The sequence below is a fragment of the Silurus meridionalis genome, chromosome 24 (assembly GCF_014805685.1).
Source record: "Silurus meridionalis isolate SWU-2019-XX chromosome 24, ASM1480568v1, whole genome shotgun sequence".
Lineage (NCBI taxonomy): Eukaryota > Metazoa > Chordata > Actinopteri > Siluriformes > Siluridae > Silurus > Silurus meridionalis.
The window spans coordinates 4,445,781-4,517,869 of record NC_060907.1 but is presented as its reverse complement, the minus strand read 5'-3'; the positions used below and the strand labels follow the sequence as shown (position 1 = coordinate 4,517,869).

At 41.0% G+C, this 72,089-nt stretch overlaps 3 protein-coding genes and 1 pseudogene across 3 annotated transcripts; 3 read left to right on the top strand and 1 right to left on the bottom strand.

Annotated features, from left to right (window-relative positions):
- LOC124378596 overlaps nucleotides 1-11,492 on the top strand; it is a 19,193-nt pseudogene extending 7,701 nt beyond the window's left edge.
- Nucleotides 4,406-10,880, bottom strand: LOC124378410. The gene is made up of 2 exons (XM_046838105.1): nucleotides 4,700-10,880; nucleotides 4,406-4,633 (listed from the first exon to the last, which is right to left on the bottom strand). The coding sequence occupies exons 1-2, from the start codon at nucleotides 5,641-5,643 to the stop codon at nucleotides 4,591-4,593; spliced, it is 987 nt and encodes a 328-aa protein (XP_046694061.1). The 5' UTR covers nucleotides 5,644-10,880; the 3' UTR covers nucleotides 4,406-4,590.
- A 19,949-nt stretch (nucleotides 11,493-31,441) lies between the features above and the next one.
- On the top strand, nucleotides 31,442-34,579 carry LOC124378433 (nuclear pore complex protein Nup133-like; the record flags this gene model as incomplete). Its single annotated transcript, XM_046838141.1, has 9 exons — nucleotides 31,442-31,659; nucleotides 31,746-31,850; nucleotides 32,249-32,402; nucleotides 32,541-32,611; nucleotides 33,116-33,263; nucleotides 33,674-33,824; nucleotides 33,898-34,058; nucleotides 34,164-34,315; nucleotides 34,440-34,579. Coding segments are annotated over 8 exons (1,146 nt in total), but the record flags the coding sequence as incomplete, so codon positions are not given.
- Nucleotides 34,580-36,087: 1,508 nt separating this feature from the next.
- On the top strand, nucleotides 36,088-38,933 carry LOC124378435 (nuclear pore complex protein Nup133-like). Its single transcript, XM_046838144.1, has 3 exons — nucleotides 36,088-36,243; nucleotides 38,041-38,176; nucleotides 38,709-38,933. The coding sequence occupies exons 1-3, from the start codon at nucleotides 36,094-36,096 to the stop codon at nucleotides 38,915-38,917; spliced, it is 495 nt and encodes a 164-aa protein (XP_046694100.1). The 5' UTR covers nucleotides 36,088-36,093; the 3' UTR covers nucleotides 38,918-38,933.
- Nucleotides 38,934-72,089: the final 33,156 nt, after the last annotated feature.

The following is a 72,089-nucleotide window of genomic DNA, read 5'->3' as shown; positions in this document are numbered from 1 at the left end:
TTAAATTTTCAATAAGCAAATTCCCCAAGACACCTACCTACATGAACTATGACTACAGTTCCAATCATTTATATACAGTACGTATAAAATTTATAGTGTATATGGGAGTCATGTGACAAAAGAACAAACGAGTCGAGAAGTAAAATAATCCATTCTGTTTTTACATAACGTACAGAGATTTCGCGATGCTTTGCTCATGTGCGTCCAGGAGAAAATGAACAAATCACTCTTTTTTCTGAGTCACATTAAAGACTTGTTCAAAATGAACGACAAATCATTAGTGCGGAAACAGAGGGCGCGTCTGGACCTGGCCGGTCGTGATCTGACTGACTACATCAAGAAGATCCTGACTGAGCGTGGCTACTCTTACGTCACCACTGGTGCGTGTCTCGTCCAGTTAAATTTTAAATCATATTGCTGTATAGAGTTCCAACAGTTAAAAATTTTACTATTTTGTTCGTACCAGCCGAGCGTGAGATTGTGCGTGACATCAAGGAGAAGCTGTGCTACCTCGCCCTGGACTTTGAGAATGAGATGGCCACCGCTGCCTCCTCCTCCTCCTCCCTTAAGAAGAGCTACGAGCTTCCCGATGGTCAGGTCATCACCATTGGCAACGAACGTTTCCCCTGCCCCGAGACCCTCTTCCAGCCTTCTTTCATCGGTACGTACCAGTTCTTTCTCCTCTTCTCTTTTTTGCCAGTTTTGGACAGATTTCTCAAAGCCATTGTCTGCTGCAGGCATGGAGTCCACCTACAACAGCATTATTAACAGATCATTGACCTCAGGAAGGATCTTTATGCCAACAACGTCCTGTCTGGTGGCACCACCATGTACCCAGGTATCGCTGACCGTATGCAGAAGGAGATCACTGCCCTGGCTCCCAGCACAATGAAGATCAAGGTATCGGACAAGAGAAATTGACATTTTCTTATCTAGGTTTTGGAATCATCCATGATATGAGAAGAAATCTGTAATATCAGAAGTATTCAACTCAACCTGGATGAAGTTGCTTGCTAGCAAAGGTCTTTCAAAGATAAGCATGAGCGAATCAAGCTTTCATTGCTTAAGCGTTTAGTACGAGTCCATGGCGATGACAGTGGACATTTCTTGAACTTTTGACTAGCGCCATGTTCACAGAGATACTGTACTTGTTTGGAGCATTAGGCAGAGGAATAAACTATAACATGTTTACATTTATGGCATTTGGCTGACACATTGAGGGTTAAATTCTTTACCCACTGAGCTACCACCTCCAATGTTGGCTCTTTACTTATTGGACCTATAATTAAATCTATACACCAATCAGACATAACATTATACCTGTAGGGGCTAAATCTTTATTTAAAGCCCGCGGTGATTGCTAGACCGGGCACTTTATTGATGCGCATTTGTTGTCCATACATACGAAGAGAAGTTCGGAATTATTCACGATTGATTCTTTATTCTCACCATATTGTTGCAATAATCCATAAAGGTACACATATATCCACAAATAAGGTACAAAACACACAATAGGTGCCGAGGTTACCCAATGTAACACACGTTCAGTAAACTCTTTAAAGCGGTCAAAAAGCTATGTGTGCTCCCCCTCCATCAAGCAACACCTGGTACCCACATGAGCGTTCCTACCTATATTACCTGAACCCAGTTAGGTTAGAGTGACACCTATTGTCCCAATTAAAAACAAACAATAAAAACATGAAACCAGATGACTCGCACATCCTGGCCCCTAATTGTGATGGCTAACAGACAAACAATTCCATTACATAACAATGTAGGAGCCATAAAGGAGGGATCACAATATACAGGATTTACCTCACATATAAACACACCACAGGTTTAAAACATTTAACAAGTGCTCAAACTTCTTCTTTCGGCTGCTCCAATTAGGAATCGCCACAGCGGATCATCCATCTCCATACCACCCTGTCCTCTACATCTGCCTCTTTCACACCAACTACCTGCATGTCTTCCCTCACCACATCCATGAACCTCCTCCTTGGCCTTCCTTTTTTTCCTCCTACCTGGTGGCTCCATCTTCAGCATTCTTCTACCAATATAATTCATGTCCCTTCTCTGCACATGTCCAAACCATCTCAATCTCGCCTCCCTCACCTTGTCACCAAAACATCCTACATGTGCTGTCCCTCTAATAAACTCATTTCTAATCTTGTCCATCCTCGTCACTCCCAACGAAAACCTTAACATCTTCAGCTCTGCTACCTCCAGCTCCACCTCCTGTCTTTTACTCAATGCCACTGTCTCTAATCCATACAACATCGCAGGTCTCACCACAGTCCTATAAACTTTCCCTTTCATTCTTGCAGATACCCTACTATCACAAATCACTCCTGTCACTCTTCTCCACCCACTCCACCCTGCCTGCACTCTTTTCTTTACTTCTAACACACTCTCCATTACTTTGCACTGTTGACCCCAGGTACCTGAACTCCTCCACCTTCTCCACCTCTTCTCCTGCAACCGCATCACCCACTGCCCTCCCTCTCATTCACACACATGTACTCTGTCTTACTCCTGCTGACTTTCATTCCCCTTCTCTCCAGCGCATATCTCCACCTCCAGGCTCCTCTCAACCTGCTCTCTCTCACCACAAATCACAATATCATCTGCAAACATCATAGTCCAGGGAGACTCCTGTCTGACCTCGTCCGTCAACCTGTCCATCACCACTGCAAACAGGAAAGGGCTCAGGGCCGATCCTTGATGCAGTCCAACCTTCACCCTTCACTGCACACTTCACTGCCGTCACACTGTCCTCATACATGTCCTGCACCACCCTTACATACTTCTCTGACACACCTGACTTCCTCATTCAATACCACAACTCCTCTCTTGGCACTCTGTCGTACGCTTTCTCTAAATCCACAAATACACAATGCAATTCCTTCTGTCCTTCTCTATACTTCTACATCCTCAAAGCAAATAAGGCATCTGTGGTGCTCTTCCTCGGCATGAAACCAAACTGTTGCTCACAGATGGTCACCTCTTCTCTCAGCCTGGCTTCCACTACTCTTTCCCATAACTTCATGGTGTGACTGATCAACTTAATTTCCCTGTAGTTACTGCAGGTCTGCACATCTACCTTATGCTTAAAGATCGGTACCAGCACACTCCTTCTCCATTCCTCAGGCATCCTCTCCGCTTCCAGAATCCTGTTAAACAATCTGGTTAAAAACTCCACTGCCACGTCTCCTTGTCTTGCTTTCTATTTCCAGATGTCACACCAAGTACTTTTCTAGCTGCCTCCCTCATCACTCCTGCAGTAGTTGCCCAATCATCCGGCACCTCTTCACCACCACCAAGCCCCTGTCTGACCTCTTCCCTGAACCTCACACTACACTCTTCCTCCTTCAGTTTTCACCATCTTATTCTTCTTTCAATCCTTACTTTCCTCCTCTTCTTCTTCACCTCCAAAACCATCCTACAGACCACCATCCGATGCTGTCCAGCTACACTGTCCCCCGCCAACACCTTACAGTCTCCAATCTCCTTCAGGTTGCATCTCCTGCATAGCACATAGTCCACCTGTGTGCACCTTCCTCCACTCTTATACGTCACCCTATGATCCTCCTTCTTCTTAAACTACGTGTTCACCACTGCCATTTGCATCCTTTTAGCAAAATCTACCACCATCTGCCCTTCCACATTTCTCTCCTTAAAACCATACCTACCCATCACCTCCTCATCACCTCTGTTCCCTTAACCTACATGCCCATTAAAGTCTGCCCAAATCACCAATCGTTCTTTTCTAGGTACACCACCTACCACTTCATCTAATTCACTCTAGAATCTTTCCTTTTCCACCATCTCACAGCCAACTTGTGAGCATAGGCACTGATGAAATTTATCATCATCCCATCAACTTCCACCTTCACGATCATCACCCTATCAGAAACTCTCTTCACCTCTACCACACTCTTACTGTACTCTTCCTTCAGAATCACCCCTACACCATTTCTCTTTCCATCCACACCATAATAGAACAGTTTAAACCCACCTCCAATGTTCCTGGCCTTACTCCCTTTCCACTTGGTCTCCTAAATACACAGCATATCACCTTTCTCCTCTCCATCATATCAGCTACCTCTCTCCCTTTACCCGTCATAGTACCAACATTTAAAGTACCAACCCGAACCTCTACTCTCCTACACTGCTCCTTTTCCTGCCGTCTCTGTAGACGTCTTCCTCCTCTCCTTCTCCTCCTTCAGCCAACAGTAGCCCAATTTCCACCGGTACCCTGTCGGCTAACGATACCTGTGGCGGTCGTTGTTAACCCGGGCCTCGACCGATCCGGTATGAAATTCTCATTTGTGATCCGCATATTTGATTTGGCACATGTTTTACGCTGGATGCCCTTCCTAACGCAACCCTCCCTATTTACCCGGGTTTGGGACCGGCACTAAGAGTGCACTGGCTTGTGCCCCCCTAATGGCTCGGTTAACAAGCGCTCAAACAATGAAGTTTAAAGAGCTAACCTATGATTCTTGCAGCAGACAAAGTTTTGTTACATGTCTTTCAACAGTATTTGTCTTTGTCTGCAGATGTACTGATCGCGCAAGCCCCTTTTTATCACAAAAGGCCTCTAAGACTCTTCCAAGTGGCCAAGAACCATGTGGGGTAGCAGGGTCCATGATCACAATATCTTCAGTTTTAAGATGATTTCCTCCTTTGATTCCATTTCTGTCGTTCTTGTAATGAAGGTAAATATTCACGTATCCATCTCTTCCAAAAGAGATCAGAGATATACTGGACCTGTTTCCACCTCCGTCTGCTGTACAGATCGTGTTGCTGAAACAGTCCAGGAGGTAGAGATGGATTTCCTTTCATGAGCAAAATATGGTTAAGAGTTAGGGGTTTGAGATCATTTGGATCGTCAGACAGTTTGGTGATGGGTCGATCGTTTAAGATGGCTTCAGCCTCACACATGACCGTATGAAGACCATCATCGTCCAGCCTTTGCTGTCGAAGCACTGCACTGAGGATTCTCCTCACCATGCGGATCACGCGCTCCCAAACACCACCAAAATGTGACCCTGCTGGAGGATTGAAGCTCCACTTGATTCCCCTCTGTCGTAGCATTCCTATGATCCGTGCCTGATTTAAACCTAACAGTGATTCCCTTAGTTCTCTCTCTGTTCCTATAAAGTTGGACAAACAGGTAAAAATCACACCGTAGCGCTTGACTGTACCACGTCCTCTTTTCACGTCTATCGGTCCAAAGTAGTCGACCCCCACGTTGGTAAATGGTGGATGATTTGGAAAGATTTTTTCCTTTGGCACATCTGCCATTTTCTGTTCCATCATTTTAGCATTGTGTCTTCTACAGAAACAACATTCTGTTATGATTTTCCTCACAGCTGTATTAGCACCAGTAATCCAGTACCGCCTCCTCAATGTGGACAATACATGACTGCGGCCACTGTGGCCAAGTTGTTGGAGGATGTGCTTCAAAATGAGTGTAGCTACATGCTGGTCTTTGGATAGAATCAGTGGATGTTTAGTTTCCTCTGGCAACGCACCCTTTGTCAGCCGCCCTCCTACTCTCAGGAGGTGGCCATCCAAGCGTGGATCCAACTTGTAGAGGATGCTCTCTCTGCTCACGGCACCATTCTCTGATGACATTTTGCCAATTTCTTCGCTAAATCTTTGCTGTTGTCAGTATTGAATTATAGCAAGTTCAGCCTCACACAGAATCATCTACTGACAGGGATTTTCTTTCTGACATCTCACACTGCCTTTGTGTATTAGAAGCCTCAAATGCCCTCCTTCTGTAACTCTTGTTCCGAAGTATCTGTTTTAACTTAAGGAACCAAGCTACTGCTATCTTTAGTCTCCTCCAGAAGAGAAGAGTCTCCTCCAGAAGAGGCTAGTCCTCTTCTGGTTTACAAGGAAACCCTGGACTGCTAATTCTTTATTCTCCTGTTGTTTCCAATGAAGTCTCCAATCCCTAATCCTCTAGATGCATCATCTGCTGGGTTTTCCTTGGAACTAATGTATCGCCACTGTGATGGTTTTGATGCTTCTCTTATAGTGGAGACCCTATTTGCCACAAATGTATGGAAACGCTTTTCTTCGTTCTTTATGTATTTAAGCGCGGACATACTATCCGTCTAAAAGACTTATTCTTGCAGTGGAATCCGCAACTCGGTTCTAAGCATCAAGTCGATACGAACAGCAATTACAGCAGCAGTGATCTCCAAGCGAGGAATGGTAATCACCTTTAAAGGCGTAACTCTAGCTTTGCCCATCAAGAGCCTGCAACATGATCTTAGCAGGCAAAAGAACAGGTGCAAGAAAGCCAAGCGGGTCATACACTTAACTGGACACTGATAACATTCCACGTCTGGTGCAAGATGCTTGATGGATTTCCATTTTAAAATTGAATGAACCCGTCTCTGCACACCTATGTAGGCCCAGAGCTCGCTTGAGAGGAAGTTTATCCATATCTAGATTTAGTTCCTTCGGATCCTTTGCTCTATGTTCCTCGGGCAAAGTTTGTAATACAGTACATTGTTGCTGGTCCATTTTGTTAGAGTAAACCCTCCTCTCTGGCAGAGGGCAGTAAGATGTTCGACCTTAAGTATGGCCTCCTCCTCGGATGCCATACTCTTTAAGCAGTCATCCACGTAAAAGTTTTCTTTAACTGTCTGGATCACCTCTGCTGGAAAGTCGGCCTGGTTATCATCAGCTGTTCTTCTTAGAGCATAGATGGCACAACTCGGGGATGACCCAGCACCGAACAAATGAACAGTTATACGAAACTCAGTTATCTGTTTGGTCAAATCTCCCTTTGGCCATCACAAAAAGCGCAGGAAGTCTCGATCCTCCTTTGTGACCTTGACTTGATGAAACATGGTTTGTATGTCACCCATGATTGCCACTGGTTTTTGTCTAAATCTCAGGAGGACTCCTAACAATGTACTATTGAGATTAGGGCCTTGCAAAAGCTCTCGGTTCAGAGAGGTTCCCTTAAACGTTGCAGCACAGTCAAACACCACTCGTATAGTTTTCTTCCTTGGGTGGTGTACCCCATGGTGAGGGATATAACCACACATTACCCACCACTCAGTTGATGGGTAGGTACCTCCTCTGCGTATCCTTTGTCAACCATCTCACTGATAGATGAACTATATTCCTTAAAGAAGAGTTCATTTTTCAGGAATTTCCTCCTTAAACCAAGTACCCTTTGCTTTGCAACAGAGAAGTTGTTGGGCAGAGACAATTCTTTCTTCCTAAAGAGCAATTTCAGGCAATAGTGACCGTGCTCAAGAATTAAAGACCTTTCCATAATTTCCATGAATTTAATGTCTTCTCTTGATAGCCCTTTTTCCTCTGTAGCGCTCTTGTTAAAGTCATGGTTATACTGGTTATTTAGCATTTCTTCCAAATTGCACACAGAAATCCTGTTGACCATGGCTGTCATACACTCTGCACCGGAACTGTTGTTTCCTTGCAATGGGCCGTTAATAACCCAGCCTAATGCTATCCTCATGGCGTACGGCCTATCTCCACTGCTGTTAACAACCTCCCAGGGCTCCAGCATTTTGGGTGCATTGCCTCCAATCAACAGGTCCACATTAGCCTTTATGCTAGGGATTTTAATCTTTGCTAGGTATGGCCACTTTGCCAAATCTCCCTCAGTCAATATATTGTCTGCATTTACAGGCATTTTACCTTGTGTAAGGGTTTCTGGAAGCCTATAAAAGAGGTGTTCATCAATCCCAGAGACCTCCAAGCCTGAAACTGAGTAGGCTGGTGCCATTCTTTCGTGACCCATGGTTTGTAGGAGAAAATGTGTTCATCTCCCTGCAAGATTAAGCCTTCGCATAAACTGCTCTGAGCAAAACGTGGCTGAGCTTCCGGGATCAAGGAATGCATACGATCTCCTCCGGCGCCTGTCTGACCACATGTTTTCGGAGATGCTGTTGCCGCTTGGGCCCCTGATTCATTAAAAGTCTCAATAGACACATTGGCAGTCTCTCTCCTATTGATGTGAAATGAAGTCGGATGTCTTTGCCCACAAGTACTACAAATCAAGCGCCGTTCACAGTTCCGACTCCTGTGCCCAGAGCGTAAGCAGCCAAAGCAAAGTTCTTTATCCTTGAGGAGGCTTAACTTGTCTTTGTGTCTCATTTGTTCAAACTGTTGACAATGTTCCAAAGAGTGACCTTGAGCACAATATACACAACCTTGAATCACTAGTGAATCATGTTCTTGCGGCACATTCCTCCATTCTCTATCATTTTTTATTGATTCAATAGATGCAGTAGTTGTAGCAAAGCTGTTTCCTTTAATTCTATTTCCTTGATGTAACTTTGGCCTATTAACGACCTTAGATCCAGTTATTCCAGATGCTAAGTCACTAATGTCGCCATACAGGGGAACGGATATTATTCTGACATGTCTTTCTATCAATTTCACCAGATCTACAAATGAGGCTCTACGTTCGGTTGTGTCAGATATGTCAAATGAGAGGGTTCTCCATCAGTCTCTGAGCTTGAATGGCAACTTCCCAACGATTGCCCTGATGTTACTTGGCATATCCAATTCCTGCATGTACTTCATCAAATAAAGGAATTATGATAAGCATTGTTGTTGGACAAGGGCTGATGTGATTTCATAACTGACTTTGCATAACTGTAAGGAGGTCTTCCGACTGCCTCAGGTCTGTTGGTTGAATATTAAGTTCCCGAGTCAGCATTAATGCTTCCCTTTCCAGTATACTATGGCTTTGTCTTTTTGGAGATGTCCACTCTTTGGGTCTAGTTACGAGGTGTTGATTAACTCCCTGTGGCGTCCTTATAATTGATAATGGGTTATTAGCTGGCAGTACAAACTGCTGCTGGAGTTTACTCTGAGGTATGACATTGAACTCCTTTGCTAATGGCTTCAAACTGTTTGTAGATTCTCTCTCCAAATAAGAATTCATTGCATTGGATACCTACGAATGGCTGTCAGAAGCCTGTAGCACCGCCAGCTTAGCTGAAGACTCCACGAGCATGGTTTCTAATTCCTGTTGTTCCTTTTTTCTCCTTATTTGCTGCTCTTGCTCCTCCAATGAATGCTTTCTTGTAACGCTGCCATACGGGCAAGCAGCGCTGCCTTGTCTGCCTCTGCTTGAATTCTTGCAGAGGAAGTGGTGTAATGTGCTGCCACGCACACTACATTTGAAATGCTATCCTCTGGGTTAATACCATCATCAATAATATTGACATCAGTAACATTGATAACATTTTGTTCACAACCATCAAGAGCAGTTTGTTCAACACTTGAAAGCCATAATTGCATCTTAGAAATAAATTCATCATTGTTTAAAATTTTTGCTTTGAACCACACATCATGTTTCTCTTTTTCGACCTCTGGTAACATTTTCATTACAGAAGCATGAACACCTTTAGCTTCATCACATAACTTAAGCAGATTATTAAAAACACAATGAACCTGTGATTTCTCTCCCTTTTGTATGAGCTCCTTCATTTCTAATTTCAAGTTACTTGCTTTATTTAATTTATCCTTCCTATCCTTTTGCAATCGTTCCAACTCTTCAGCAAAAGCTTTAGCAGTTAATTTTATAACGTTTGTCTTTGTCACTTTGCGCATCAGCGCCATTTACAACACTTTTGAGAACAGTTGGCGGCCCAGAGGGCTTGTCTGCAGCTTCATGCATCTCCATAACTCGTTAGAATGTCCGCAAAAGTTCAAAAAGTCCGCAATACACAGTAACGTTAGCAACGTAAAGTTTAATAGTCCACCCCAACCCGACTATCACCAATGCATTTTATTTTTTTTTGCCCCACAATGTGTGCACACAAACAAATAAATAAACCTGAATAGCCATTTAATATAGTAGCGCTACATACCTCGCGTTGGCTGCCGTGAATTTCTGTCGGCTTTCGAAGTGCAGTGTTGATTTTTCAACTGTGCTGCTAGTAGATGGCCTTTGTATTCATGGAAACGTGAGTGTTGACTCCACTGTGAGTGCCGTCCTCCCGCTGTCCACGGCTTTATCGAGCTCGATGAACAAACACGCCGTCCAGTTGCGCAATACTTCAGCTACAATCCAATGCGACGTCCTCAGCGTAATTTAAACAAAGGCGGCAGTAGCCTAAACTATAATCCACTGTATCGGTAACCTGAAGCATAAGATTTTAGATTTTCTTTATTTAAAGCCCGCGGTGATTGCTAGACTGGGCACTTTATTGACACGCATTTGTTGTCCATACATACGAAGAGAAGTTCGGATTTATTCATGATTGATTCTTTATTCTCACCATATTGTTGCAATAATCCATAAAGAACATATATCCACAAATAAGTTACAAAAAACACAATAGGTGCCGAGGTTACCCAATGTAACACACGTTCAGTAAACTCTTTAAAGCGGTCAAAAAGCTATGTGTGCTCCCCCTCCATCAAGCAACACCTGGTACCCACATGAGCGTTCCTACCTATATTACATGAACCCAGTTAGGTTAGAGTGACACCTATTGTCCCAATTAAAAACAAACAATAAAAACATGAAACCAGATGGTTTCCCCAATACCATTCTATTATTATGAGCAGTAAAGTGAATATCACTGATTATCTCTTCATCATGGCACCTGTTAGTGGGTTGGATTTATTAGGCAGCAAGTGAATATTTTGTACTCAAAGTTGGCGTGTTTAAAAGCAGGAAAAATGGGCAAGCGTAAGGTTTTGAAAAAGTTTGACAAATTGTGAAAGCTAGACGACTGGTTCAGAGGATCTCCAACACAATATTAGGCCATTTAAAGGTCTGAAGTATTTATGATTCACTGCACATGCAGCAAGGCAGAAAACTCGACTACAGCCATGTGCATGTCACTCATTCCAATTTCCTACTCCTTTCAGATCATCGCCCCACCTGAGTGTAAGTACTCTGTCTGGATCGGCGGCTCCATCCTGGCTTCCCTGTCTACCTTCCAGCAGATGTGGATCACCAAGCAGGAGTACGTCGAAGCAGGTCCTAGCATCGTCCACCGCAAATGCTTCTAAGCTCCAGTCCTCTACTGGGACCAGGCTCAGGAATTCCCTGTCACGAGTTATCAAGCTGTTGTTATTTCCCAACCGCTGCTTCCTTCCTCCTAGTTTACAAGCACATCAGTATCTAGGAAATGTACGGGGTAAAGACAAGGAATCACCTTCACTTTGTTGTGCAGGGATTATTTTACTGGAGAATGTAATTTAGTTTTTATTGGGAAGGAATCATGCTCCTGCCAAAAAAAAAAAAAAAAAAGGATTCTGGAACCAATGGTCAGCGTCATTAAATTATGACATGTGACGTCATGTGAGTTGGATGGGCCACAACAAAGGCTTAGATGATTCTTCACCAATGCAAAAGGGCCCCTTTCAAACGACTGATCGCCTCGGGCTGTTTTCTACTTCTGTCCGTTTATTTTTCTTTCCCAATGACCCGCAGAATAATACAAAATAAAAACAGATTTATTTTTAAACCTGCTCGTTCTTGTGGGTGCTTTTTTTTTCTACTTACTGTATACTTATATTAATAATATCAATTATCATCATTATTATCATCATGAAGAACTGCTCACCAATCAGGGTGACCAATCAGGGTTGAGCACATGCTCTGTTTTAAACTTGTTCAGATTTTTAATTGGTGTATCTACTGATCACCAACATACAGTTCAGCATCAGTTCAACAGCAAACAGAACATTTAGAGAGAAATAAATGATGAAGAATCTCCAGAATCCAAGTAGTTGAAAAAGTTTGGGGTTTATGATAATTGTAATAGAAATCATTCAGTGTTTGAGTCATTATCATTCTATTAATAGATCAGTGTGCTGAGAGTCACATTCGAGTCTTTTCACATAAACTGGGTTGATTAAGTGAAGAGTCTTGTGATAAAAATGATTATGAACATTATAGTTATAATAAATCATAGAACTTTGGATACTTAAGTTCATTTGAAGGCAAATAATAGAATTAATAGAAGCACACTGGGTTTCCTCCAGGTACTCTGGTTTCCTCACCACAGTCCGAAGATGTCCTTTATAAGCCGACTCATATTATTGTTATTTCAATAAAATTTGACTGAAGTACAAGTAAAGTTACAGGGATTAAAAAATCTTCTTCTTCCTTTGGCTGCTCCGATTAGGGAGCACAGAGGATTCTCGCCACAGCGGATCATCCGTCTCCATACACCCCTATCCTCTACATCTGCCTCTTTCAAACCAACTACCTGCATGTCTTCCCCCACCACATTCATAAACCTCCTCCTTGGTCTTCCTCTTTTCCTGCTTCCTGGTGGCTCCATCCTCAGCATTCTCCTACTGATATACCCCATGTCCCTCCTCTGAACATGCTCAAACCATCTCAATCTCGCCTCCCTCACCTTGTCTCCAAAACGTTCTACATGCGCTGTCCCTCATATAAACTAATTTCTAATTGTTTCCATCGCCGTCATTCCCAACGAAAACCTTAACATCTTCAGCTCTGCTACCTCCAGCTCCACCTCCTGTCTTTTACTCAATGCCACTGTCTCTAATCCATACAACATCTCAGGTCTCACCACAGTCCTATAAACTTTCCCTTTCATGCTTGAAGATACTTTACTATCACAAATCACTCCTGCTATCACTCTTCTCCACCCACTCCACCCTGCCTGCACTCTTTTCTTTACTTCTCTAACACACTCTCCATTACTTTACACTGTTACCAGGTACCTGAACTCCTCCACCTCTTCTCCCTGCAACTGCACCACTCCACTGCCCTCCCTCTCATTCACACACATGTAATCTGTCTCACTCTTACTGACTTTCATTCTCCTTCTCTCCAGCGGGAGTATTTTTTTACTCAGTAACGGATATGATTTAAAATGTAGTTAAGTACAACATTTTAAACTAAAATTTCTTAAGTAAAAGTAAATTTACAGATTTAAAAAGTAGAAGTGCACTAAAAAACTTGACTAAATTACAGTAACGCGAGTAAATGTAATTGGTTACTTTACACCTCTGCCTGGGACACAATATAGGATAAGAAAAAGTATTTTAAAAGATCAATAAATTAATTAATTGTATGGCATTGGAATATTAATACAAAAGCTGGATTGTAGGTTCGTATTTGCATAAAGAACAGACTCCCGGACATTTTTTTTTCCAAGCTAATTGTCTTATTACTGTGCAGTGTTGGATGTTGTGCTGTTCGTTACACAGCCAGTAATTACACCTAAGGAGCGACATGTCCCTCCTCCTCCAGCATCTGCTGCTCCTGCCGCAGCCTCCGTAGATGGGGCTGTAAATACCCCTGACCTGGTTTTCCTACCCTGCTCCTTCAACCTGCTCCTTGCAGGAATCCTCAAGATGAAGATGATGATGTGATGTGGAGCTGTGTGTTTTTATCTTCATCACGGATCTTGGAGACAGACAGGTAAGAGTTGAATTGTTTAGATCCTCGGCACAGGTGTTGCAGAAATGAAAACACATCCAGCACTCTGCAGGTTCTTCACATGTTCTCCAAGGAGATCAAATCAGTGAAAATTTGTATTATTCCTAACCTAATAATAAATAAAGGATGCATTCATGTGTACTTCACAAAGTGTTTCGTAGCCTTGTACTTATAAATGTGAAATGACAATAAAGTTGAATCTAATCTAATCTAATCTAAACTGTGGGTGGTAGATGCATTATGTAGAAGGTAATAAATAAATAATTGATGGAGAGTGCATGGGTCCAACAGGAGGCGGTGTCAAATTATATCCTCTCCATGAGCTCACCTTTACCTGTTCCCTCCTTCCCTGTAACTGCGCAGCTCGATAATGACGAGTCCCAGGGACGTGACCATGAAGAAGATCCACACAGATACATGAAGAGGTTCCGCAAGCACAAATGGAAGACGTTCTTCAAATGCTACCAGGACACACACCGGCCGCTGTTTGGGGACGGCTGGGACAAAGGCTCGGACTCCAGCGGAAGATCCAGTCCTAAGATCAGAGAAGTGGTGAAGTCCTCAGACCCGCAGCTGTCCTCCTCAGAGAGCACCGGTCAACGCCGAGCAGGACACAGACACCACGGTGCACAACTCACTACCTGTAGGTAGGTGTCAGGTACCTCAATCCCAGCTCACCTGGTTTTTACATCAGTACACTGTAATGGCGAAATTGTGTGGGGACACCCAACGTTTCCACCCAAATGTGGTTCTTCTCCAAAAATGGAGGTACACCATTATATTGGATGTCTTTATTTGCGGTAGCATGAAATTTCCCTTTCGTGTCATCAAGACCCAAACCTGTTCTAGAACAATACTCCAGCTCCATGAAAATCTGCTTAATATTCATAATGGGTTGTAGGTCCAACCCTATTGGGCTGAATCTTTGACACTGAGTGCACCCCAGGCCTCCTACATCAGCACCTGACTTTACCTACACCCGTGTGATGGAATGAAATCTCACAAAAAAATCCCCAAAAATCTAGTGAAACATCTTCCCAGAAGAGTGGGAGTTTATTATAAGAGCAAGAAATGTGTGTGTTCAAAAAGCTCATGAAAAACATTTATTATCTGGCTGAAATGATATAAAAGAAGACATATTGGACGTCCTGCCCTGACCATAACTGGGCCTAGGTCTTTAAAATAAGCCTTGTGCTCCATTGGGACTAAAGAAAAAAGATCCATCCTGCATCTGCTGTGTCCAGGCATCTGCTCCTCAGTAGAACCTTGTCCTGGTTTGTGAGAACAGTAGAGGTAATACCTGGATGCTTCAAGGGGATGATTTTTTTGATATGATATCGTTTATGGTGTAACAGGATGTGTTTCATTCTTCATTGTTTTAGGATGAAGGAAAGAATCAAATTACTAATATTTTTCCCCATTATTTTTGACAAACTAAATGAATTTGGTCTAAAAAATAAGGTCAATAAACAACTTGTTTTCTGATAAACCTCAGAGAACGGGTACCACCACTTCACAGCTAACGGTCCGTCAGAGCTCCTGGTGAGACAGAGACTCCTCGGTCCAAGCCCAGTTTCCCTCAGCGTGAGCCCGACACGGACGAGTGCACAGACTTCACGCTGAGAAAAGCGACCCGAGTCAAGAGCCAGCTGCTGGCCGGCGCTGCCGAGAGGACCTCCAAACTGATAACACACGCCCAAATATCCGCTATGACTGGGCCGAGAGGAGCATGGAAGCCAGGGAACGGAGGAGGCTCAACATGAAAGGCTCAGCATCTGCTGGAGAGGTGAGTACAACAAGCTCTCAAGCTTGAAACTGTTTTTTTTACTGGATAAAAGGTTGAGAATTAAGATAAGATAAGATATACCTTTATTAGTCCTATAGTGGGGAAATTTCTGTGTTACAAAGAAAACAAATGTGCAAGTATGACGTTTCAGAGGAAACGTAAATTCGCAAGCACCGCCCCGTGTCTGAATTACTTCTGAGCATTCGAGGTGAAGGGTCACTTTACAAGATCCAGAGGTACCACATGTACAGGATATGGCAGTTCTACGGGGCAGACGTTTCTTATTTATTTAGCTCGACTTGGGTATCCGAGGCGTTCCTATTACCTAATTAGTACAACGTAAAGAAGTTTCACCTGCGGCTGCAAAAACTTCTGTCTAGAGCTGCACAGGATTCTGGGTATTGTGGATCAGATGCAGTATTTGTACACAGTAGGGATGGTAAGATTCACAGATTCGCATTCGTATCGAATCGCATCGTCCTCAGTTAATGGAGATGCACATCTCTAATACGTACATACACTGCTGCTGCAGATATACACAAGTTTACATAATCAATACTCAAATAGAGTACACAGGAAGTTGTATCTCAGTGGTTAAAGCATTGGATTTTGGCTCTGAAGGTCATGAGTTCAAATCCCAGCCATACCAAGCTGCCACTCCTGGGCCCCTGAGAAAGGCCCTTAACTCCATAGCTGCTCAGTTATATGAATGAGGAACATGTAAGTCGCTCAAGATCAGGGCGTCTGCCAAATACCGTAAATGTAAATGTGTAAACTTTAGTCATTTCCAAGGGGGAAAAGTGTTACAGATATTATTTTGTGTAATGAATAAAAACATTTGCAGTCAATTGAAGCACAGATGTCATGTATATAGAGATTCTAAAATCTAAAAGGTAATATAATAATAAACCAGGAAATATAATACACCAGGTAATATGAGGGTTTATTTTAAACCAAAAGTGTGAGCAAACAGCGTACATTTTACAACGTCTTTTTGAAAGTCTTTTAAATAGCCAGTGTGTGTGTGTGTGTGTGTGTGTGTGTGTTAAGTTTTGCAAGTGGGGACGTGGTTGGGGTGTGTATTAGAGGTGGTGAGTGGGCATGGTTGGGTTGTGTATTAGAGGTGGTGAGTGGGCGTGGTTGGGTGTGTGTATAAGAGGTGGTAAATGGGCGTGGTTGGGGTGTGTATTAGAGGTGGTGAGTGGGCGTGGTTGGGGTGTGTATTAGAGGTGGTGAGTGGGCGTGGTTGGGGTGTGTATTAGAGGTGGTGAGTGGGCGTGGTTGGGGTGTGTATTAGAGGTGGTGAATGGTCATGTTTGGGTGTGTGTATACGAGGTGGTAAATGGGCGTGGTTGAGGTGTGTATAAGAGGTGGTGAGTGGGCGTGGTTGGGTTGTGTATTAGAGGTGGTGAGTGGGCGTGGTTGGGTGTGTGTATAAGAGGTGGTGAGTGGGCGTGGTTGGGGTGTGTATTAGAGGTGGTGAATGGGCGTGGTTGGGGTGTGTATTAGAGGTGGTGAGTGGGCGTGGTTGAGGTGTGTATAAGAGGTGGTGAGTGGGCGTGGTTGGGTGTGTGTATAAGAGGTGGTGAGTGGGCGTGGTTGGGGTGTGTATTAGAGGTGGTGAATGGGCATGGTTGGGGTGTGTATTAGAGGTGGTGAGTGGGCGTGGTTGGGGTGTGTATTAGAGGTGGTGAATGGTCATGTTTGGGTGTGTGTATACGAGGTGGTAAATGGGCGTGGTTGAGGTGTGTATAAGAGGCGGTGAGTGGGCGTGGTTGAGGTGTGTATTAGAGGTGGTGAGTGGGCGTGGTTGTGGTGTGTATTAGAGGTGGTGAGTGGGCGTGGTTGGGGTGTGTGTATAAGAGGTGGTGAGTGGGCGTGGTTGGGGTGTGTATTAGAGGTGGTGAGTGGCGTGGTTGGGGTGTGTGTATAAGAGGTGGTGAGTGGGCGTGGTTGGGGTGTGTATTAGAGGTGGTGAATGGGCGTGGTTGGGGTGTGTATTAGAGGTGGTGAGTGGGCGTGGTTGAGGTGTGTATAAGAGGTGGTGAGTGGGCGTGGTTGGGGTGTGTGTATAAGAGGTGGTGAGTGGGCGTGGTTGGGGTGTGTATTAGAGGTGGTGAATGGGCGTGGTTGGGGTGTGTATTAGAGGTGGTGAGTGGGCGTGGTTGAGGTGTGTATAAGAGGTGGTGAGTGGGCGTGGTTGGGGTGTGTGTATAAGAGGTGGTGAGTGGGCGTGGTTGGGGTGTGTATTAGAGGTGGTGAATGGGCATGGTTGGGGTGTGTATAGAGGTGGTGAGTGGGCGTGGTTGGGGTGTGTATTAGAGGTGGTGAATGGTCATGTTTGGGTGTGTGTATCGAGGTGGTAAATGGGCGTGGTTGAGGTGTGTATAAGAGGCGGTGAGTGGGCGTGGTTGAGATGTGTATTAGAGGTGGTGAGTGGGCGTGGTTGGGGTGTGTGTATAAGAGGTGGTGAGTGGGCGTGGTTGGGGTGTGTATTAGAGGTGGTGAATGGGCGTGGTTGGGGTGTGTATTGAGGTGGTGAGTGGGTGTGGTTGAGGTGTGCATAAGAGGTGGTGAGTGGGCGTGGTTGGGGTGTGTGTATAAGAGGTGGTGAGTGGGCGTGGTTGGGGTGTGTATAAGAGGTGGTGAGTGGGCGTGGTTGGGGTGTGTATTAGAGGTGGTGAGTGGGCGTGGTTGGGGTGTGTATTAGAGGTGGTGAGTGGCCATGTTTGGGTGTGTATTAGAGGTGGTGAAGGGTCATGTTTGGGTGTGTGTATAAGAGGTGGTGAGTGGGCGTGGTTGTGGTGTGTATAAGAGGCGGTGAGTGGGTGTGGTTAAGGTGTGTATAAGAGGCGGTGAGTGGGAGTGGTTGGGGTGTGTATAAGAGGGTGAGTGAGCGTGGTTGGGGTGTGTATTAGAGGCGGTGAGTGGGCGTGGTTGGGGTGTGTATTAGAGGTGGTGAATGGTCATGTTTGGGTGTGTGTATAAGAGGTGGTGAGTGGTGTGGTTAAGGTGTGTATAAGAGGTGGTGAGTGGCCATGTTTGGGTGTGTATAAGAGGTGGTGAGTGGGCGTGGTTGAGGTGTGTATAAGAGGCGGTGAGTGGGCACGGCTGGGGTTCGTGCATAAGAGGTGTTGAATGGCCATGTTTGAGTTGTGTATAAGAGGTGGTGAGTGGGCGTGGTTGGGGTGTGTGTATAAGAGGTGGTGAGAGGGTGTGGTTGGGGTGTGTGTATAAGAGGTGGTGAGTGGGCACGGCTGGGGTGTGTGTGTAAGAGGTGGTGAGTGGCCATGTTTGGGGTGTGTGTATGAAAGGCAGTGAGTTTGCCCCGTGTATGTGTGTATGAAAGGCAGTGAGTTTGCTTGGGTGTGTATAAGAGGGTGAGTGGCCATGGTTGGGGTGTGTGAACAAGAGGCAGTGAATGGGCATGTCCTCTACATCTGCCTCTTTCAAACCAACTACCCACATGTCTTCCCTCACCACATCCATAAACCACCCCCTTGGCCTTTCTCTTTTCCTGCTTCCTGGTCGCTCTATCCTCAGCATTATTCTTTAACCCGCCTGTCTCACTGTGCTCTAACCCATCTCTCACTGCGTTCTATCCCCTGTTACTGCACTCTGACACGTTACTGCACTCTGACACTGCACTCTAATCCATCTTTCTCACTGTGCTCTGACCCTGTCTAGCTCATTGTGTTCTATCATTTCTGTTTCACTGCACTTTAACCAGTCTCACTGTGCTCTAACCCGCCTGTCTCACTGCACTCCGACCCATTTGTCAGACTGAGCTCGTCAGAACTCAGAACCTCTCTCTGAGTGGACACATCACATGTGGATTCTCTGTTGTAGTTAATTCCCCATGTAACACATTTACTTACAATAGAATTAAATACAATAGACCTCAAAAATCAATGAAGGATCTTCAGCCTTAGATGAGGAAAAGCAAACTATTTATTGCAGTCACATAACAATCAGCTCATAGAAGGTGGTCACTCAATCACAAGCAAGATGATGAAGCACACATAATCTCTTCGTTTTCTCATATACAGTGCCCTCCACAATTATTGGCACCCCTGTTTAAGATGTGGTCGTGGACTTCTAAAAATTCTCCTTTTTTTTTAAACAACATAGAACCCAAATGCAAAAAAAGAGAAAAAGCCAACCTTTTATTTAAGTACATTACTTTGGTGGTAAAAAAATCACACATTTAGAAAAAAAAAACTTGAAATCATGTGTGCCACAATTATTGGCACCCCTGATGTTAATACTTTGTACAACCTCCTTTTGCCAACAAGACAGCACTTAATCTCCTCCTATAACATTTCACAAGATTGGAGAACACAGAGAGAGGGATTTTTGACCATTCTTCTTTGCACAATCTTTCTAGATCATCCAGTGTCCTGGGTCCTCTCTTATGCACTCTTCTCTTTAGCTCGCCCCACAGGTTTTCGATTGGGTTGAGGTCTGGGGACTGAGATGGCCATAGGAGGACCTTGAGTTTGTGACTGCTGAACCACTTTTGTGTAGATTTTGCCACATGTTTTGTATCATTATCCTGCTGAAAGACCCAATGACGACCCATCTTCAGCTTTCTGGCAGAGGCCATCAGGTTTTTATTTAAAATATCCTGGTACTTCAAAGCGTTCATAATGCCATGCACCCTAACAAGGTTCCCAGGGCCTTTGGAAGAGAAACAGGCCCACAGCATCACAGATCCTCCACCATACTTCACGGTGGGCATGAGGTGCTTTCCGGCATACTCATCTTTTGTTTTACGCCAGACCCACTTAGAGTGTTTGAAATTTTTTTACTTCTCTTACCATCCTCCTCACTGTGCGTTGTGGCAAGATAAACTTGGGACCTCTTCCAGCCTTGTTTGTCACTGTTCCTGTTGTTTTAAACTTCTTAATGATTCCTCTGACTGTAGATACCGGCAAGTTAAGGCACGTGGCTATTATCTTGTAGCCATTGCCTGACTTATGAAGGTCGACACACATCTGCCTTACTTGAATGGTGTGTTCTCTTGTCTTGGTGGTGTGTTCTCTGGTGTGTTCTCTTGCCATGGGTAAGAGAATTAGTCCTCTGTGTCACGTCATATTTATACCCCAGGGAAACAGGAAATCATGAATTACTAATTAAAAGTCCCTAGATACCCTGACCAACCTTAGCAACTACAGAAAAATATATATTAAAAAAAAAAACAATTAAATTTTTCAGAGGAATTGTTAGGGGTGCCAATAATTGTGGTACACATGATTTCAAGTTTTTTTTCTTTTCTAAATGTATGATTTTTTTTACCACCAAAGTTATGTACTTAAATGAAAGGTTAGATTTTTCTCTTTTTTTGCATTTGGGTTCTATGTTGTTTTAAAAAAAAGGAGAATTTTTAGAAGTCCACGACCACATCTTAAACAGGGGTGCCAATAATTGTGGAGGGCACTGTATACCCTGATGCCACATAGCACTTCTTTGTTAATGCTATCTCTCCTTATTTTTTTTATTCCCCTCTCCTCAACAAATTCCCCTTATTATTTTTTTTTTTCAGGATCTTCTCTCCGCTCCTACATCTTTTATTTCCCATTTAATTCTGACACCTGGTTCTCCTCCCCGTTCCTAAGATTACATATTTGGCTTCCTGTTTTCCTCAGTTGCTCTTATTATAGGCCAAGTTCTGCTAAAAAAGAAAAATAAATTGCATTTGTGTAAAACCCTCTCTTCCATAGATTTTCCCTAATTTTATTCTTATCCTTCGTGCTTAAACGATCATTTTGCAGCCCTTTTTTTTTTCTGCATGTGCATTTTTGGGGTTGTTCATTTTTGCTTTGGCCACCAGATGCCGCCACTGGGCCCTTATCCCCTACTCCCTAGCGGCTAGGCAAATAGCGTTTGCCTGTACAAATGAGAAAGAAAACACAAGAAGTCTTTGGTAGCTTTGAAACAAAAAAAATCTAGATAAAAGAATATCTCTGTATTTTTTTTTTTTTTTTTTGGGCAAACGCAGACAGAGAGAAAGAAAGAGGGGGAAGCAAGAAATTGAGAGTTGAACGAGAGGGCAGATATGGAAAAATATGGAGGGAGAGGGAAAGAAAAAAAGAATGAAAACAAAGAGGGAACAAATAAGGAGAAAGAGACAGAGAGGAAGAGAGACAGAGGAAGAAAAAGGAAGAGTGAAAGACAGGGAGACAAAGATAGGGATAAAGAGAGAAGGAGGGAAGACAAGGCAGACAGGAAGAAATATAGAGAGAGCAAGTAATAGAGAAATGGAGAGTGGAAAAGGGAGGGTGGAAGTGAAAGAAACAGTGAGAGAGAGAGAGAGAGAGAGAGAGAGAGAGAGAGAGAGAGAGATAAAATGTCAGAGAGAGAGGAAAAGAAGAAAAGGGTGGAAAGTGGGAAGAGGAGAAAAGGGGAGTGAGACAGAGAGATGGAGAGAGATTTTGAGAGAAAGCACAAGGAAAAGAGTAAAATAAAGGGGGGGATAAAGAGAAAGAAACGGAGGGATAGAAAAAAAGCAGAAAGGAAAAGAGAGGTATAAGAGATGCTAGCCGAACACTTTACCTGCGTGAAGTTAATGGTGAAGATGGCGTGCGAGCGGCTGCTGGCGTCGTTCATGCCTGTGCTTGCCGTGGTGCGGTTGATGTTCCCCGCCTCCATCAGCTCCTCCACGTCGCTGTAGTTCTGAACCAGGTGCTTGGACAGGTCTGAAACAGCAGAACACCTCTAAACCTTCTACCTCCACACTAAACCGCGGTTTACAGACCCGAGTGGGCTTGAAACAGCTTACCTTCGACATAAGGGCCGTCTTTAGGGTGCTCTCTCACGCGCAGGTTGTACGTCTTAGCCAGCTTTCTCCTCAGCAAGTCTCGCACACGCTCGTTATAGATCTCCAAATAACTACAAAACAACGACAGTCAGAGATGTGAGGTGGGACTGAGGTTCTTCCCCAAACTGTTAGCATAAATGTTAAAGACACATAATTGTATATGACATCTTGGATGCTGTAGCATGACATTTTCCCTTCACTTGAACTAGGAGACCCAAACCTGTTCCAGCATGACCATGCCCCTATGCACAAAGCCAGATCAATGAAGAGATGCTTTACATGGGTTGGAAGATCTGCTTCAACCCTAATGAACACCTTTGGAATGGATGTTTCATGCTGCACCCCAGGCCTACTCACCTCACCTACATCAGAATCTGACTTTACTAACACTTTTGTGGCTGAAAGAAATCTCACACAAATCTCCAGAAAATCTAGTGGAACTTCTTCTGAGAAGAGTGAAGTTATTATCGGCTAATTCCATACTTTTTCATACTTTTCTAAAATGGGTAGAAATCCTGTTGGTGGTGCTGGAACTTGAGCTTGTGACATTCCGATACAGAGCTATAAGCTTTGAACTAATGAGGTCCCACCTCCCTAACTGTCAAATACATTTATGGCTTTTGATACATGCCCTTATCGGGGGCATCTTACATTTATCTCATTCAGAAAACTGAGCAGATATCGGGCTAAGGGCCTCGCTCAGGGGCCCAGGAGTGACAGTTTTGTGTGGTTGGGATTTGAACTCATGACCTTCAGATCCTTAACCACTAAGCTACCACCTCCCCTATAACTCTATTTCACAGTGTTGCAGTCATAGCGCAATAACCGTCCCCAAACCCAAAGATCGGAAGCTGTTGAGAAAGTGGCCACTTCCTGTACTAATTTCTTTCCACGATTAATGAGCATCTGTATGGTGTTTTCTTTTTTTTTTTTTAGAACCAGTTGTAATCCCAAAGAATTATGGTGCATGTTCATGCTGGCCTGTGCCAACAAGTCCAAATATATCAATTAAGTACTTTTCTAAAATCTAAAGAACTTTTTTTCTTCATAGATGAATTCTGATCTTCTGACACTCGTGTCACCCAACTGACTTCCGTACGGAAGCAGGCTTCATCACGACGGGTCATACCAATAATCCTGGTGAAAAGGCCCTCGCAAATCCTCGGGATCAGCCCCACATCTCCCTGTAGCACAAACACAGAGAGAAACACTTCAAGATAATAAAATCTCAGGAAAAAATGTTTGAGGATAAGTTCATGCTTCCATGGAAAATCTTATGATATCTCAGAAAAAGCTCACAATATCTCTGGTGGGCTCATGATATCTTTGAAAAGCTGATGATATCTCGGAACTTTCCCTAATAATTTGCAACAATTCTGTATATCTGAGGACATCAAGACTTCTCAAGACAACAGAGAACTACCCAGGATTACCCAGGACAACTCTGCTTACTCTGGAATACCCAGGACTACCCATGACTAGCCACGATAACACAGGTCTACCCAGGACAAACCTGGAGTGTCCAGGACAACCCATGACAACCTGGGACAACCCATATATGCCCAGGACAATTTAATATAGCTCAGGACAATTTAGGACTACCCAGGACAACAGAGAACTACACAGACACCAAGCACATTATGTTTTTTTTTTATTTCAAAGTGTTTTTATTGTTTTAAATGTACATAACACAAACCGACATACATTCTCTTATGTCATACAAGGCATCCCCATCCACAAACCTCATACTTTATACATTATCTCACATATCCCCTTTCGTCGCAGATTGGCATCCAAGGTTCGCACAAATATTGAGAATGCACACAGAACACCCAAAAACAAAACAAAACAAAAATAAAAATAAAATAAAATAAAAATAAAAAAAAGAGAGAGAGGGGAAAAGAGGAGATGACAACATACCTTTTTTTTTTTTAATCTAAAGAATTAGCATCAAATGCAGTTTCGTAATAATCCAAGAAAGTTTGCCATACATTCTGAAACCTTTCTGCTGAGTTTTGGACTATAGTTCTTAACTTTTCAAGCTGGAGGAAGGACAAAGTTTCGCACACCCAACGTGAGTGTTTTGGGGGTGAGGAAGATTTCCAATTTGTAAGAATTAGTCGACGAGCTAACAGTGTAGAAAATGCTATTAATTGAGATTGGTCTCTTGATACCCCAAATTTACCGTGTACCACCCCAAATATTGCACTTATAGGATCTGGATCAATATTCTTTTTACAGATGTAGGTGAACGTATTAAATATCTCAGACCAGAATGTGCCTATGCTTGGGCATGACCAAAACATGTGAGCCAGAGAGGCAGGGGCTTGGTGACAGCGCGTACAGTTGGGATCCACATTATTACATATTTTGGCCAATTTGGTCCTAGAGAGATGCAGGCGATTAAATACTTTGAATTGTATCAACCTGTGCCTAACACAAATAGACGATGTGTATATTTTATGTATAGCTCTTTGCCAAATTTCATCCGTCAATTCTGTGTTTAGATCCTCCTCCCACTGTACCTTAAGAGACAGAATAGATGGGCATTTCATGGCATGAATAGCAGTATACAGCTGGGAGACACCACCCAAAAGATGAGGCTTGACCATCAGACAATGATCAAGAGGGCCGATATTTGGTTTTAAGGGGAATGAACGAAACTGGGAACGGACAAAATCACGGACCTGAAGGTACCTAAAAAAATGTGTTTTTGGTAAACTTAATTCATTAACCAAATAATAAAAAGAAACAAACGTGCCATCTACAAAAAGATCTCCCACACTGTTTATGCCTTTTCTAGCCCAGGTGAGAAAGGCCGCATCTATAAGCGATGGCTTAAAAAGAAAGTTTGAGAAAAGAGGCATAGACACCAAAGCTTGTATGTGACCAAAATGTTTCCGAAATTGGGTCCATATGCGTAAGCTGCCTCTTACAATAGGACCGCCACTGGCAGTGGAGCACACAGCATTGAGGCCAAAGAAACGGACGAGCATGAATGTTGTTCTATTAGACACCTACTCGGACTACTCCCACCAATAGAAGCTCCATACCATATTACTAATTTGTGAATGTTTGCAGCCCAATAATAGTATAAAAAATTTGGTAGAGCTAGCCCAGCATTCTCCTTACGTCTCGAGAACTGCTTTCCGTCGCGAGGTATAGTTTTGTTCCATATAAATGTACTGATATGCCTGTCAAGCTCTTTAAAGAATGATTTGGGTATGAAGATCGGGACTGTTTGGAATAAGTACAAGATTTTAGGTAGCGTTACCATCTTTATTGAATTAATGCGTCCAGCTAGGGACAGGGGCAAATTAGACCAGCGATTAAGGTCCTCCTTGATCTGTCCTAAAGCTGGTTTGAAGTTATTTTGGAATAGGTCCTTATATCTACTTGTGACACTTACTCCCAGGTATGTCATGGGGCCCTCTGTAGTCCTGAATGGGTATGAGTCGAAGGATTGATTCCGAGCCAGAACATTAATTTGGAACAAAACACTTTTGGTGAGGTTAATCTTGTACCCAGAGGATTTACCAAATTGAGAAATGGTGTCTAGGCATTCTGGGATTGAAGTCTCCGGATCTGATATAAACATCAGCAAATCATCGGCATACAATGACACTTTATGAGCCAGGCCACCCCTCGTGATACCCCGTATATTGTTATTACTTCGCAATGCCGCGGCAAGTGGCTCAATGACCAGATCAAAGAGAAGAGGGACAACGGACAACCCTGTCGTGTCCCTCTCTGAACAGTGAAATATTGCGAATTAAAGTTATTAGTCCTCACTCTAGCTTGGGGTGCTGCATACAACGTCTGAATCCAAGAAACAAAGACTGGGCCAAAGCCGAATTTGCTCAGAGTTTTGAAAAGGTGTCCATACTCAATTCGATCGAAAGCTTTATGTTAAAGAGGCGACGTAAATTATGAAAAGACTGCCTGCCCTTTACAAAGCCTGTCTGGTCAGGATGCACAATTTTTGGTACTATAGGTTCCAATCTTAAGGAGAGAATCTTTGTAAGTATTTTATAATCACATGTGAGTAGGCTGATCGGGCGATAAGACTCGCATTTAGTGGGGTCTTTGTCCTTTTTGGGAAGCACAGATATTGTGGCTTGGGTCATAGATGTAGGCAGCTTTCCTTGTTTGAGTGATTCATTATAGACAAGGCACAGTAAAGGTATCAACTTAGAGGCAAAAGCCTTATAAAACTTAATTGGATACCCATCAGGGCCTGGTGCCTTTCTATTTTTCATTAACCTAATTGCTTGACTAATCTCAGTTTCAAATATCGGCTGTTAAAGGATGGCCTTATCCTCCTCAGCTATAGTCGGGAGAGTTACATTTTCAAGAAATACATGGTCACTAGGATTTTCTGAAGAATATAAGGATGAATAAAATAATCTGAATTGTTCATTAATGTCTTTTGGGTCAAGCTTAACTTCTCCATCAGCAGTTTTGTATTTTTGTAATAAAATTGGTTGCGGAATATTGACGCAGCTGGTGAGAGAGTAACCTACTTGCCCGCTCTCCATGTTTGTAAAAGTTTTGTCTAGATTTCAGAAATTTCTCTCCTTCTTCCGTAGAGGCAAGAAGATCAAATTCAGTTTGTAATGCTATTCTTTTTTTGCGGAGGTCAGCTGTAGGGGCCGAGGAGTGTTGCTGGTCAACATTGTGGATTAGATTGATCAACTCATTGTAGCGTCTAGACCTGTTTTTATTTAGATGAGCAGTGTATTCTATTATTTGACCTCTAATATATGCTTTAAAAGTTTCCTAAAGTATTAAAATATCGGTGTCTGGCAGCTGGTTAGTTTCAATAAAGAAATCAATCTGTGTTGAAATAAAGTCTACAAATGTTTCATCAGACAACAAAGATGTATTAAATCGCCAATTACATTGAATTGGCCTTCTAGCCTGGAGCCAGAGTTCCATAGTGACCGGAGAGTGGTCAGAAATAACAATGCTTTCATAACTGCAAGACTTAATTGATGAAAGCATTTTTTGATCCAGCAAAAAGAAATCTATTCTTGAGTATGTTTGATGAACAGCGGAGAAAAAGGAAAACTCCTTTAACGTAGGATTCTTAAATCTCCATGGATCTACTACACCACTAGAACCGCAAAAAGCATTTATAATAGTTGCAGATTTAGAGGGGGAAGGAGGGGCTGTAAATGCTTTGGAACGGTCTAGAGAAGGTTTAAGAACCGTATTAAAGTCTCCTCCCAGAATCAGATGATGTGTGCCCGGCTCTGGTATACGGCCAAACAGTTCTTTAAAAAAGTCTGGGTTATCCCAATTTGGAGCGTACACACTAACTAGGACCACCGGCACGTTATAAAGTCTGCCCTGGACAATAACAAAACGCCCGCATTTATCACTAATAACACTGGTTTGTATAAATTGTACATTTTTGCCAATCAAGATGGCTGTACCGCCAAATTTAGAATTTAATTCAGAGTGGTAGACCTGTGATACGCATCCTCTCTTTAATTTAGAAATGTCCGTTGTGCGAAGGTGTGTTTCCTGTAGGAATATTATCTCTGCTTTCAATTTGTTTAAATGTGAAAACACCTTACTTCGCTTTACAGGATGATTGAGTCCCCTCACGTTCCAGCTCACAAATTTAGTCGCAGGCCCATTCATTCCATCTGCAGAACCCATGGCTGATAAAGTCCAACTCAGTGCTATTATGAAAACTCATCTCCAACTCTAAGAAAAAGAAAGAAGGTAAAGGGGAAAGGAACAAAGGCACAAAGACAGAAAAAAAACTAACTGTGCAAAGTAAAAAGAAAACTTTTAAATCACCCATTATCAACACAAACCCCTGCTGGTCCCTCCCCAAATGAGAGACTGCACCCCCCCAACCTCCCAAGCCACTATGAAGTTTCATAGAAAGAAGAAAATAAAACTTACCGAGTGGAGCTGAGGCCCCACACAAACCTTATAACAACCATTTAGCCAAACATCTATAACATTAACAAGATTAATTAGAACCATTACTCAATAGCTCTGTGTACATGGAAAAAAGAAAGAAGAAAAAATAAATGAATAAATGACTGCATTTGTGAGCGTTAAGTAAATAATAATAAAAATAAAATAAAATAAAAAAAAAGGGTTATCAGTACTTTGTTAGAAAACGATTCTGAGTGAACATGAAAAACCAAGCAGACAAATGAATTATTGTATATAAAGAAAAATAGAAAAAAAGTACTTAAATGAATAGATATATAATAACAGGCCTACTTTAAAACAGTCAAATTATCCATACTTGTTCCTACATTAGAAGACAGTTCTGAATGAGACAAAAAAAACCAAAAAAACACCTCAATCCGCATATGCAACTAGCCGTCAGTACACCCACTGTCCAATGTCTCTGAACTGATCCAATGTCCCATGGCATTACATTGCAGCAATATTGATCCCCAACAATAATTGGTTCACTCCAATACTCCCACCAAATATATCAAGGTGTGTAGCCGAACAGACACCCATATTAATCACTCATAAGTCCCCTGACGATGGTAACCGCCTTCTCTGGGTCAGTAAAGCTTTTCTGCTGGCCGTCCCGAGTCGTAATCCTCAGTTTTGCAGGATACAACAGCACGTATTTTACTCCCTCGCATTGCCGTAATAACTGTCTCACCTGTCCGAAAGCCGCTCTCCGTCTCACATTCTGCGTGTAATCAGGGAACACTCTAATAGTGTCGCCATTTTCAGATACGAGTTTTGGAGATGTAACAGCCTTTCGTAGAATGCTTTCCTTCTCTTGATAGTAATGGCACTTGACGACAAAGGCTCTCGGTGGCTGCCCATCTCCCGGGGCTTGCTGCAAAGTACGGTGAGCCCTGTCAAAAACGGGCGGCTCGTCCAGGCCCATCACTTTTTGTAAAAGTTTTGCAACGAAGGTGCTCGCTGAAACGCCTGCCTCTCGTCCTTCTTTAACCCCAAAGATGCGTAAATTACATCTCCGTGATCTCGCTTCTAAATCCTCAGCCTTTGCCACCAAACTCACCACCTCTTTTTTCAGTTCAGCCACCTGCTGCTCCAGATTAGCGATAGCATCCGAGTGAGTGTTAGCTGAAGTTTCCAAGCCTGCGGTGCGCTCCTCTAGCGCGTTAGCTTTGGTGTTAGCCTGATCGATTGCACCCTTCAGCTCGTCTCTCAAACCACTGATTTGCTTGCGTATTTCTTCATTTTGCATTTCTGCTTTCTCATCCATTTTCGCCAGCAGTTCATTTCTTAATGAATTTATTCATGTGGGAGAGCTCAGTTAGACACGTCTACATCTCTCCGAGGCCCAACCGGAAGTCCCACATTATGGGTTTTGATCTGACATTTATATCTGACAAAAAATAAACAAATAAATACTAAAGCAAATAAAAAAATAAGAAACACCTGTGCTGTGTTTATTAGTTTGACATAAATAGCTCATGATATCAGAAACATCAGTGTGAGATTTTACAGAAGTGACACATTTACCCACCAATTGTATTTAAAACTACGGTGCGAGAAGAGGAACTGGTCACTTCTCTTACCTGGTTGCCCCTCATGGTGTAGGACTTCCCTGAGCCTGTCTGTCAGTAAGCGAAGATACAGGCGTTGTAGCCCTCAAACTGCCTTGAGCACATCTGAACCCAGGTCCTTAAACACCTAAATATTTACACATACAAACATCACGATCCACAAAGCGTTTGCTAATCAACATATGCTAGGAGGATGGATTTCAATATGAAGCATCAACAATTACCTACTGCCAGCCTCAGACTGGTGATACGTTTTTTTATTGCTATGATTAGAGTGCTAGATGTGATTTTTTTTTTTTGGTAAAAAAGTCTGCTTTAAAAGATCATTTCTGCCCTCATACAGGAGGAAGCTATAAATAAAACAGGAAGCGATGGAGCAGGACACTAGGAGATGAGTGCAGAATTACAAATGAGTTATTAATACATCTTAAGAAATCAATAACAGAGAAGGTTAATGGTTGAAAAGTTGGAAAAGAGATTTTTCTGAAACAATTATGAAAGCCATCTTTGATTCGGCTAACCATGTTATCATTTCTGGTATAATTTGCTACCTTTGAAATGGACATGAGGACATGAGAACCCAGCTAATCTCATTAGCAAGTAAATTTAGATGGACAAAAGTTTGTGCCACCTATCAATAACTTTAGTGATTATTTTTTTTATTCCACATTTTGATTCCATTTACTCTCATAATAAGCTTCACTCTTTTAGGAAGATGTTACACTAGATTTTGTGGTGACTTGTGTGAGATTCCACTGAGCCACAAGGATGTTAGTACTGATATAGGTGAGGTGAGGAGGCCTGGGGTGACGTCAGCATGAACAATTCATCCCAAAGTTGTTCAGTAGGGTTGGAGCTCTATAGCAGATCTTCCAACCCATGTAAAGCTTGTCTCCATGGAGTTGGCTTTGTGCACTTTATGATATGCTCAAACAGGTTTGGGTCTCCTAGTTCAAGTGAAGTAAAAATTTCATGCTACCACATCCACACGATTGTGTGCCTCCAACATTTATGATTACAGTTTAGGAAAGACCCACATATGAGTGGAGAAATTATACGTCCAGGTGAAAAATGTTGGATTTGTGCATTTTGTGTCATGCTGAACAGGTTCGGGTCTCCTAGTTCAAATAAAGAAAAAATTTCAAGCTACAAAAATCACGTCCTACACAATTGTGTCTTCATGAAGGAACATGGAGAGCTGAACATCTTAGATGGCTGAGTGTGTCAAAGGTTCTCCTGTTTCTGAAGACCTGAATTTGCCAGATTAAAGAAAAGATTAGGGTCGGAATTAAGACGGTACACTGAAGCAAAGTTATTCACTTCCTGAACACCTTATTCTCCTTCATAATCTGCATAAATGTTGTGTTAGAGGAGGTCTTTGGCCGACATAGGCTGACCTACAATCATACTAAAACGCATAAACAATCATGACCCAAATGTAGTAGAGCAAATATTAAGCTGATTTAGGAGTCTAAGAACAAACATTCCCAGAGCGAAGCTAATGAGGTCTTAAGCACTTTCTATTCATCTCCCTATGGTTAGAAATGAAAGACTGCTCTCAAAGTCTCCCTGCTCCGAGTAACGTTTAAATAATGAACTCCCATGATGTAGAACTTGCCGTTTGGGCTCAGCAACCCATTTCCGATTGCTTTTTGCAAACATGCTTTTTTCACTTCTACATGTACAAACTCCAATACACATAGTCTGCTATGATGCACAAACGGACATCCCTGGACACCAAGACAACCAAGGACAACCTAAAATATCCCAGGACAACTATGGACACTCCATGGCAAGTCAAGATAACACAGGACAACCCACGATACTCCGGGATAACACAGAACATGCCTGCACAACTCTGAACAACCCAAGAAAAACCAGGACAAACACAGATAACCCAGGACAACTCTGGACAACCCAGGAAACAACAGCCTCTGTCTAAAAGCAGGATAGCACAGTTTCAGGTTCAATGCCATGTGAAAGACACTCACAACACCCTGAACATCCCTGTTTTGAGGGATGGGGTGGGAGAGGGTTTATTGGAGGTGGGCTTGGACAGGTTTATTGTGGACAGGCCTAGGTAGGCATATATTTTTGTTATATATTTTCTGTGTGTATGTGTTTTAAATTGTGTGTGTGTGTGATATATTTTCTCTATGTGTGTAGTTGTCTGTGTGTAAGGACCTGCAGTTGTCCCCTAGTGTGTACGGCTACATTGCTGATCTCATCTCCATCAGCTCATCATCTGCGGTGGATTCAGCATTGGTGCAGGTACTGCTCCACCTTTCTTCATCATTCTCCACCTTACTGGATCCGTTCTCCTTCGTTCTCCACCTTTCTTCATCATTCTCCACCTTACTGGATCCGTTCTCCATCGTTCTCCACCTTTCTTCATCATTCTCCACCTTACTGGATCCGTTCTCCATCGTTCCCCACCTTTCTTCATCATTCTCAACCTTACTGGATCTGTTCTCCATTGTTCTCCACCATTCTTCATCATTTTCCACCTTACTGAATCTGTTCTCCATCGTTCTCCACCTTTCTTTATCATTCTCCACCTTACTGAATCCGTTCTCCATCGTTCTCCACCATTTTTCTACATGGCGACTGACTCTTGAACACACACTATTGTTTTTGGGTTTATCCCCCTCTCCATGTGACCGTGGCAGTCGGTGTGTGTGCTGGCCGTGTCTCCGGAGGTTTCGGCCCGGTTCTGGCCCAGTCTGCTGCCCCAGGTGGGGATGGAGGCTCCCGGAAAGCTCTATCAGCGGGCGGTGCAGCAGGGACACAGGATGCTGTCAGGGATCGGACACTGCGTCTCGAGTCTGTTTGGCCTCCGCAGAACTTTTTGTATTACTGCAATCATAGAAAAGTTTTGTGAGCTGATATTTGCTCTATTTCTTATTTTAATATTTTGTGTGTGTGTGTGTGTGTGTGTGTGTGTGTGTGTGTGTGTTTCAGGGTTCGGAGAGTAACTATGCAGAGATGAAGGCAGGTGTTAACGTGGCATATCTGGACATGCAGCTCAGTCAGTGAGTAACTCGTGAACATCTCACCCGCGGGCTCAGGACACAAATAAGTTGTTCTTTGAGATTCCTGGGCTTCTAAGAAGGGGTTCTTTGAGGGTTCTTGATTTCCAAAAATGGTTACTAAAAGATAGTTTATTTTAAGATTATTTTTTATTATTATTATTTGGTTGGTTTCTGTGCTTATAAGAAGGGTTTTTTGAGGGTTCTTGGTTTTTAAAATATAAAAAAGGGGGGTGTTCTTTGACAGTTTATGTTTTCCAAATAAGTGGTTCCTTGAGGATTTCTGGTATTTAAGGATGGGGTTCTTTGAGTGCTCTTGCTTTCCATTAAAGAGATTCTTTGATGATTCTTTGATGACAGAGAAATGGCAGAAGTATGCTTAGTTGTTCTAGATGTTCTAAAGTTTACATTATAACTATATGTATTGCTGTATGTTTAATATGTTTTGGTTCTCTGAGATTGTTTGTTTCCATGATGATGATAATGATGATGATGTTCTCTCCTCAGCACTGGTTTGGTTGTGTTAGCTGCAGTGTGGCATCCTGCTGATACTCCATGTTTAGCGTATTTCTGCTTGGTCACACTTCCAGACACCATGCTACCTGCATCAGAAGAACTCTATGTAGAGGTCACCAAGTACAACCCTCCATTTCAGGTAGCTATGATTCTAAAGCAAGTCACATCTCTGATGATCATTCTGGTTCATCACCTTCGTGTTTTTAATATTAGTGTACATTTTTTCTGCTGTTTTTTTCTTTAAGGGTTCATGGTTTTTAAAAGAAGGTTCTTTTCAGGTTCTTTAAGTGTTCATGGTGTCCAAATATGGAGGTTTTTAAAGACTTTGTGGTTTCCAAAAGAGGGTATGTTAAGGGTTGTTGGTAGGTTCCCTGATGAAATGATCCCTCTTTCTCTCTCTCTCTCTCTCTCTCTCTCTCTCTCTCTCTCTACCTTCTCTACCTCTCTCTCTCTTTTTCTCTTTCTGTCACTCTCTGTGTGTGTCTCTCTCTCTCTCTCTCTCTCTCTCTCTCTCTCTCTATACCTCTCTCTGTCTCTGTTTGGTGTCAGAGTGAGGAGGAGCTTCATAAGACGAGGTTGGTGTTGCCGCGGGTGAAAGGTCCTGCCGCGTATCTCTATAACGAGGAGCTGGTGTACACGTGCACCACTGGTGCAGGGCGCAGCGGCCTCCCTGAAGAGAAGCTCACCTTCAATTCCTCCAGTATGATCTCTACACACACTTTTCTCTCTCACACACACAGGCCACTTATTTTATCCTCACTGGCCCTCTCCAGGTGACCGTATTCGCGGCGGAGGCGTGTGTGCCGACTTGCCCTTTGTCTTCTCCCATATCCCATACGGCCTGGTTGCCATGGTGCCCAGAGAGAGCACCTCCATCTTGCCAGAGACCATGGAGGATTCTCTATGTGCTTCCCTGGCTGGACCTGGACCTGAGGTGAGGGATTAGTGGTTAGTATAATTCTTGGATTTGGAGGATTGGAACTAGAATTTTTGGATTAGGATCCGATCTAAGTGAAACCATTTATTTTCTTGCCTGTAGGAACCGCGTGATGGAGGCCCAGAAGATTACGGACGAGCTCTTTTCAGACGACGGCGAGGGAGGGGCAGGAGGGGAGCTGAATCAGATCGACCTGGACCTAATGGACGATTACCCCACCTCAGATCCTCGCTGGGCTGAGTCTGTGCCTGACAGTGAGGAACAGAGTTTGAGAACTTCCTTCTGTAGTAGTTTATCCACATTTAATTAAAACATGGATTAGAAAAGGACGTGTAGAATGTAATGGACTTTTACACTTGGATCTGACTTCTAATCCAGAGAACGCCGGCTTCCCGTTGACCTCACTGATCCTGCTGCACAAGCTGGCCGTCTCTCTGAAGAACCACCACAGCAAGCAGCCGGAGCTGGTGAACGCCGCCATCGCCGTCACGCTGAGTAAAACCGCCAAGAGCGCCCCCTCCAGTCTTACAGAGAGGTAACAAACAATGAAAATAAATAAAAATACAAACAAAAAAATTTAAGTAAATAAACAAAAAAATCTAAGTAAAATAAAAAAAAATGCTAATTAATAAAAACAAAAAATAAAAGGAAATAAAAATAAGTGGAAATATAAATATAAATCGAACCCGGGTCAGAAAGCGGTGAGAGCGCTGCATCTTAGACCACTAGACCACCAGGGGACCTTAAATATAAATAAATAAAAACACAAAATAGAAGTGTATAAGAACCAATAACAATAAAAGCTAAAACACAAAGAAATAAAAAGTAAAATGGAAATAAAAACAGTAAAATTAAATAAGATAGAATCAAATATAATAAATAATTATATGGCAATAGTCAATAATAACAATAATAATGAATTACAAATAGTTAAATAAAACAGTTGTGAAAAATGTTTACAATAAATTAGAATTTGTTCAGTTATGAATTGTTTCATTGTTAAGTGTGTGTGTGTGTGTGTGTGTGTGTGTGTGTGTGTGTGTGTGTGTGTGTGCTCGTGCTCGTTTTCAGGTGTCTCGGATCTCGTGTCTCGGAGGAGGAGAAGTGTCTGAAGGAGAACCCTGTGACCTCTGTGAAGTGGGCGGAAGTCGTGCTCAGTGTCAACATCATCATCAAGGTGAGGCGGGTGCGAAAGTAAGCGCACCTTCAAGGCCGAACTAGGCGGAAATGTCTCGCAAGATTTAATGAGAGAGAATAGTAACGCTAACAGTTTCGGGTCTAATTTACCTTTACATGAAGACCTTCACTGTGATGCTGCTTGGAGCATTTCTTGAGAGCCACACACACACACACACACACACACACACACACACACACACACACACACACACGCACACACACACACACACATGTATATGTATATACTAGTGATTGATTTTCCCAGAAATAAGAGAGGGATGCAGCCTTTTTTTTTTTTGTAGTATGAAGGTATTGAGTGTGTGTGTGTGTGTGTGTGTGTGTGTGTGTGTGTGTGTGTGTGTGTGTGTGTGTGTTTCTTTTGGAGACTGCACCTGGGTATACAGTACATTTAAAGTTCTTGAGATTTTTTTTTTTTGGATTTACTTACCTTAATTTCTTTAAGTAATCTGGATGTGTTTAGTAGTTGTAGTAGCATTAATAGAGCTATTGACTCTGTACTAAGCCTTTCCTCTGCACAAGATAAGTGATGGTCTATAGCACATTAAGTAGGCAAGAAATGTCACAAGTAAACTCAAGCCACCCCTGTGACCTAAAAACCATTCCTGAAGACTACATCATGAATCTAATGAGAGAATTCCATGAGTTTGCCAAACTGACATCAAAGCTAAATGGATCTACTTTTGGAGATTGGAAAATATAAAGCGTATTCTGGGTTGTTTAACACTAAACAAAACGTTGTTTTCTCTCTGTACTGAAGCCTCGGGTGGAGAGGTCGGAGTTCGTACAGTCATCACCCGGCAGCAGGACGTGATCCTGCGCAGCGTGTATCCTCATGCCGACTCGAGACTTCACAGCACTCTCAGCGAGCAGCTGGTGGCGCTGTTGGACTCGCTGCTCGTGGCTACATGGCCCAACTGACCTTGCTGCTTCACGCTGGAGATGGAGTACATGCAGCGTCGCTCCGAACTGCTCACACCGCTACGTGAGTTCTCGGGTTCTGGAGCCGTGAAAATCCATTAAATTCACACTGAAATATGTTTTATTGAAATGTTAACAAGGCTTCAATGTCACCTTGAAATGCAATGACATTTTGATGTTGATTAACTGTGCTGCAGTGAAACTGATTTTTCTAAGTCTCTGGCTCTGGTCATCTCTGATTCATGTTTATGTGTGTGATATTAGTTGAGCTGGGTCAGTATCAGTGGGTGGCAGCGTTGGCTGAGAAATATTGTGATTTTGACATCCTGGTGCAGATGTGCGAGCAGACGGACAACCAGACTCGCCTACAGTACTGTAGGGGGCCCACTCAGTGGCCCAATGATGGAATCCACTGGTGTGGGTGAAGGTATTCTGCGTGTTGGTCCTTCTCGTGCGGCTGTAAAGATTACTCAAATAGATTGCACTTTGTTATTTTAATAAAATTTTAACCTCTAATCTGACTCCAATTTATAATAAATATTTAACTTGAATATCTATTTAAGATGATCACCTTATTGGTTGCACTTCTTAATTTTTATAGATTCATTTAAACATTAAACTTTTCAATTAATCATTCATTATGGTCCTGGAGTCGCTTAGAACCTTGCGCTCGGTTAACTACACCTGCTCACGGAGGCACATTGGCCAGTCCGAATCTTAGTCAGAGGATATAACAGTAAACTAATGTTCTTTAAGAAGGCCACTCAATGCTTGCTCATGCATCAAGAACTATTGATTTAGTTACTTGGTCATAACTTGCTAAGTCGGTGATAGCCGCTGCACATGCTCACAGGCACAAACTCGCCAGACTGTCCCTTAGTCAGAGGATATAAGGGTAAACTAATATTTTTTAAGTAGACCTCTCAATGCTTGCTCATTCATAAAGAGTACTGTATTTAGTCACTTAGTTATAACTTGCTAAAGTCAGAGATAGTCAGAAATCAGAAGGTCTCAGACATTGTGCTCTACGCTCCATCTGTTCATGAGCCTTCAGTTTGTACTATCCTGGTCACAGATTTGCGGTAACGCCAGACTACATAATCAACTAGATACAAATGATTTCAGAAAATTTCATCAAGAATTTGACATTTATTTGCCAGGCAATAATCAATAAACAAATGTTACATTTAAAACAAATAATCGAAAAAGTTACATAACATGATCAGCATAAAACTAACTATTTTAGCAATACATATATATATATATATATATATATATATATATATAAAACAAAGGCTACTTCTACACTCTGTGCACGAGCAAAACTTAAGACACCTCGACCCTCGTCATTTTCGCCTTCCTTAATTTACCTTTTGGCTCTTTGGTGTGTTGTGGCGTTGACTAAAAACTTGTAATTGTTTTCGCAAGCCTTTGTTTTCACACGCAGTCCAGACTGCAACGTGAAAAACACCATTTAGCCACCTCTGAGAGTGTATTTTAAATAAAAACATATTAATGTGGCCCAAAGGTGTTTTTACGCAGAGTTAGGAGCAGACTCTCAGCGCCCCCAAAAGATCGGTGAGTGACCGGATCTGCGAAGCTGTGATCGGTTGTTACGTTGTGAGGCATCAGGTGCCGTGACACTGCGGCGCCCCCTGTCATGTGAATAAATACACTGAAAACATCAGAGAATCTGATTCTGACACGCATCAGGCATTGTAACGTAGCACATGTTTATAGTTGGAATTTAAAATCATTATTTCAGATGTTAAATATGGTCTTTTTGAAAGTCTGCACATGTGAGGCTGGAAAAGAATGGAATTATAAAATGGACAATTTGTGTGTTTTTTCCCTGCTGCAGGCCCACCACACCCTGTACAGCCAGGCTAACTCAGAGACGCGCTACTTCAGCAAGAAGAAAACCCTGCTAGCGCTGAGCAAACTTACAGCTTTGGCCTCAGACATGCCCGAACCCCTGCAGCGCCAACAAGTGAACGGTGAGGCACTCACTCCCATCCCTCCTTTTCTTCATCTTTATTCCTGTGTGTGTAAATATTGTGGAGCAGGAGAGTTTCCTCCTTCAGGAAGTTTTGCTCTGTAACAGTGTGTATTGAACAGTTTTAATGTGTATCGGTATATACTGGTGTGTATTGGTATGTACTGAACAGTGTTAATGTGTATTGGTATATACTGGTATGTATATACTGTGTGTATTAGTATGTATTGGTGAGTATTAGTCAGTATTGCTGTGTTTTGGTCAGTGAAGGTGTGTATTGAACAGTATTAATGTGTATTGGTATATACTGGTATGTATTGGTCAGTATTGGTGTGTGTATTCCAGTTGGGAAGCCTCAGATGGCAGTGATGATCTTTTGAAGGTGTCGAGTGACAGCATTTCTGTTAAAATTTTCCAGAAACTCATTCAAGAGGGAAAAGTCCAAGTTTTCATTAAATCTAAAAGCGTAACAGCACTGAAATCAAAGTGCATTACAGTGAAAGCTGTGTGTATGTGCATGTGTGTGCTTTCAGGGGTTCCTCTGCACGAGTATCTACCCGATGTGAAGGAGCTTCTGCAGGTGGATGAGCTAAACTGCCTCAAATTCAAAACCTTTCTTCGAGTTCTTACTGAGAGCCAACTAGGAGACCTTCATCCAGTCTCAGATCTGACCCGAGCTTTCTGTCCTGACTTTTCTACATGCTTTTCTCTCTCCAGGTGGGGTTTTGTTTTTTTGGAATAAACGATGTATTTGTGTATCACGTCACCTCGTTCTTACCGAACCTCGCTCAGGATGACGTAACGCCCTGATATTTCCTGCACTTCTGCTCACATGACCTCATTTACTTTATTAATAAACTCATTAAAAATATCAACAAATTCCAAAAGTCCACATAATTCCAAAAGTATGTGGACACCTGACCATTAGATTCCTCAAGATTATTTTGTGTAGTCTCTCTTCAGGTGAGGAGGAATGGTCAGCATGAATAAATCATTCTGAAATCAATTTAACCCTCTGGAGTCTGAGGGTGTTTTTGACCCCTTGAGAGATTTTGACGTGCTCTTACATTTGGTTCTTTTTAGTTGCTTTTAAAATATAATATTGACAAAAGACTTATTACACTGTATTCAGCACAAACTGGGCTACCATAATATGTAAACAACTTATATGTGTTTGTTTGTATTTTTGACAAAATAAGGTTTATGCGTGGTTTTGAAAAGCAAAAAAAAAAAAACTCACTGAAATAAGGCCACAAAACCGATAGTAAACATGTTTCCCCAAGACTTTTTGAGAACAGATCTTCTAATGTAGGTTTTTTATTTTTAATCATGTGAAAATCATCCTGCCTGCTCATTCACCTTAAACAATACTTTGATTTAAAATTTAAAAGACACTTTCTACTTTGAAAGTCCATATGCGAAGAGGCGTCGACATGCTGTGACTGACAGCTTCGTAGACAATGGGTCGCATAATGAGCTGTCGATTACATAATGAGCTGTGGATCACTGAGCCAGGATCACAGTGAGAAGTACAGTACTACAACAAGGAATGTATTTCCTTTGTGTTTATTAAAAATACACATTAGCAAGGACAGCATTAAAAAGGGAATTGTGTAACAATAAAACAATTCAGTACAGTATGTATAAAAAAATAAAGAGTGCAACAAAAACTAACACAATACACTACAGTAGGGTTCTGCAAATCCCAGCCTGTAGGGCTACAATACTATGCATTAAATAATAATAGTGTATCCGTTTGAGGAATCGGCAAGAACAAACAACTTGAACACCCACTTAGTCGGCTTGGCTTTTACGTACTGTGTCCTCCAAGTGTTAGCTTTGCATGCTACCATCCTCTCATCCACGGCTAAATGTCTTCTAGGATGATAAATTGCTTTGCAGGTCTTACAGATTGTGTCCATAATCAGTTTCACTCTGAACAGACGGTCATGTTCAGATGTGCCCCTCTTTCTGTTGTTTTCTTTGTCTGCATCTGGGTGACTCATGTGTACATTCCACGAAATGTTCCTGTATCTGTCCCTTGACATAATTGTTGCTGGAAAGGGAACTGTGAAAATACTGCTCTGTCTCCAGTAGTCTATGATGGAGGGCAACTTTACCATTACCATGTAAAATAAGAGCCCAATGTAGCGATACATCTCACTCACAGTTACATCTCTCCATTAGTCACTTGGCTATTGACTTGGCAGCTTGAGCATTTGGGTTGTGGCACAGAGTTGACACAACACTGTCAGGGGAAAAACATTTTAAATAGACTACATGGAGAATGAGAGTCAGAAGACCTCAGTTGAGGTTCAGGTTCACGTACAGGCAGGAATCGCAGAGTCTGTGGAACTGTGTCGTTATCTGTCTGATCCTTTCATGACATGGTGGACTGTCTGTGTGCTGCCTTTGCCCTTTTTGGAGCAGGTGCTTGATCACATCTGTTTATAAAACACACACACGAACATCACTAATTGTGTCATTGGTAAAGTTGTTTGCATATGTCATACAATGCAATAATGATTCAAACTAAATATAATTTAAGAAAATATAAAATATGTACTTACTCAGGATGATTCTCGGTCGAATGGAGCGACACCTGCGTGGCCTGGTGCGAGTTTCCAGTGAAGGCAAGAGTGATGCAGCCACACTCCTAAAAATAACCAAACAATATATTTTAGGATGATGAATAAACTTGAACAAAATATATTTGTTAGCATGCATTGTACAGCCTATAGGCCTATTTGTTGATGGGCAATAGGACAGATAAATGTTTGTTGATGGGCCATAGACCATAATGCATCTCAGACATTTACACCATCACCATTTACAGCTGAGCAAATAATATTGTCATTGATAAAGTTGTTTGCATATGTCATACAATGCAATAATGATTCAAACTAAATATATTTTAGGAAAATATAAAATATGTACTTACTCAGGATGATTCTCGGTCGAACTCAAAATGGAGCGACACCTGCGTGGCCTGGTGTGAGTTTCCAGTGAAGGCAGGGGTGATGCAGCCACATTCCTAAAAATAATCAAACAATTTATTTTTCAGTATTTTTGATGAATATATATTTGATAAATATAGTATTCTTGAACAATATATATTTGTTAGCATGCATTGTACATATAGCATTTACACCTCAGCATTCTGGAACATCTCTGCTAGCTAACACTACATAACAGCCTTTCAGGATGATCAGTGACACTAACTAAAACTGAACTGAGGCTAAAATAAAACTTTATACTGTCAACAATATTTAGAGCATACAATCACAAACAGTTAATGTTACAAATGAGCAGATATTGGCGGATTTTTGTTGTAACATTAAAAGGCAATGCTGACAAAAGCTAGGCAGAGATGTCTACAAACAATATGAGTTTTATATGATCAGAATGTAAGACTAAATAACTTACTCATCATAGCAACTTGCTGGAAAGTCCTCGCTCTTCAAAATGCAAACGCTCCTCGTCGGAATCGCAATCTTCTTCAGATGAAAAGGTAAATTCTCTGGCATTGTTTTATGCCACTGTCCGGGGGGCGTGTGTGTGTGTGTGTGTGTGTGTGACTCAACGTGTGAACTGTTTTACCTGTGAATAGCGGGGGGGCGTGTCCGCTCGCAGCTCATTATCAGATAAATATCTGGTGGAAAATCTGTGCTTCTACTTGGTTTTACATGATTTACATTCATTGAAAACATATGTTTTTTTATTTCACCGACTTATTCTAAAACTACACACTTTAAGCTGTCTAAAGATATTAGACCTATATTAGATATTAAGCCTCCAAAATGCGAAAATCTCAACAGACAACTAACCCAAGGATTGTTAATCTCCGGCTCAACTCGTGGCTCAAACTTCAGCTTCAGAAATGGAAACAGAGACTGATCCATTAGAAAAACGACGCGATTCCTCTCACTTTACACCCACTAAAACGAAAAAGCTAAAATATCAAGAAGACGACATCACTAACGCTACTCTGCTGCAAGCCATTACTTCCCTGACTGCTCGCTTCGACTCACAAGATGAAAAGCTAGAAGAAATGACGAACCAAATGCGAAGCAACAGCATAATGATAGCGGAGATCTCCAAAGCTGTTGAATTTAACTCTGGTGAGATTAAAGAATGCAAAGAAAAGTGCAACGAGATGAGCAAATCGGTCCTGAAAATAACTGCTGCTCAGAACGACCTGGAAAACAGAACATCAGATCTTGAACGATATAAGAGAAGATGGAATCTCCGGATCAACGGCATGAAGGAAAAGTCTGAAGAGGATGCCCGCAGCGAGGTGATTGGCCTGATTGCTGAAATTGCTCCGCACTTGATACAGAAACTGGACGATATTGTTGACATAGTGCACCGGGTCGGTAAGAAGGAGTCGGGAAGACCAAGACAGATGATCGTACAATTCACAATGCGGAAATACAGGGACGAAATATGGAAATCAACGAAAAACTCTTCTATCTGCCTAAACCGTGGAGTCAGATTTGTGGAAGACTTCACGAAGGAGGACCGAAACGCCCGTGCGGTTTTGTGGCCTCTGATTTCTCAAGCGCGTAAAGAAGGGAAAAAAGCATACTACAGAGGTTTGTTTGGTTATATTGAGGGAAGGCGCATTGACCCAACAAAACCCTGCACTTGAACTCTCTTACGGGTAGGATGGTGTGAGAGATGATAATTTGGAGAAATACTAGGTTGCGAGGTATGTACTCGGTTAGCTGTCACCCGGTTAGTACATATCTGTTTGAGTTGGCAGTCAGTGTTTGTTTATTTTCTACCTTCAAAACAATTTTTTTAATGTTTCCAGTTAAGTTACCGTTTTCATTACTTTCTTTAAATGTTCGGGGCATTCAAAACAAGGTCAAAAGAAAGGCTATGTTTTTATTTTGTAAAGGAACTGGTTCGCATTGTATTTTTTTACAAGAGACACACTCTACTGTTGCTGATGCTGCTTTTTGGTCGAGTCAATGGGGAGATAAAGTGTTACTAAGCCACGGATCCTCCCACTCTGCAGGAACTGCGATCTTATTTAACAACTGTCCAGGGAAAGTTATCTCTGTCAAAACTGATTCTAATTGACATTGGGTTGCAATTGTGGTAAATATTGAATCCGTCTTTTTTATTTTGGTTAATATTTATGGTTATAATAATGTAAAACAAAATCAGCAGCTTTTTGCTGATGTTTCTTGTTTAGTTTGTGATTTCAAGAAGTTATTCCCAACAGATAATATTGTTATAGGTGGAGACTTCAATGTTACACCAGATGAAACTCTTGACAGACATCCACCTAAAAGTAGTACCCCTCAACTTAACTCTATGATTACAAATTTTTGCAATAATCTTAAAGTATTGGATGTATGGAGACATCTTAACCTAACACCAAACAGTTTTCTTGGTTTAGACCCAATGCCTCTAGCAAATCGAGGATCGACTGTTGGTTAATTTCAGATAATTTGTTACATTTTGTTAAGCATTGCATTATTTCACCAGCACCTTTAACATATCACTGTGCTATTACTTTGGATGTTACGCCAACAGGTAAAATTTCACATAGTAAGGGATATTGGAAGTTTAATTCTGATTTGCTTGTAAATGAGGGATTTTGTGCTAAGCTAAAAGATTTAATTAGGGAAATTGAAAATAGTAATGACTTCAGTTCTCATAAAGCCAGGTGGGAGTTCCTTAAATTTAAAATTTGTGAATTTTCTATAAACTATAGTAAAATGCTTGCCAAAATAAGAAGACAAAATGAACACAAAATTATATCTGAAATTAATAAGTACTGCAGTAAAATTTCTCTGAGTAGCTCAGAGAAAAGTAATTTTATTTCTCTTCAAACACAACTGGATAACTTGTACATTAAAAAAGCTAGGGGTGCATACATTCGCTCAAAAGCCAAGTGGATGGAAGAGGGAGAGAAGAGCACAGCCTATTTTTGTAGGTTAGAAAAAAGACGGCAATCCAAAAACAGTATTGTTTCCCTAATGGTAAATGATGTTGAAAATACTGATCCTAAAATAATAAGCAAGGAAATACATAATTTCTACAGTAACCTGTATTTATCTAATTTTTCTCCGAAAGAGTGTGATGACTTTTTTGAAAAAATTATAAATTTTATCCCTAAGATTGACAATGAATTAAGAGATCTTTGTGATGCACAATTATGTATGGAAGAACTCGATTTAGCTGTACAGAAACTCAAATCAAACAAATCACCTGGTCCTGACGGCCTTACAGGAAATTTTTATAAACTTTTTTGGAACGATTTGAAAATGTTACTGTTTAATGCCCTTATTGAATCTATTGAAGATGGTTCATTGGGCCCCACAATGAGTCAAGGCTTGATTACATTAATCCCCAAACCAGATAAAGATCATAGATTTTTAGATAATCTCCGCCCAATCACTTTACTTAACAGTGACTATAAAATTTTCACACACGTCTTTGTCAATCGATTGAAAGAAGGACTTAATGGAGTAGTTAATGAGGTTCAATCGGGATTTCTTAAAGAAAGATCCATTCACAATAATATAAGGCTAGTAATGGATATGGTAGAATACAATCACTTGATAGAGGATGATGGATATATTCTTTTCTTAGACTTTAAGAAAGCCTTTGACACGTTAGAACATAGGTTTTTATTTAAAGCTTTAGAAAGCTTTGGTTTTGGTGAGCACTTTGTCAATATTATAAAAATGATCTATAAAGGTATGAACAGTTCTATTTCTCTTCCCTATGGTACATCACAAAGATTTCCTGTTAGTCGTGGAATAAGGCAGGGATGCCCTCTGTCCCCTCTTTTATTCATCTTGGCTGCGGATATGTTGTCTACTTTAGTTATTCATGATCAAACGGTACAAAAATTAAAAGTATTTGGTAAAAGTATAGCAATTAGTCAATTGGCAGACGATACTACACTGTTCTTAAAAAACAAAGACCAAATTCCTCTGGCTATCTCATTAGTTAATGTTTTTTCTAAGGCATCAGGACTCCAGTTGAATCTAAGCAAATGTGAACTTCTTGCCCTACATCAGAGTGATAGTGCTTGTTTGCATAATATTCCGGTAAAAGATAAAGTGAAATATCTAGGCATTATAGTTACCAAAGACCAGAAAATAAGTACGAAAGAAAATTTTGATAATAACTTGCAAAAAGCAAACCGAATATTAAATTGCTGGTTACAAAGAGACATTTCCATTTTTGGCCAAATCTTACTAACAAAGATTGAATATTTATCAAGACTGATTTATCCCGCTCTTTCTTTGGCTCCTCCCTCAAATTTCATTAAAATATGTTCCCAAAAAATGTATAATTTTATTTGGAAGCACAAAGCCCATTATATAAAAAAAGCAGACACTACAAAATCCTATGAACAAGGTGGTTTGAATGTAATTGAATTTGAAAACATGAATATTTTATTAAAACTTAAATGGTTAAAAATGTTTCTATGTAAAGAAGATAGTTTTTGGTTTACAGTTCCATCAGCTTTGTTTCAAGAACTTGGTGGAATTAAATTTTTTCTCAAATGTGATTTTGATTTATCTAAACTCCCAGTGAAACTATCAACATTCCATCAACAAGTACTCTTATTTTGGAAATTAGCACATGCACACAATTTTACACCTCATAATGCTTTAATTTGGAACAACAAATATATATTGCACAGGAACAGATCTTTATGCTATAAGAATTGGTTAAACAGAAATATATGGTCAGTAAGAGATCTAATGGATGAACAGGGTAACATTTTAGACTATAATGCTTTTACTTTGAAACATGGCTTTGCCTGTCACCCGAAAGAGTTTTTCACTGTTGTTAATGCAATACCTTCTGGCATAAAAATGCTGATGAGATGCTCTCTTTCTTATACTGAAGTTAAACCAGTTCTTCCAGCCTTATATATTGGAGATATGCAATTTAAAAGTGATAGTTGTACTAACAAATATATAAGACAGGTCATTTTACAAACCTGTTATCCTTGTCAAGTTAAAAGAAACAATTTAGATCATATGTTTGAGAAGAAAACTGTGATTTATCTTAGAACAGCTTATTTGAAATTTCCTGTTCCTCCTAAAGCTAAAGAAATACACTTCAAAATTTTAAATGAGATTTATCCTTCTTACAAATTCCTAAATCAGAAATTTAATATAGAAATTGTCCCATGTTCCTTTTGTGAAAGCCCTTCTGAAGACACAGATCATATCTTTCTCTTGTGCAATTTCTCCAAACTCTTCTGGATATCAATTCAGGACTGGTTGATAGAAAAAAAGGTGGTTGTTGATAGTTTTGTTTTTTCTTTACATCATATTTTATTTGGAGTACCTAAAGACTGTTGTGCTAATTCTTTTTTGCTAAATAACATTGTAATATTAGCAAAATATTTTATTCATAAATGTAGGTTCTTTAAATCCCCCCCCACTACTTATTGTATTCAAAAATGACTTAAAAAGTTTTTCCAAAGCCCTTAATAAGATGAAAAGTCAGAATGCTATGAAGCTGCTTTATTTATTGACATCGTTTAATTTATTGTGATACTGCCCCCAATGTTTATCCTTATTTACATTTTTTTTTTCTTTCTTTTACTCACTATTTAAGTTCATGTAAATTATAATTTCAGATTTCTACATATTTATGTTCATTTTTCTAAACAATTTATTAGTTATACTGTGTTGAGCCTGTAATATTTATCTACACTGTAAATGTATATTTGCCTTTGTTGTTTATATACTTTTGTATTCATTAATAAAAAAAAAAAAAAAACAATGCGACAGATGGCGCAGCCTGAATATTTTATTCATTTAAAAAATACAACGTTTTGTTAATGTAGTGAGCTTTAAATGATGTATTACTTTAACATTTCTGATCAAATATGACCGAGCAGTTTCAGCTCTTTTTGCTGGCATCTGAAAAAAAAAGCACGTTTGGGCGCCGGCGGCAATTCAGACTCCAGAGGGTTAATAGGGTTTAGAGCTCCATAGCAGGCCAATCGAAATCTTCAACTTTTTCCACTGCAGAAATAACCATCTTAATTTAAGAAATAAATGCATGATTTGAGAAAATAGACTAGAAACAAGTTAAATAATCTACCAGTGCAGTGCAGTACGTAAATACAATTGGTAAGATTTCCATACAGTCGATTTGGTCTAATTATATTACAACTAGTTTGATTGTTTTTGTTTTTTCTTTGTCAAGTTTATTTTTATAGCGCTTTTCACAACAGACATTGTCTCAAAGCAGCTTTACAGAATTTAAGAGTTATGGTGAATGGTGTGTATTTAGCCCTAATGAGCAGCCATGACGACTGTATCCAGGAAAAACTACCTTAGATGTTATGAGGAAGAAACCTTGAGAACAAACAAGACTCAAAATGGGAACCCATCCTTATTTGGTGACATCAAGAGTGTGATTATAGTCTTTAAAACAATACAACACTGGAGAGAGAACTAATATGAGTACCGGAGTGTGTGATTATAAGTAATGTTCTTTTTTAAGTCATTTGTGTTTATGGAACCAGGAGCTACTGAAACAGCTCAACATTTGAGATCATCATAGGTCCAAAACCAGTTTCTCCATGCCAGAGCCTTTAAACATTTTAAGAGGTCCAGTGTCCAAACTCCACATAAAGTGGGATCCAAAAGGCGCTGGTACGTCTCTAGATGGTTCAGGATGTTTGCGGGGTCTTTAAACAAATTGCTCTTCTTAATTATGTGTAAAAAGATATAGAAACCAGAGCTACTAAACAAGAGAGTTCCTCATAATTTAATAATCATTATATATTCTGTCTTAAAATAAGAAAGGATTTAAACTAAAAAAAGGTTTCCATTAATATCAAATTGAAATCCTTACTTGTTGTTTCCCAAAATACTTTGCATTTTGTTGTTAACTGAAAGGTATTCATGAGAAATTATATTCAAAGAAATACAGAAATACAGTGGTTTATTTTGATACATGGTGCAGCGGCTGAATTTTCTAGTTTATTTTCATACACAGTTATTTGGTATTATTATTATTATTATTGTTATTGTTATTATTATTGTTGATGTATCTTTGCCCAACCCTAGTTCAAGCGAAGGAAATGATTTCATGCTAGAGAATCCACATATAGTTTTTCTAGCTGGAAGATCTTCCATTCCAACCCATGTTATGTATATGTTCATGCAGCTGGAGGAGGTTTAATGTTCAAATGAAGTGAAAAGTTCATGCTTTTCCTGCATCCAAAGACGTCTAAGACAATTGTGTGCCTCCGACACTTTGAGAACAGATTCTGTTTATACAAAAGTGAAATATCGTCATAAATTTATTGTAACACCGAACAGCTGAGGAGAAGAAAAAAACAAGCGCTATGTCACGTTTGTTGTTTCTGCAGGTAAACTCACATGTGCATGTCGGTTGTCAAATAATGACGTAAGGACCGTAAAAGGCGATAGAACCCGAGTCCTGACGTATTTCTTGACCTTCTTCACTACATGCTGTGGATTGAAGATTGGAGAGTTTAGCTATTTTATAGTGAAATCCCACAATCCCTTGCAGTGGAGAAGATCCTGAATCCTAAACATGCACTGCAAAAACTCCTCATCCAGTCAGGACTTACAATCTTCTTTCTAGCCATAAAAATCTTTATTATGGTGCATCTAAAGACATCTGGAACAATTGTGTGCCTCTAGCTTTGTGGTTTTGGAGGAAAACCATATATAAGAGGAATGGTCCAGTGTCCTAATACTTTTGTCCATACAGTGTATAATGATAGCGATTCTTAAATTAAGAGGAATTCTCTTGTTTACTAGCTCAGGTTTGAAGATCTTTATACACATATTAAGAACAGCAAAATGGGTAACCCAGCCATTAGGGAGGCACAAGCCAGTGCACTCTTCGTGCCAGTCCCAAGCCCGGATAAATGGGGAGGGTTGCGTTATGAAGGACATCCAGCGTAAAACGTGCCAAATCGAATATCGGATCACAAATAAGAATTTCATACCGGATTGGTCGAGGCCCGGGTTAACATCGACCGCAACAGGAATCGTTGGCCAACAGGATACAGGAGGAAATTGGGCTACTGTTGGCCGGGGGAAGAGAAGGAGAGGAGGAAAACGTCTAAAGAGATGGCAGGGAATAAAGAAGTGTAGGAGAGTAAAGGTTCGGGTTGGTACTTAAAATATTGGTACTATGACTGGTAAAGGTAGATGAGGTAGTTGATATGATGGAGAGGAGAAAGGTAGATATGTTGTGTGTTTAGGAGACCAGGTGGAAAGGGAGTAAGAGCAGGAACATTGGAGGTGGATTTAAACTGTTCTATCATGAGATGGATGGAAAGAGAAATGGTGAAGGGGTGATTTTGAAGAAGAGTACAGTAAGAGTGTAGTGGAGGTGAAGAGAGTTTCTAATAGGGTGATGATCGTGAAGGTGGAAGTTGAAGGGATTATGACAAATGTCATCAGTGCCTATGCTCCACAAGTTGGCTGTGAGATGGAGGAGAAGGAAAGATTCTGGAGTGAATTAGATAAAGTGGTAGATGGTGTACATCAGAATAATTGATTGGTAATTGGGGCAGACTTTAATGGGCATTAAGGTGAAGGGAACAGAGGTGATGAGGAGGTGATGGGTGGGTATGGTTTAAAAGAGAGGAATGTGGAAGGGCAGATGGTGGTAAATTTCGCTAATAAGATGGAAATGGCAGTGGTAAACATGTATTGTAAGAAGAAGGAGGATCATAGGATGACATATAAAAGTGGAGGAAGGTGTACACAGGTGTACTATGTTCTATGTAGGAGATGCAACCTAAAGGAGATTGGAGACTGTAAGGTGTTGGCAGGGGACAGTGTAGCTAAACAGCATCGGATGGTGGTCTGTAGGATGCTTTTGGAGGCGAAGAAGAAGAGGAGGAGAGTTAGGACTGAAAGAAGAATAAGATGGTGGAAACTGAAGGAGAAAGACTCTAGTGTGAGATTCAGGGAAGAGGTCAGACAGGGGCTCGATGGTGGTGAAGAAGTGTTGGATGATTGGGCAACTACTGCAGAAGTGATGAGGGAAGCAGCTAGAAAAGTACTTGGTGTGACATCTGGAATAGAAAGGTAGACAAAGAGACATGGTGGTAGAATGAGGAAGTGCAGGAGAGCATAAGGAGAAAGAGGTTGGAGAAACAGAATTGGTATCGACAGAGTGATGAGAAAAGGCAGGAGTACAAGCAGGAGGCAGGTGAAGGGGGATGTGGTAAAAGCCAAGGAAAAGGCATGTGAGGAGCTGTATGAGGATTTGTACCGATTGGCCAGGCAGAGAGACCGAGCTGGGAAGGATGTGCTGCAAGTTAGAGCAATAAAGGATGGAGATGGAAATGTGTTGACTAGTGAGGAGAGTGTGTTGAGAAGGTGGAGGAAGTATTTTGAGCAGCTGATGAATGAGGAAAGTGAGGGAGAGAAGGTTGGATGATGTGGAGTTGGTGAAGCAGGATGTAGATAGGATAAGTAAGGAGGAAGTAAGGGCAGTGATTAAGAGGATGAAAAGTGGAAAGACGGTTGGACCAGATGACATACCGGTAGAAGCATGGAGATGTTTAGGAGAGATGCAGTGGAGTTTTTAACCAGACTGTTTAACAAGATTCTGGAAGGTGAGAAAATGCCTGGGGAGTGAAGAAGGTGTGCTGGTACGGATTTTTAAGCATAAGGGAGATGTGCAGACCTGCAGTAACTACAGGGGAATTAAGTTGATCAGTCACATCATGAAGCTATGGAAAAGAGTAGTGGAAGCCAGGCTGAGAGAAGAGGTGACCATCTGTGAGCAACAGTATGGTTTCATGCAGAGGAAGAGCACCACATATGCCTGATTTTGCTTTGAGAATGTTGATGGAGAAGTATAGAGAATGACAGAATGAGTTGCATTGTGTATTTGTGGATTTAGAGAAAGTGTACGACAGAGTGCCAAGAGAGGAGTTGTGGTATTGAATGAGGAAGTCAGGTGTGTCAGAGAAGTATGTGAGGGTGGTGCAGGACATATATGAGGACAGTGTGACAGCAGTGAAGTGTGCAGTAGGAACGACAGACTAGTTCAAGGTGAAGGTTGGACTGCATCAAGGATCGGCTCTGAGCCCTTTCCTGTTTGCAGTGGTGATGGACAGGTTGACGGACGAGGTCAGACAGGAGTCTCCCTGCTCTATGATGTTTGCAGATGATATTGTGATTTGTGGTGAGAGTAGTGAGCAGGTTGAGAAGAGCCTGGAGAGGTGTAGGTATGCGCTGGAGAGAAGGGGAATGAAAGTCAGTAGGAGTAAGACAGAGTACGTGTGTGAATGAGAGGGAGGGCAGTGGAGTGGTGCAGTTGCAGGGAGAAGATGTGGAGAAGGTGGAGGAGTTCAGGTACCTGGGGTCAACAGTGCAAAGTAATGGACAGTGTGTTAGAAAAGTAAAGAAAAGAGTGCAGGCAGGGTGGAGTGGGTGGAGAAGGGTGACAGGAGTGATTTGTAAAAGTAGGGTATCTGCAAGGATGAAAGGGAACGTTTATAGGACTGTGGTAAGGCCTGCGATGTTGTATGGTTTGGAGACAGTGGCATTGAGTAAAAGACAGGAGACGGAGCTGGAGGTAGCAGAGCTGAAGATGTTAAGGTTTTCGTTGGGAGTGACGAAGATGGACAAGATTAGAAATGAGTTTATTAGAGGGACAGCACATGTAGGATTTTTTGGTGACAAGGTGAGGGAGGTGAGATTGAGATGGTTTGGACATGTTCAGAGGAGGAACATGAGTTATATTGGTAGAAGAATGATGAGGATGGAGCCACCAGGAAGGAGGAAAAGAGGAAGGCCAAGGAGGAGGTTCATGGATGTAGTGAGGGAAGACATGCAGGGTAGTTGGTGTAAAAGAGGCAGATGTAGAGGACAGGGGGGATGGAGACGGATGATCTGCTGTGGTGACCCCTAATGGGAGCAGCCGAAAGAAGAAGAAAAAGTTGCGGAAGCCGTTAAACATCACTGAGTTAGAGGCTTTTACACGTGAAGAATGGGCAAAGATTCCAATTGAGAGGTGTAAGAAGCTTGTCAGCACTTATCGAAAACGCTTGTTAGAAGTTATAAAAACTAAATGGCGCTCCATTTAGAGCGGGGTGATTATATATATATATATATTAGACTTGTTTATTTAGCTTGCACATTTCTTAAATGCCATAATATTATAACACATTTCCTCTTTAATGCCATAGCCTTAGAACATCTATCTGTACTTCTTAATAATGTCCACACATCTCTGCACTGCTGTAGCCTTGTACTTGGAGTGGGTGGGGCCTACCACGGAAGTAGGCGGGACTTGTCTTGAAATGTTATTTTTAAGCATGCAATTGATATGGGTTGATCAGAAATTCTGTTATAGAGAAGTTATATTTATTGCTGGTTAGAAAAATATTTACAGGACAGCATCAGGATTGTGCTTTAGATCAATGGTTTTGATCACAATAGCAACCAAACTATATTACAGAACAAGTTTTGCAAGAATGAAAACAAAACGATGCAGTGCTGCAGTATGCAATTATGAAGTGAAATGTAATGAACAACATAACATAACTTTCCTTTTTAACTATTAATTCTTTAAAGATCAGTGTGATTTTTTTTATTTTTATTTTATTTCCACACCAGGTGTATGTGTGTGTGTGTGTGTGTGTGTGTGTGTGTGTGTGTTTGTGTGTGTGTGTGTGTGTGTGTGTGTGTGTGTGTGTGTGTGAGAGTGAGTAAGAGGAGAGTGAGAGATAGAGAGAGAGCGGGGTGACTGTATTCTACGGATCAAATAGTCCGACGCTGTTTTTCAGATCTGCATTGACTTTAATGAGGAGTAATGTCCTCTTCAGTGCCTCCACATCAACATTGTTTGGAAAACAGCTGGCCTTATATCTAGGGAGAGTGGCAAGCAGAAATGTGGAGTTTGCAAAAATTGTTTCGAAGCGCCATTCTAATTCTTTGCTCAGACTGGCTGCCAGTTTCCTTGCTGCTGTGCCTGCCTTTTCCCTGGACTCAGCTGCAACATCTTGGCCCAGCCCCACTGTGGTATCCTAACCATCATCACCAGCCATGAACTGATCAGATTCATCCTCAGATTCCTCACCAGCTGCAAGACCTCCCACATGCGGTGACCTGATGATGAAGCAGAGGCCATGCAGGAGGGGGATGACCTCAGAGATGGAGGCGCTGTGTTTTGAGAGTGCACGTGTGACCTCCTCAAAAGGACTAAGAACAGTCAGCATGTCTGATGCTAACCCCCACTCATTTGGATAGATGATTGTTGGAGCTCTACCCATGTTAGACTCCTGTGTCATAATCTGCACAGCCCTGGGCTGTAGTCTGTTGCTGGCTTTGCTTGAGCGATGAACATGGTATGCTCCTGGCTTTGGAGAGAAGGGATGTCACAACCCTGTTCTTCTCCAGTACTTTGATCACCACCAAGTGAAGCATATGGGACACACAACGAAAGTACCCATATTCAGTCAAAGCTTTCACTATGTTGGCTGCATTATCTGAAACAACAAACCGTATTGTGACAGACTGACCAACAGACTCTTCCCACTCTCTCATCTTTTCCTTAAGGCAGCACAGAATGTTGTTTGATGTGTGCTCAATGTCCAGCACACCAACATTTAGCAGCCCTGCTTTCCTCTGTACTGAAGCTTCCCCTACACGTTCACACCAGTGCCCAGTAAGACAGAGATATGCATGTGCATTGTGATTGCTGGTCCAGAGATCTGTAGTTAGGTTGATGACATCTCCTTCTGCTGCCTTAAGTGACTGGACCAACTCCCCTCTCATTGCCTCATACAGCTCAGGCACTACTATTCGACTGAAATAGTGCCTCGATGGGATGTTATGCTTGGGCTCTAAAAAGCCAACAAGGTGCTTGAAGCTTCTCCTCTCCACCACAGAGAAAGGTTCAAGATCAGTGCAGATCATTTTACCAATCATCTCTGTAATTTGTTTTGACTGGGGATGGTTTGCTGAGAATGGCTGCTTTGCAGCAAATGCAGTGAGTATTGGTAAAGAGGAAGATGTATGCGAGCCTTTAGCAGCACCCAGATGAACACCAGTGACCCGAGAAAGAAGAGGAGAGGAGGTGGCTAATACAGTGGGCTTTCTCATGTGATGGACATATAGCAGATGGTTATGTATAGATGTTGTGTTGTAATTTGCATCTCTGCCTCTGCTTAGCTTGGACTTGCAAAGCTTGCAAATAGCTTTGGAGGGATCATTTTTCAGAAACAGTGAAAGTCCCATACTGCAGAAGTCCTCTTGGTCTTTGGTGGAGGAGGACCTCCATTACCAGATGCAATATTGGTCTCAGTGGGGGAAATGTGGGTGCTACTGCCACTGTTTTTATTGTCACTGATTTGACCCTAACTGTCCTGCAAGGTTAAGCATACTCTGACATGTGGTTCAGTGTCAGCTGAAGTATTCTCTGTATCACTCATTATTCTGTATCACTGATCATAAGAGGGAGAGAGAGAGTGTTTGTGTGTGTGTGTATGTAGCTTAATTTGTAATATTATTTATACCACTACCTTTATATTTTATGAAATACAGCAAAAAGTGTCAGACACTCGTCTGGTGCGTAAAGTAAAAAAAAAACCTGGTTAGAGCCAGCTGATGGTTAAAAAGAAAAAACTCAGTGTTAGATTTTTATCATGCCCAAACGAAACTTAATTCGTGGAGAGGTTTTCCATACGATCTGCGATACCCGTAGGCCTTTCTGATCAGGGAAGAATCACACCGCACACAGCAAATGCTTCCTCTTCAGTTTATTGCAGGCGGCAGAATGTATATATACACACATACAATGAAAAGGCTGTGATACAATATGACACATACAATGATCTATCTATCATCATCATCATCATCATCATCATCATTAATATGATGTAAGGTCCAGTTACCAGTGTGGCACTAAAACAGTTAAAAGTAATAACTACTTTTTACTGAAGTACAATTTCGGAACTCAGAACCCGTCTCTGAGCAGACACATCACGGGTGGATTCAATTCAAACATTTTTCTCGACAACATATCAGAGCCAAGACTTCTTTACTTTCACTCGAGTAAAAAAAGTATAATCAGTACTTCAACTTTTACCCGAATATTTTAAAACATGTGTATTTGTACTTCTACCCAGGTAAAGGATGTGTACTTTTGCCACCTCTGGATTTCAGGTTCTTGTACTCTAGATGATTTGTTACTATTCTTTGCTCTTTGTAGATGTAAAATACTAGGCTGAAAAAGACTTTTTCCTGAGCTTATAAAATATGACATTTTGTTATGAATAAAACTACTCAGTAGTTTACTCTATATATAGAATAAATACAGCCAAAAGAATGAGTTAATATGCAAAAAATAGAATATTTGCCAACAAAGATTTATAACTCATTAGATTTGTAACCTTTTGTAAAAATAAATAAATAAATACAATTAAATAAATAAAAAATAATCATTAGATACAGTTATCTACAAAATAGTTCAAAATGACCTCCACCAACTACAACACTAAATAATCATGAGTTTATTGAGTAATAATAATCAAAGGAAATTTGATTCATAAGGGATTATAAAGAGTTCAGATGCAAAAGCCTCTAAACCATTTGGAAATATTTTTTATAAAATGAGCATTTCTCTTATTTCAAACAGCACTTACAGGCTTTTGCATCTAAACACTTTAAATTAAATTTTAGGTCTTCATCTCTGGGCTGATAAAAAAACAACTGTGGCCACATGCCTGTGTTCTAGTTTAGGGCACTGTATAACAGTTAAAACCAAATTATAGACATGGAATAAGCAGATTATAATAGGGACTTAGACAAGCAAGACAAAGAAATCTATTATGATAAGGAGGAATCCTTATTTCCCAACACTAAATGCAAGTTAATTTATAGTTGTTTTGCTATTCAGGTGTTCCAATTATGCAGACTACTTTTACGGACATTTGTGAAAGAATGGGTTTCTCTTTTAGGAGCTCAGTGAATTCCAGCATGGTACCGTGACAGGATGCCACCTGTGCAATTAGTTCAGTCGTGAAATTTCTTTACTACTAAATATTCCACAGTAAACTGTTGAAGGTGTTATAACAAAGTGGAAGCGAATGGGAACGACAGCAACTCAGCCACAAAGTGTTAGAACATGTAAAACCACAGAGCGGGTCAGAGGATGCTGAGACACATAGTGTGCAAAGGTCGTTAACTTTCTGCAAGGTCAATAGCTACACCTCCTCCAAACTTCATGTGGCCTTCAGATTAGCTCAAGAACAGTGCACAGAGAGCTTCATGGTCGAGCAGCTGCATCCAAGCCTTACATCAGCAAGTGCAATGCAAAACATGGGATGCAGTGGTGTAAAGCATGCCGCCACTGGACTCTAGAACAGTGAAGACTTGTTCTCTGGGATGACGAATCACGCTTCACTGTCTGGCAATCCTATAGACAAGCCTGGTTTGGGGGTTACCGGGGGAACGGTACTTGTCTGACTGCATTGTGCCAAGTGTAAAGTTTGGTGGAGGGGGATTATTATGTGGGGATGTTTTTAAGGATTTGGGCTCGGCCCCTTAGCTCCAGTGAAAGGAACACTTAATGCTTCATCATACCAAGACATTTTGGACAGTTTCATGCTACCTACTTTGTCGGAACAGATTGGGGACGGCTCGTTACTGTTTCAACATTTAGTGTGGAAGAACTCGACTGTCCTGCACAAGAGTCCTGACTTCAACATGATAGAACACATTTGGGATGAATCAGATCAGAGACTGTAATCCAGGCCTTCTTGTCCAACATCTGTGTTTGACCTCACAAATGCGCTTCTGGAAGAATGGTCAAAAATTCTCACAAACACTCTTAAACCTTGTGAAAAGCCTTCCCAGAAGAGTTGAAGCTGTTGTAGCTGCAAAGTTTGGGCCAACATCACAAAAAATCCTATAGATTAAGAATCGTATGTTACTAAAGTTCATTTGCATGTGAAGGCAGACAAGTGAATGGTTTTGACAATATAGCGTATATAAAGAGTTTGTAAAAATAAAAGGTGTTTTAAAAAGTGTTCTAAAATTAACGTCCCACTTGATTGTTCATATACGGTAATTACAGGATCTACCAGCTTCAGGTGGGTTATAACAGGTCAGTTATATATTTATTTCTTCTCATTAAAAATACTATTTCACAGTTCTAGATTTCTAATTGGAGCTAACCTTATGTAGATTAGATTATTAATTAGTGAATCTTTCTAAAACAATGGCCTATTGATTTCCATGGTATGAAGCAGAGGGTGACAGCTGTATATGGTATGAGGTGCAATATATATATATATATATACATACATACATACATACATACACACACACACACACATATATATATATATATATATAGTGAGGAAAATAGGTATTTGAACACCCAGCTATTTGGCAAGTTCTCCCACTTAGAAATCATGGAGGGGTCTGAAATTGTCATCGTAGGTGCATGTCCACTGTGAGAGACATAATCTAAAAAAAAATTATCCAGAAATCACAATATTTGATTTTTAAACTATTTATTTGTATGATACAGCTGCAAATAAGTATTTGAACACCTGTCTATCAGCTAGAATTCTGACCCTCAAAGACCTGTTAGTCTGCCTTTAAAATATCCACCTCCACTACATTTATTATCCTAAATTAGATGCACTTGTTTGAGGTTGTTAGCTGCATAAAGACACCTGTCCACCCCATACAATCAGTAAGAATCCAACTACATAAAATTCAATTTAATTCATTTTTATTTGTATAGCGCTTTTAACAATGAACATTGTCTCAAAGCAGCTTTTTTTTAATATATATATTTTTATTGAGGAAGGAACAGAGGAAAGCGCATTAACAAACAGCAATGACTTTAGGCGACAGCTAATTGACAGTTTTTTCCACATTTCCTGTCCCCCTACAATTTTTTCAACACAGTTATGACATTACAAACAATGAGGAAATACTAAACAACATTGTTAGCCTATTGGACCTGATGGCAGTACCTGTTAGGGGAAGAGCTGCACCCTTTCCAAAAATATGAGATCAATGGAGTCCATACTAAATATAAAAGTTTGGTGGACCCTCTAAGAGAGTATTTAATTTTTTCCAATTTCAATAGCATCAAATCTTTAAGCCAGAGTGAGACTAAAGGTGGTTTACTTGATTTCCAATCAAGCAATATTCTTCTCCGAGCCAGAAGACAGGCAAAAGCACAAGCATCCTGACACTTCCTGGGCATGACTGTACCTTGCTCAGGTACTCCAAAAATTGGCATTTCAAAACTAGGCTTAATATCCCTAATATACACCTCAGACAAGATTTTAAATATAGTTGTCCAGTAATCAAACAGTCTGGGGCAAGTCCAAAACATATAAGCCAAATCTGCCCCAGCAGAGCGACAATGCTCACACGGTCAGTTACATTGGTGTATATTTTGGACAGCTTAACCTTGCTGTAATGAAGTCTGTGAAGAACCTTAAACTAAATCAAGCCAGGTTTTCCAGGTTTCCTCTGATATCTCCACTCCCAAATCCCTTTTCCATTCCGCATGGATTTTGTTCAGATCTATATTTTTTACTGACATTAAAGTGTCATACACTTTGGAAATTACTCCCCTAGTGTATTGAAATATTTAGAACTGTATCCATTCCTGCACTAGAAGGGATGGAGGGATATGTGGGACAGTGGCTTTGGATTAGATGACGAATTTGAAAATATCTAAACAAGTGTGATCCTGGCAGACCATATTTTGAAGAAATAGCTGAGAACGAGGCAAAAACATTATCTATAAAAAGATCACTAAATCTGACAAGACCCAAACATTTCCACTGACTGAAAACTGAGTCTAGGAATAGGTGGTTCTTGCATATAGGGCCGGCTATGAAGAAGTCTCTAAAACCAAAACACTGTCTGAATTGAAACCAGATCCTGAGGGTATTTGCTACAATTGGGCATTGCGTATATGATGAAATACGAAGGGGCAGTTTGGATAAAGCTAAAGCTGGGAGGGATGAAGAGGTACAAGAACACGCTTCTGAAATGCACCAAACATCATTGGGGTCTTGAAGCCAATAGAGTCCTTTTGAAATATTTGCAGCCCAATATTAGTATCTGAAATTAGGTAGTTATAATCGCCCTTGAATTTTTTGTCTTTGGAGGAATTCCTTCCCGAATCCTAGGTGTTATCCCACCCCAAATAAATGATAAAATTATACTGTCTAATTTCTGAAAAATAGGATTTGGGTAAAAAGACTGGGACACACTGATACAAGTACAAGAGCCTCGGTAGAATGTTCATTTTTACACAATTAATTCTTCCTGCAAGAGAAAGAAACAGCAGATTTCATTTTTTGAGATCAAGTTTTAACTTGTCAATTAAAGAAGCAAAGTTTTCTTTGTAAAGGTTAGGAAAACCCTGTGAGATATTTATCCCCAAGTATTTAAAACCTGAGACAATTGAAACGGTATATCGTTCCCTGAAATTTGGAGGCCTCTACTTTTCACGGGGAAATAAACACTTTTTGAGAAATTTAATCTTTAACCTGAGAATTCACCAAATTGATCTAAAATCTTAACTTCTTGTGGAATACCTACAATCGTGTCCGAAAGATACAACAACATATCATCAGCATACAAAGATACCCTATGTTCTATGTTTCTACTGCTAATGCCAGTAAAATGCTTCAAGCATCTTAACGCTATGGATAGGTGTTCGATGGCTAAAGTAAAAAGTAAAGGGCTAAGAGGGCACCCTTGTCTCATACCCCTTGATAGAGGAAAAGACTTTAAACGTACCCCATTTGTAATTATCGATGCCACAGGAGAGAAGTATAGTAACTTAACCAGTGAGAGAAAATATGTTCCAAAGCCAAATCTTTCCAGCACCGAGAATAAATACTTCCACTCAACCCTGTCAAACGCTTTTTCGGCATCTAGTGAAATAACAACCTGGGGTATAGGGCCCTGAGCAAGTTTCAATGAGTGGATTACCCCCAGCAATCTCCGAATATTACTAAAAGAATGATGACCTCTGACAAAACCCGTTTGGTAGCCAGAAATTAAATTCCCTATTACTGTATCTGAACGTAATGCAAGGATTTATGACAAGATTTTAGTATCGGCATTAAGAAGTAATATTGGCCTGTAAAAATTACATTTTACATTATCTTTGCCAGGTTTTAACAATAGAATTATGTTTGCTTCATTCAAAGTTTGCGGCAAGCGTCCCCTTACAAAAGAGTCCTCAAACATATCAAGAAGAATAGGGGCTAATTTGGTTGCAAATTTTTTGTAAAAATCCATAGGGTAGCCATCTGGGCCAGGGTTTTTTTTGTTCTGCATTAATGAAATAGCATTTAGAATTTCCTCCATTTGTATGTTTCCCTCAAAATATGTTTTCTGAATCAAGAGTGGGTATATCTATACTATCCAAAAATTCCAGCATTCCAGAGTTTAATGTAGGGCTTTCAGAAGCATATAAATCTAAAAAGTAGTTCCTAAAGGTTGTATTAATTTCAATGGGATTAACGATTAAATCATCATCATTGTTTTGAATTCAAGGTATAATTTGAGAGGCATCTTTAGATTTTAATTGGTAGGCTAAAAGTCGACCTGCCTTTTCCCCATGTTCATATATACCCTCTAGCACGTAATAAGCACCATTCAGTTTTATTTGTTGAGAGCAGGTTATATTGGACTTGAAGGCTCAACCGTTCCTTATAAAGTTCTGGTGAGGAAGACACAGAATAGAGGCTGTCCAGTCTCCTAATAGAGTCAATTAAATTGTCAAATTTTTGTTTAGGCTTTTTATTTAGAGTTGAAGTATATGAGATTATTTCCCCCCTTATGACTACTTTCAGTGTTTCCCACAATGTAGATGCCGATATAGATTCTGATCTGTTATGCAGTAAGAAGTTATCTATGGCCGTAGTTACGAATGTACAAAATTCAGGGTCTGATAACAAGGAAGTTTTTAATCTCCACAGAGGCCGTTCGTTGTACCTTAGATTGCAAACGAGATCTAATTGCACAGGAGCATGATCTGATTTCACAATAGGTAAATAATCGATTTGTTCAACAGAAGGAAGGAGAGATTTATCTATAAAGAAGTAATCGATTCTTGAATAGGAGTGGCGTACTTGTGAGAAATAGGAGTATGCTTTGCTGCGTGGAAACAGAAATCGCCACAGATCAACGGCTCCCACTTGATCAAAGAATGTGGATAAGGCTTGGGCCATCTTAGAACGGGATAATGACCTGGGGTTGGAACGATCGAGGGGTGGATCCATAACAGTATTCAAGTCACCACCAAATATCATGAGATGGGAGTTAAGATCTGGCAGAATAGAAACAAGCTTATTAATAAAACTTACATTGTCCCAGTTGGGGGCCTATACGTTAACTAATAAGACAGGAACATGATACAAACTCCCAGAGACTATAAGATATCTACCCTGAGGATCCAAAATAGAAGCAGAGACCGTAAATTGAATGGTTTTGTGTATCAAAATGGCAGTGCCCCTTGCCTTAGAGTCAAAATTAGAGTGAAAAACCTGTCCCACCCACAATTTCTTAACTGATCGCTAATACGTAGGTGTGTCTCCTGTTGGAATATTATTTCAGATTGTAATTTTCTTAAATATGCCAAAATCCTGCTCCTTTTGGTTGGGCCATTTAGGCCTTTTACATTCCAGCTAACAAATCTAACTTTCGACCCCCCAGGAAATTTAGCTAAATCGGCCTTATTAGCCATGTGCAAATATAAATTTAAACCGGCAAAAACAGCACAGAGATGCAATCCGCAATACAAGTTTCCTCACTGTTACGAATCTTGTAATAAACAAAACGCAAAACCAAACCTCCCATAATACTCCCTAAGCTTGTTTCCCCAACTGAAACAAGCAGCAGCAACCCGTTTAACTCGCATGGCTCCTGGTTATCCATACTCTACCACTTAAACTACTTGAGGAGCCCAAACCACCAATATATACATGAAGTACAGCACAGCATCACTACAATGAATTGTGCAGCTTAAACTACAAGGCGTTAAACAGAAACAAAAGCAAAAACTCTGTCTCTTCTTAGCGATTTAAATGACCACATCCCGAGTGTTTTGCTGTTATTATTCACCTTCACAGAAAGTGCAGCCTGTTAGCCAAAGACAGTTTTTAATCTTGTGCATGAATGCGTTGTCTGTAAAAAGTCTCAGCAGCCGTAGGTGAATCAAAGGTGTGTGTTTCTTCCCCAAACTTCATTCGGAGATGGGCAGGATACAGAAGTTGAAACTTTATGCCTTTCTCATAGAGGGACTGTTAAATATCTTTGAATCCAGCGCGTTTCTTTGCTAAGGCTTCGCTCAGATCCGGGTACAGCCTCAGTGACACTCCGTTGTATTTTATATCATGTCGCCTGGCCCAGTTCAGGAGGACTGTCAAACACGCTCTCCATAGTTTCTTTAAACAACGCAGATACGAATTTAACAGGGTCTTTTCCATCTTCACTGCCTTCTGGAATGTTAATAATACGCAGGTTAGCCCTTCTGGATCTGTTTTCAAGATCATCAATTTGGTTAAGAAGAGATCAATTTTGCGTTTTCAAGTCTGTAATCGTCGCTTCCGCTCCGACCAGCCTTTTAAAGTTTTCACGAGCTAATACTTCAGTAGACGTGAGTCGATGCTGAAACGAGCTTACTGTTTCCCTCAACGTGTCAAGTGAGGCTTGCAACGGCTGGATTAAATCATGAATCAAGCTTGCCATGTCCTCTTTTAAACTGGCCCGTTGTTTTGCCAGTTCGGAGATTAGCTGACTCATCGACAAATTGTCTGTGTTGTCTTTAACAGGTGAACGCTTACTGTTAGCGGTTTCGTTAGACGCCATGATTGCTAACTTGCCCGCCATAGTAGCACCTGAACATGTTGCTGGTGCAGTACCTTGCTTCTGCTTCAAGTTGCTCATTTCTCTTCCCGAATTGAGTGTAGATCTTATATTTAACGTCGTTAAGCAATTAGATAAAAAAAAAAAAGAAGATGCTTTAACAGGTTTGAAAGGAGTGTGCTTGGGAGGTCCTCGTCCCCGCTGCTCTCTCTCACATCGCCAAAACCGGAAGTCTCAAAACAGCTTTACACAGATAATGTGGTGATTAAAAGTAAATATGTTCTTTGTAAGTAAGTTTGTCCCTGATGAGCAACTGTGGCAAGGAAAAACTCTCCGAGAAGGAAGAAACCTTGAGAGGAACCAGACTCAAGAGGGAACCCATCCTCATCTGGGTTGCACCAAATGTCCATTTGAAGCATATATTTTGTTGCGGGGTACAGTGATGATGATCAGAAGCGAACTGTATACTGAGTCAGTGTAGCAGACTGTTGACATTAACTACAGTCCAATCCATCCTCAAAGCGCCCGTTCTTACTCCGAATTTCATGGAACCACCCAAGGTGTTGATGGGATGAAGTGGAAAGATCCACGGAGGGTAGAGATGCAGGAACAATGGTCACTGGAGCCTCAGGAGCATGTTTAACTTGACCGAACTTTAACTTTACCTAAGAAAAAAATCTACAGCCCCTGCTGTAGTCTTCATTATTTAAAGAACCAACAGATAGCCCGCACCTTTAGATCTAAGTAGGCGTGGAGGATCATACTGGTACAGAAGTTCACTTAGATACTGCGGTGCGAGACCGTTAAGTGCTTTATACGTCAGTAGTAGTATATTATAATCAATGCGAGATTTGATTGGGAGCAGTGTAGACTGATTAAAACAGGGGTGATGTGTTCATATTTCCTAGATCTAGTGAGGACTCTTGCTGCTGCATTCTGAACTAACTGAAGCTTATTTATGCACTTATTTGCACACCCAGACAGTAAAGCATTACAGTAGTTTAATCTAGAAGTAACAAAAACATGAACTAGTTTTTCTGCATCCTGTAACGACATCATATTTATAATTTTAGCAAAATTTCTAAGGTGAAAGAAGGCAATCCTGGTGATATTATTCACGTGAGACTTAAAGGAAAGACTAGGGTCAATAATCACACAAAGGTCTTTGACAGCCGTACATGCTGAAACAGAAACACCATCCAGAGATGCTACGTAATCAGAAAGTTTACTTCTAGCATGTGGTCCTAGTAAACGTAGTTCCGTCTAAACATGGCCAAGACCAAAGAGCTGTCCAAAGACACTAGAAACAAAATTGTACACATCCACAAGGCTGGAAAGGGCTACGGGGAAATTGCCAAGCAGCTTGGTGAAAAAAGGTCCACTGTTGGAGCAATCATTAGAAAATGGAAGAAGCTAAACATGACTGTCAATCTCCCTCGGACTGGGGCTCCATGCAAGATCTCACCTCGTGGGGTCTCAATGATCCTAAGGAAGGTGAGAAATCAGCCCAGAACTACACGAGAGGAGCTGGTCAATGACCTAAAAAAGAGCTGGGACCACCGTTTCCAAGGTTACTATTGGTAATACACTAAGACGTCAGGGTTTGAAATCATGCATGGCACAGAAGGTTCCCCTGCTTAAACCATCACATGTCCAGGCACGTCTTAAGTTTGCCCTTAAGTTTGGGTCATAATTCCACTAAACGTGTTTGGAGGAAGAAGAATGATGAGTACCATTCCAAGAACACCATCCCTACTGTGAAGCATGGGGGTGGTAGAATCATGCTTTGGGGGTGTTTTTCTGCACATAGGACAGGGCGACTGTACTGTATTAAGGAGAGGATGACCGGGGCCATGTATTGCAAGATTTTGGGGAACAACCTCCTTTCCTCAGTTAGAGCATTGAAGATGGGTCGAGGCTGTGTCTTCCAACATGACAATGACCCAAAGCACACAGCCAGGATAACCAAGGAGTGGCTCTGTAAGAAGCATATCAAGGTTCTGCTGTGGCCTAGCCAGTCTCCAGACCTAAACCCAATAGAAAATCTTTGGAGGGAGCTCAAACTCTGTGTTTCTCAGCAACAGGCCAAAAACCTGACTGATCTAGAGAAGATCTGTGTGGAGGAGTGGGCCAAAATCCCTCCTGCAGTGTGTGCAAACCTGGTGAAAAACTACAGGAAACGTTTGACCTCTGTAATTGCAAACAAAGGCTACTGTACCAAATGTTAACATTGACTTTCTCCGGTGTTTAAATACTTATTTGCAGCTGTATCATACAAATAAATAGTTAAAAAAATCATACAATTTCAGACCCCTCCATGATTTCTAAGTGGGAGAATTTGCAAAATAGCAGGGTGTTCAAATATTTATTTTCCTCACTATACAGTGCCCTCCACAATTATTGGCACCCCTGTTTAAGATGTGGTCGTGGACTTCAAAAAATTCTCCTTTTTTTTTTTAAACAACATAGAACCCAAATGCAAAAAAGGAGAAAAATCCAACCTTTTATTTAAGTACATAACTTTGGTGGTAAAAAAATCACACATTTAGAAAAAAAGAAAAAACTTGAAATCATGTGTGCCACAATTATTGGCACCCCTGATGTTAATACTTTGTACAACCTCCTTTTGCCATCAAGACAACACTTAATCTCCTCCTATAACATTTCACAAGATTGAAGAACACAGAGAGAGGGTTTTTTGACCATTCTTCCTTGCACAATCTTTCTAGATCATCCAGTGTCCCGGGTCCTCTCTTATGCACTCTTCTCTTTAGCTCGCCCCACAGGTTTTCGATTGGGTTGAGGTCTGGGGACTGAGATGGCCATGGGAGGACCTTGAGTTTGTGACTGCTGAACCACTTTTGTGTAGATTTTGCCACATGTTTTGTATCATTATCCTGCTGAAAGACCCAATGACGACCCATCTTCAGCTTTCTGGCAGAGGCCATCAGGTTTTTATTTAAAATATCCTGGTACTTCAAAACGTTCATAATGCCATGCACCCTAACAAGGTTCCCAGGGCCTTTGGAAGAGAAACAGGCCCACAGCATCACAGATCCTCCACCATACTTCACGGTGGGCATGAGGTGCTTTTCGGCATACTCATCTTTTGTTTTACGCCAGACCCACTTAGAGTGTTTGTTGCCAAAAAGCTCAATCTTAGTCTCATCTGACCAAAGCACATGATCCCAGTTGAAGTCCCAGTACCGCTTAGCAAACTCCAGACGTTTACGTTTGTGAGTGTTAGTGAGAAAAGGCTTTTTCCTTGCATGCCTCCCAAACAGCTTGTTGGCATGTAGAGAGCGTCTGATGGTTGTTTTGGAGACTCTGTGACCCCAAGATGCCACTCTTTGATGCAATTCTGTGACGGTGAGCTTGGGAAATTTTTTTACTTCTCTTACCATCCTCCTCACTGTGCGTTGTGGCAAGATAAACTTGGGACCTCTTCCAGCCTTGTTTGTCACTGTTCCAGTTGTATTAATCTTCTTAATGATTCCTCTGACTGTAGATACCGGCAAGTTGAGGCGAGTGGCTATTTTCTTGTAGCCATTGCCTGACTTATGAAGTTCGACACACATCTGCCTTACTTGAATGGTGTGTTCTCTTGTCTTTGCCATGTTGACAAATGGGTAAGAGAATTAGGCCTCTGTGTCACGTCATATTTATACCCCAGGGAAACAGGAAATCATGAATTACTAATTAAAAGTCCCTAGATACCCTGACCAACCTTAGCAACTACAGAAAAATATATAAAAAAAAAAAAAATTATTAAATTTTTCAGAGGAATTGTTAGGGGTGCCAATAATTGTGGGACACATGATTTCAAGTTTTTTATTTTCTAAATGTATGTTTTTTTTTTACCACCAAAGTAATGTACTTAAATGAAAGGTTGGATTTTTCTCTTTTTTTGCATTTGGGTTCTATGTTGTTTTAAAAAAAAGGAGAATTTTTAGAAGTCCACGACCACATCTTAAACAGGGGTGCCAATAATTGTGGAGGGCACTGTATATATTCCTCATATACAGCTGTCACCCTCTGGGTTATATTATGGAAATCAATATACCATTGTTTTAGAAAAAAAGATTCACTAATCAATAATCTAATCTACATATTTATATATATTTATTTTTTAGCTTGTTGGCACCTACAGCTGTAGAAGAAAGACTAATAGCTTAGACCACAAACATTATTTTTTTAATATGGTGGACATATCGGCTTATAATCCCTTTGTAATTTTTACAGCGATGAACCCCTCCTGGAACCAACAAAAACACTACAGGAGGAGGCTTTTTAGAGGAGTTGGGCAACTTAATGATTTCAGCAGCAATTGTGAAGAGAAAGCACTTCCCCCATGCACCAATTTCTGCTGCACTTGTGAGGGAGCTACAGTGCTCTGTAGCTGCTGCCCCTCAGACACCAGCAGGAACCAGCAGCTTAGTTCAGAGAGGAACATGTACGTGCTGCACAACACGTACAATCCTCACTTGCATTGCCTGTGGTGGATTTACGTGTAAACATCACCAAGTGATTTGCTGCAAGGACTGCTTGCAACACTAAAAACACACACACACACACACACACACACACACACGCACGCTTTATAGTTTATTTTATAGTTTGAAGGTTGTTGTTGTTGTTGAAATAAATTATGTTTATAAATCTGATGTGCTATAAAGCTCTGACCTTTAACCTTTGAGGGTATCACCACAAATCTCCAAAATCTAGTGGAACATCTTCCCAGAAATTCATAAATTCATCTTATTTAAAAAATGTCTTGTGACAGGAGTGGGGAGCAGATGGGTGATTATGTCTTCAACCCACCTATTTGAATTCTTTTCATCTTGTTTGCCAATAAATAAAATGGGCTTGTAACCCACTGCCTCAAGTTTCCACACCTGAAATGAACAAAAGCAGTTAAGCATTACACATACACATTAGTTAAACCCACTGCATTATTAAGTGCATTCATTCTGTATAAAGCAATTTTATTTTAAGGTCATTCAATGGAGTGCAATGCAAGAAAATGAGCCCTAATCGGTTTCATAAAGTTTCTCTTTAACACAACATAAAGATAAGTTTTATTTCATACAAAGAAGACATCATACTGGTACTAGACTATAATATTCACTATATGACAAACATAGGCACTTTAAATAACACGTAAAAAACAAGCATTTTTACTTACCGCAATACGTTACAGAATCAGTTATACGCCCAGCATTTCTGCTTTTCATGACAGACTGTCCTCACCAGTGTTGGGCAGTAACGCGTTACCGGTAACGCGTTACTTTTTACAGTAACTAATACTGTAACGGGTTACTAAAAAAAAAAAGTAACTTTGTTACTGTTACCGTATGGTGCGTTACCCGTTTTAACTTTTAAGGCAAATGTAAACTGTGTCTTTCTGGTTCAAAGCTTGTATCTACTGCGATAAACAGCAACTCCAATCTGTTGAAGCTCCTCCAGGAGCTCCATGCACAATCCAGAAGCAGTTTGTGCTGATCTGACTGATTTAATAAAATAGTGTTTACATATTACTTTGTGTTTAAGTCAGTTTTGTGTTAGTAGACCATAACGCATAAAGGGCATTAATGGGAACATCAAAGAAGGTTCTTTAAAAAAGTAACTAAAAAGTTACTTTTAACAGTAACGCATTACTTTTTGGTGTAAGTAATCAACAAGGTAACTAAGTTACTTTTTGAATGAAGTAACGAGTAACTGTAACTAGTTACTATTTTTTTTGTCTTTTATTTTTTGTTTAGTGAACAGACTTTCAAAGCAGACATGACAAGTTTTCCTGTTTGCCTGATTAAGAGTCTGGCAAGATGGGCAGGGCCTGAATTTTGGCCTTGTCATAATTTGACAAAAAATATTCAGAAATATACACAAAAACAAAAGACAGACATACAATGTGTTAAAATTAAGAGACCTTTTAAGAGAAACAGAAAGATAGACAGATATGACATCTACAGATGTAAACAGTGAGAGAGAGAGAGAGAGAGAGAGAGCAGGTTAACAAGATAGACGTGGCTCTTAAAAGTGCCTTTTGCTATTTTGTGTGTGTGTGTGTGGTGGGGGGATTAAAGTAAAGGAGGAATGTTGGAAGCTGGCAAATCTGAAGGACCTGATGAGAAAAAAAAAAAAAAGATTTAGAATTCAGAATTGACACCTTACATTTTTACATTTTTACCAATTGTTTCCTGATCGGTGTTGGCAGATGACCTACACCCTAACCCTAGATGACCTCCACCAGGGGTCACCAACCTTTTTGAAACTGAGAGCTACTTCTTGGATACCGATTAATGTGAAGGGCTACCAGTTTGGTAAAGACAGTTTTTAATCTGATCTGAAATAACACGGTGATTCATCTATTCTTCATTCATCTATGTGAAGACACTGATCATGATTTCTCATAATAATTAGCAACAATGATTTAACTAATTAGGAAACAGCTATTTTTGAAAAAAGGCCTGCAGACTACTCAAGTGGTCCTTGCGGACTACCTGGTGCCCGCGGGCACCGCGTTGGTGACCCTTGAACACCCTAACCCTAACCCTAGATGACTAACCCTAATCTAACCTTCTTTAGACAATAACACTTTATTTGCTTTATTACATTGTAAATATGTGATGAAAACAAAAAAAGATCATCATCAGTTTCCAAATATCTTTAGTGTCCTTCATGGTTCATGTTGTGCTTAATTTCAGTTTGGAGCCTCTTCTACCACACTACTTTTACACAATTAGAACTATTAGGTTACCATGACACTAATAAAAAAGATATGCAATTTTGTTGCTGAGTGTGTATTTTGGATGAATAATGAGTCTGCAGATAATAATAACACCAGTCGTTATTTATCCCAGTGTAACCTGTTCAAAACATGGCTGACCAAAGCACATAGTATCCTAGCTCTAAATAAAGAGCCAAAGCATCACACTTTCGAGTTTCCACAACAGACACATACACACCCAAATATTCATAGTTTTACTTTACTCACCTCGACATATTCCTGCTCCCAACATCACATCATTGCCATAGTTACACTCCAAGCCCTTATGTTGGTCACAGCGTTTGTAAGTATTACAGTGCTGGCTGAGTTGGGCGGCACACACTTTACAGCACCCGCAACCATCAAACACCAGCCTGACTCTAAGAGAACACATTGGCAGCATAGCAGGGCATTCACACACACCCAGCAGCTGGCATCAACCTGGGAAATGAGATCAAATCATCGATGGATTGTGGGTTGAAGTAACAAATTGGTAATAGGGTGAAAAATGAGAAGAGGAAAATTGTATTTATGTGAATGAACATCAAAGCTTTTGGAAAGATTTAGAATTCTGTGATTCGAGACTTGTGGGATGTCCACATCTTCCACAAGCTTTTAACAAGCCTCATGTAATCAAGAGCCGAGGTGGTTTGGAAACTAGGAACAGGAAACAAGGACTAGAAAAACCTCTAGAGGTCTGGACGAGAAACTTCAAATAGCCTGACTACTAACTATAGTCATCCAAGAACATAATAATTAGTTACAGTAAGTTGTAGATGATTGTATTGAATAAAAGGCAGGATTGAGATTCTTCTGTGCTCTGAGTTAAAAGTAAAAAAGAGTGTTAAAAGAAAATGAGATTTTACAAGACACAAATGACTTCTGTTGAACATAAATGAAAATGAAGGTATAGAACATTCCTTTGATTTTGTCTGTATAAAGCTGTGCTCATGCGTGCCTTATGGCTCAGACTATATTTATTCCAAACTCGTGTGGCTCGCTCAGGCTCCACCCATCTTCATATATCCGCCTAATTAGGTTCGGGATTTGGGCAAGTGTCTTCCAAAGGGGAGGGAAAATTACCCTGTGAAGCGGTAAAGAGGGCGTGGCCAGTCATTCATAAAAACAGAATCAGTCTGTGCTTTGCCATTCTACATCGTGCAACCTGTCACTCAGCACTGACCATTCAGCAGTGGCCTTTCAGCATGCATTCTGCATCACGCAAACTACTGAACAGCAGCTAAGATAGCAAGAATCACCTCATATACGCTCAGTTCTATACCCAGAAAAGTTGAGTGTTCTGAATCCTGTACCTGCTGGGGCGAGTACAATTCCTTGATCAGCGCTCACTAGATAGTGAAAATCCTAACATTTTGTCCTTTTTTTTGTTGAGCTGAATAGGAAACCTTCCTAACAATTGGTCGTGATTCTGTCCATTGTGACTGTGTATGTAAGGGAGTTGCATTGCATGACTACAGCACAGTGCTGTGCATAAAAGCAGACAGACCCAGGCGAGACAATCATTTCTTCTTCGCATTTTTGAGAACGCACATCAGGATGGCCTCCGTATCACTGCCACGCAGGAAGAACCTCTCCACGCAACAGGCTTTGGCCTGGCTTCAGGAAATGGACGAAGCAGACTCTAAATGGAGGAGAGATTTCATTTGTCCAGCAGGTCACTGATACCTCCTCAGAAGAATCCTAAAAGAAAACGGAACAAGAACAAACAAGGCAAAAGACGGCACTGTGTGGGTAGAGGAGGACATCGGAATGCCCAGTGCAGTAACAAATGACTCGTGCTTCACTGCACAAGCTGGACCCACAGAGTCTGCTAAGGTTTGTCATTGCCATAGTACATATGATATTTATATAAAACCATTTAGAGTTAGGTTCATGTAAATTTACCATTCTCTATTTGTTTATCTTCCGACATCATAAAATTACAAGCATGTTTCAAAGCTTCCTTTGCCTGTTAGACGTGGGAATGCTGCAGACCATCAAGGAATGCACGGTCTATTAAGCCCGCAGAACAGAGACGGACTGGAATTTGGCAATTCATGAACTGATGGCATTCATTTCAATTCTGTTTGTAAGAGCAATCATGTGTCCCGTTGGTGCCAGTGTGGTTTGCTGGTCAGAAAGCTTTCTGGTGCCAGTAATCAAAAAAACAATGCCCCGAGATAGATTCATTTCAGTTATGCAACACCTTCGATTGATGACAAGGACACGCGGGCAGAACGGGTGAAAACAGACAAATTTGCTGCAATCTCCTACATCTG

What these genes read in the sequence shown, in the direction of transcription:
- LOC124378410 (XM_046838105.1), bottom strand. Translation starts at nt 5,643, where the DNA reads ATGTCATCAGAGAATGGTGCCGTGAGCAGAGAGAGCATCCTCTACAAG. An exon ending in TCATTACAAGAACGACAGAA is followed by an intron (nt 4,634 to 4,699) that starts ATGGAATCAAAG and finishes CTGCTACCCCAC; the next exon opens with ATGGTTCTTGGCCACTTGGA.
- LOC124378435 (XM_046838144.1), top strand. Translation starts at nt 36,094, where the DNA reads ATGCCGACTCGAGACTTCACAGCACTCTCAGCGAGCAGCTGGTGGCGC. An exon ending in CGAACTGCTCACACCGCTAC is followed by an intron (nt 36,244 to 38,040) that starts GTGAGTTCTCGG and finishes TCCCTGCTGCAG; the next exon opens with GCCCACCACACCCTGTACAG. An exon ending in GCAGCGCCAACAAGTGAACG is followed by an intron (nt 38,177 to 38,708) that starts GTGAGGCACTCA and finishes GTGTGCTTTCAG; the next exon opens with GGGTTCCTCTGCACGAGTAT.